The following is a 72,089-nucleotide window of genomic DNA, read 5'->3' on the forward strand; positions in this document are numbered from 1 at the left end:
CCACCGGAGGAAAGATGTCTCTCAATGCCAGAGATTTGTGAAAAGGAAAGGAAAGGTTGGTTTAAAGCTATACAGACTTAAAGTAGTGACCTAATGTCTTCATTAAAATATCAAAGTCCTTTAGGACACCCACAGACTCACACAGTCCTTCCTTCTCTCTCTGCCCTAATTTCGGGTACTGTATCTCAGGAAAAGAAATAGACTCAGGCTCCTGACACCATCAGCTGTGTCCAGCTGTGTCGTCGGCCAGGATCAAGCCACGTGGTTCTCCTCTGCAAAGCTGTGAGGGGGTCTCCACTCTGCCAAAGCCACATTGAGGTTCTCCCCTCAATAGCTGCCGTGTCTGGGTTTTAAATTGCCTCATCAATCTTCCTCTCCAGCCCCATTTCCGACTCCTCCCACAATCAGCTACACCTGCCAGCGCTCCCCTTCCAGCTTTACTGGGCTGCCATACTGGGTCTGGGCAGGGGTGGCCCCATGGCGTGAAGCCAGTCACCTCCAAGTTCTCACTCGGGCGCTGTGACCAGAGGGAGTTGCCTCCCAGTTACATCTTGGGTGGAAGTCACTTCCATCCCCCTGGCTCCAAGCATGGCCACAGCTATTTAACATATCTATGAAACCAGTTAAAGGCTACAGATGTGTTAGATGACCACGCCAGAGGTTAGCTGCAAAGCTGTTGCTGTGCAAACCAGCTCTGCATGTTCCTGCTCCATGTGTCCCTTCCCCCAACTCATACCTGGGGGAGGGAAGGGGTGAGGACATCTTATATATCTTCCTAATATTTCCTGGATACCTTGAGTTCTGGACCCCATTCCAAATCCCTGTTTGGGGCCCCCACTCTAGGCTGCACCCTGTTACAAGATAACTCTAAAAAAAAATCTCAGCCAGCTGTACTTCTGTTTACATCAGTATGGAGGTGCTTACCCTGCTTAAAAACACAGTTGTTGTGGTATTGATTATTTTCAGGCTCTCCTGATGTCTAGAAGTGACCAGACCTTCTGACTTCATTTTTTTTTTTTTGGAAAAGACCACATCATGGGCTGACACGTTCCATCAGCCAGTGTGACCTTTGATAATCAGAGGCGACTCCTTGAATCCGAGTGTCTTTGGGGACTGTGGTAACTTAGGGCCCTACCATTAGTTGGTATCTAGGCAGTTCCTTGCTCTGATGGAGTCCATCCCGTTGGAAACGTGGCTGTCACGGAATCCCCATGGTGGCCACTGCCAGCTTGAGGCAGCAAGACACTCCCGGGGAGGCAGGGAGACCCTCAGTCCTGTGGGCCTCTCCGAAGAGTGGAGGAGGGGCCCCCAGCATTCTCAGTCCTCCCAGGAGACCAGGCAGGCTGTTGTATTTTCCCCGTTATCACATATGCTCAGGTCCAAAATGTGTCCTTTCAGGGACTTGAGGAACTAACATTTGGACCACGGGGGAACGGACTGTATAGCAGCAGCTGGGGACTCTCCAAAGAGCATGACTAAGACCCTGGCCTGACTGGCTGGCCTGGGTACCTGAGAACTTATCAGTGGGTGTGAGGAAGGGCCCTGGCTGAATCTTCCAAGGAGCTTTGGTTCTTGAAGGGCCGAGCTGGGTGTTAGCAGCTAGGGAGATGGGAGTAAATCTTTGCAGGCAGAAGGCTGATGGTGGGGTGGGAGTGGGGATGGGTGAGAACAGTGGTAGGAAGTCAGAGGCCCAGTCAGGGTTTCCCAGTGAAGGTCCACTTGCGTTTTAGGATCACGCCGAAGAATTCAGACCGGAGGAGAGGCAAAGTGGAGTATTGAGACCTCTGTGAGAAGTGGAAGGGAAATGGGGTCAATCTGAAAATCATTCGTCCAGTTCTGTTTATTTGGGGCGCTAATTATGGACTAGAACATAAATATTAACTCTTAGGGAAAAGCATTCAAGAAACCTATTTCATTGAGAATATGATTCAATATAGACAAAGTAAAGAGACCCCAATCATTTCACCGCGGAGGGCTTCATGGTCTAACAGCCTAGTCTATCTTTATAACATGGAGTTACTTCATCGTATCGATGCCAATATTTGTGTGCTTAGTTCACTAAAGATTCTGTGAGAAAACAGACTGTATTGTGCTCTTTTAAAAAATGCTCAAATAATTTAAAAATGGATTTTAAAAACAGACATGCTAGTGGAAACAGAAAGAGCTATGTTTGGCAGGAAGGCTGGATTTCCCAGATGGGATGTAAAAAAACCTGATTTTTTTGAATATTCTGTCTTTGTACAGTTTAGACTGACCAATGCATTGAATAAAATATTTTATCTATTTTGCTTTTCGGTAAAGTCACAATATGTGGAATTTAAAATAACTAGCCAGTCACTCTAGCCATCTCGATTATATACCTTCAGCACACCATCAATATAATCTCTCTAAGTTAATGTGAAAATCTACTTCAGTTAAAAGGAATACATTTTTTTCCCTCAAATTAAGAAGGATAAATTTAGCATATGGAAAAGTCATTTTTGTCTACAACAGATTTGGAAAAATAAACTGGTGAATATACATGGTTCAGTTTTGTGTACTAGTGATACTGAATTTTGTAATATTTGTAATCCCCTCTTCCCCGAATGCATGCTGCTGTCTCACACCATGTATTTTATTTTTGCAAGAGAGTTCTTCTCTATCTTACTACCTACGAGAATCCTACTTGTCTTTCAAGTCAGCCTTTCCTAACCCTGCCCTCCTCCCACTGTTCACTGAGATATGCCTTCCTTTGCTCTCACACCATGCTTTTCATATTTTTAACAGAGCGATTTCATAAGTGTATAGACCTCCCTGTTTGTTTAATGGCTTCAGANTGTGCTTTTTTTTTTTTTTTTTTTTTGCATAACATGGTCTTAAGAGACCAGGAACACCAGACAGCTTAGATTCAAATCAAAGCTACTGGCTCTGTGATCTTGGCCAATTCACTCTTAAGCTTGGGGCTTTTGTGTCCTTACTTATAAGATGGGGGTAATAATGACATTTATCTTATGGGATTTGCGTAAAGAATAGATAAATTAATATATAGATTTTATATAAAGAGACTTAGATTCTGTATATAGATTTATATATATAGGTTTGTATATATATATAGATGTAGATTTTTTTCTCTTATTTGTATTGTATCCATAGAATTGAATATATAATATTTGTACGATATGCATTTGTACCAATATAATTTATTGGTACAGATGTTGCTGAAAAATCCTCAATTATGCATCCATGCTTATGCTGTTCACAAAGCCCAAAGAGGAAACTTGGTTAATTTTAGAGAAAGGTAATCGTAACAGTGCAAGTTAAAGAAAAAAACAAAAACAAACTTGGAGGCTGCCCACATCAAACAAATGGGCCGGAAAGTCGCCCCATCCTCCGTGCACGCTGCCTGCCCTCCTCCTTTGGTTTTAAATTCCCAGCCTGTAGAAAAATAATGTTTACTTCTGTTTTGAATTTTTACTAATCTAACCTGGCCAAAGAGAGCTAAACAAGCTTAAATCTTAGCTAATTTTCTCTTCATTTCCTCTAAAACATGTGGAATGTGTTTGCTTTATTGTTTTAGGGAGTCGTTTGATTGATCCTTTTATAGGATCCTTTAGTACAGAAGGTTTTGGTGGAGCAGAACAGCGTGCCGTTAATCTAGTCACGATAGCAGTGGCTTGCCGAGACCTGGTGTACCCGGATATGTCACCTTATCAGTTTTGGGCCTTTTCCCTGCTGTTTTGATTTCTGCCATCTCACTTCAAAACATCTCCCAGGGATTCTGGGAATGGGTGGTTCCCAGGGCGGGCCAGCTCTCCTCCTCTAGGAAGTGACAGTCACTGGGATCAGTGTTCCTGTCATCTCTTCTCTCCTGTCTCTAATCCCTCGTTGGTGTTTTGTCAGGAGAACGACTTTTACCTTTGCTCCTTTATTCCGAAAATATATTTCAAGAGCCCATTATTTCTCACGGAAATCTTTTCCTGTGGCTTGGCTTGTAACCCTTTCTACTCATTGCTAAGGCTAAAAAATCTCTTATTTTTACTCATGGCAACCTCAAGCCCCTTGTACTAAACTTCTACATGTATTTTTGGTGGCTTTCTGCATACAAAAGTTTTATGTCCCTTCCCCCACTTTACTGTAGTGGCCTGTATTATTCTTGTTCTGGTGAGTTTGAACTTGAGATATTTTCGGTTGCTGGATCTTTACCAGTTTCTTATCTATATTTCATCTTTTTTACTATGTCTCCCAGGGGCTCTCAGAAAACCTGATCAGGGTGTTTTAGTTTTTCTTCCTTCCTCCCTCCTTCCCTCCTCTTTTTTAAATCTTTTTTTTTCTTTTCTGGCAGATCCCGCCTCAGGTGTATCTGTACAAATAGCACAGGGGGACATGGGCACCATGCAGATGGCAGCCCAGGGGTCACACCTGCCCTTCTGTCCTCACATTGGCAGACGGGGGTCTCCACTGTGAAACCCTCATGGGGGCCTGGGCACCTTTGGGAGCCTGAGCCTGTGCTTGAACTGGAGCCTGAGCCGCAGCCACATCTGTAGCCTGGGGCTCATTTTGAACCCTGGCCTTGGCCTTTGCCTGGCAGAGAGAGAGAGACCCTTGGTGATGCAGGCATGAGCGTGATTCCCAGGCTTGGGGTGAGCCATGTAGGCAAGCTGACTGAGCTTGCCACTCCCTCCCTTTGGGATCTTGGCTTGACCTGCTTGGGCTTTATAAGGGCCTTGGTAGCCCCAGAATGTGTGCTCATGGCCTTGGTGTTGTTGGCCTGCATCTGCTTTAAGCCCTTCTTGTGCTTCTTGGCAGAGGGCCTGTTTCTCAGGAGCTTGGGGTCTATCCCTTAAGAGATTTCTGTCTTTGTGATTGGGGATTCTTGATGCTGTTTCTGTGCCAGTTTCGAGACTGGTTGCATGTAGCGTGGTTCTTGGACTTGGCCATATCTGCACCCAAGCCCGTGGCTCGCGACGCACCTGGGACCGGAAGAGAAAGCAGTCTTCTTTCAAAGTCAGTTAGTTAGTGATGGATTCCTATCATATTCTGAGCTGGCCACTGAACTCATATTTAGTCATCTTATGTATGTTTTCCGGAAAGTTGGCTAAAACATATCAATATTTTCTTTCTCTTTTGTGGCTTTTTGGCCTTAAATCCTTTTTACATAACATAAAATTGCCTCTGAAACCAAGAATTTTGCATTTTCTCAGCTGAGTTGTCACCATGGGTTTCTGAAATGCTTTTACATTAACAGAAATGTGTGGGCTCATCTCTTATCTCAGAGAAATTTTAAAATGAAAAAAACATCAAAAGAGAGAGGGAGAGAATAAAGACAGTGAAGAAAGAAGAGTGTGCAAACATAAAGGATAGAGCAAATGGGGCAAAATATTAAAAAAATAGAATAAAAAGCATCTCATGCTAAAGTAAGGCACCATTTTCCCATGAGGGAGTTGGGAGAACAGTAACTACAGACAGATTCCCAAATAATATGGGGGATCAGGTTTAGGCTAAGAAAAACAGAAAGCCAAGAAAGAGTGTAATTAAAGAACTTAAAATTAAAGAAAAGATTCTTGTATTTCACTACAAAGATCTCCAAAGTAAAAAAACAAACAAACACACACAGCAATCCCAAACATAAAAATAAAAATAAAAAATCCTTTGTTCCTTTCAGAAAGCCATTGTCCTGGTATTTTGTTGGCCATGGAGGTTACTCTACTGTTCCAGTGTTTTTGCTCCTGCAGAATTTGCACAGCATCACTCCCCTCACCCCCGACCCCGCTGATCTCTCCTCCCCTCCTCGGCCGCGTAGTGTCTGTTACATACGGGTACTGGGTACACACTATTTCATTTAATCTTCACTGTACTCCTCTAATAAGACATTTTTATCCCATCTTCCAAATAAGAAAATTGAGGATGCAAGGATTAATGTCTCCAACTGATTCTGCTTGGGACCGATTTGGGGACAAATACTGAGACATCCATATCCGCATATATATATATATATATTGCTGATTTAAGATTGCCGAGATACACGCCTGTATCCTCTGTTCTGGTTCAGTGACAACAATACATTTTAAGAGGAGAATTTTGTAAAAAGTCAAAGAGACAAAAATCACAACCTGATAAGCCATACTAGTACTGGCTGGAGTTCAATATTACAAGGGCTTCTTAAGGGGCAAAGGTTTGGTCTCATAGAGTTCCTTATTTCTGAGCCTGTATGAACAGTGACATTGTCATAGGAAAGGAGCCACCATGCAGTGTCCTGGGTTGATACGAGGAACTGCAGCCCAGAGATGATATTTGAACTCTGTGTCCTCCAATTGAGCATGTTACCCGATGCTACCCAATAGGTACACCATAAAAGTCAAATGAATTCATAGGTGACCAGAACACAGTGAATGAGAGAAAGAACTAATGATTGTCATGGAGTGAAACCCAGCTGGCTGGTACCTGGCAGATTAGTATGTGTGGTTGAACAGACCCAGGAGCTTGGTAAGCCCCCTTTCAACAGACTTGTGAATCTACATCCACTGACTTTTCTGGCCCCTGGACCAGGAATGCAGCAAATGACAACTGCACTTGAGTTCTTCTGGTGTGTCCACAGCTGTTGAGAACAGAGCAAGAGGGGAATGAGGGGGTTAGCAGGGACTCCAGCAGGACCCATGCCACTCCTAATGCTGCCGTCACAGCTCCGTGGGGCACCCTTGTGACCCCCAGGCCCTGGGAGGAGAGGCAGTGTCCAAGTTCCCTCCATGCCGTGGATGCGTGCTGTCCCACCACTGAAGCAGAACCGGCAGAGAAGACGCCTCAGCTGTCCGCCAGGCCAGGAGGCGTGCACGTTGCCGTAGCTGAGAGGTAGTTCCAAGCTCAGGTGCTGCAGCCAGCCCGCCTGGCCTTGAGCTCTTCCTCATGAGCAGTGACCTTGGGCAAGTTACTTACGGGTACTTCTGGCCAAGAGTAGTGTCTATTGCATTGTACTTGAATGAAGATCAAATGAGCTAGTATATAGAGGGGATGAAACAGTGCCTGGCACTTATAAAGCACGGATGTGTTGGCTATTATTATTATTACCATAAGGCAGCTATTTGTATAATGGGGAGGAGGAAAGAAATGGGCTTTAGGGTGTAAGACCCACGTGAGACAGAGAAGAGGTGGTGGGGGCTGCGTAATGAGGTCGGGTGTGCAGGGGCACCATTGTTCCTTTGCACTGTCTTATAGGCTGCCATCTGTGCAGTCCCAACAGGGGGACAGGTGGAGGAGTGCACAGCGTGTGTGGTGGGGGGAGGGGGGCGGGCAGAGATTCTGGGAGAGGGAGAAGGGAAGTGACCCAGACCTGCTGCCTGGCGCTGACTGTCTAACTGGGCCTCCCCAGTGGTTGGATGGGAGAAGGGCTGGTCGGTTTCCAGACGAGTGTCAGGAGGAGGAGGAGGAAGCAAAGCCATGGCCGGGCAACCTCACCTTGGGACCGTGACAGGGACGTGAACTGCAATCAAGCGCTAGAAGAGCCCGCAAAATAAGAATACACGGCCCATCTCCATTTGTCCTCCACGCGGAGCTGCAAACCACGTTTCCGTTCAGACAAGCTGTTAGGAGAAGAGGCTGAGAATTCACGGAAAAACCCCACAACCACTGTGGTACAATCCCGTTCGCTGCCTCTGTACAATACAGCGGCGTCTACGTAGCACAAATAAGGGAGAAATTTTGCAGTTACCTGGTTTGGTTGATCAGTTCAGACATCCAAACTGGACTGCTCATTTTTGTGCGACTAGCTGATACAATATACTGATCCGGAGGTTTGAGTTACGTAGCTCAGCTGTCCAAGACGATCCAATGGATCAAATTCCAGTGAAGCCTTGGGTTGAATTGCATCCAGTTCTGATTTTTATATCCAATTATTTTCTACATTTCTAGCTGAAAATAACAGTACAATCTAAGGGGATTAAAACAATCTCAGATAATTCAGTGATAATGTAAAGCATTTTCATCTTTATTCAGCTATTACAAAAAGCATCGGTGATCGCGTGTGAAACATGCACCGTCTGTCCCCGCAAGTCTGTCCAATCAGGGCAGTCAGAAATCGCTCCTCCTCGCTCACACCTTGATTGGATGTTTGCTGCTGCGACTGTGGGGATTGTAGGTGACGCTGCTGGGGCAGTTGCTTGGGACACTATTGAAACAGTTTCCACGCTCATCTTTCTTTACTTCTTGAACCTTTTCCTTCTCTTCTCTCTCTTCTCTTTCTTTTCTGTGCATTTCTTCTTATTTGTTTCTTCAATTTTCTCTCTTCATGCTCCTTCCCTGATTTGGTAAGAACGCCCCTAGACCCAGCAGTTATATTCCCCTAGACGCCTTAAGTTGGGGTTTAGACGGGGAGCTGACATCCAAAGAGGGTGGAAAATTCCGCTGCCCCAACAGGTGTTGCTCTCACAGCCCCTGGACAGCCTGCAGAATGGCCGAGTTAGGGTCAAAGTCCTCCTCCTGCCTCCGTGTGTCTGTCTGTCCCTTCCAGATGCTCCATTTTTGTGTTTTAGGCAGCCGGCAACTTCCTTTGGCCCTACGTTCACATTTTTCTAACTGCCCCCATGCAAACCCACCCCTTTCCTGAGGTACATACGCTACTTACAACATTTCTGCCTTTCAGTTACTTCCTAAAGAAAAACCCTCTGCCCTTGCCCTGGTGGGGTGGCTCAGTGAGTTGGGCATCGTCCCATACCACAAAAGTGTGTGAAGGCACCATGCGTAGGTTGCGGGTTCAATCCCTGGTTGGGGTGTGTATGGGAGGCAGCTGATCAATGCTTCTCTTTCATATCAATGTTTGTCTTTCTCTTTCTCTCCCTTGAATCAGTAATAACGAATGTTTCAGGTGAGGATTCAAAACAAAACAGTCAAAAACCTCTGCCCTCAGTGTAAATATATCACCCAAGACGAAAGAAAATTTATTTAACAAACCATGTGTGGGTGCTTTCAAAATCCACCACTTCTGTGTGCTCTTTACTGAGACAGCCTCCCCTCCTTCGTGGGTTGTCTCACTGACTTTTTAACTGGACTCTTGGCTCCTGACGTGCTCCCAGAGGCCCCTCATCTATGCACAGCGATTCTCTTACAGGGGTGTCCAATCTCTCAGCATCTCTGGGCCACACTGGAAGGAGTTGTCTTGGGTCACACATTCAACACATTGTGATATGTAATCACGAAACCATCTCGTAATGTTTTTAAGTAAATTTATGATTTTGTGTTGAGCCTCATTCACAGCCATCCTGGGCTGCATGTGGCCCATGGGCCACAGGTTGGGCACCCCTACATGACGTGAATGAAGGTGTCATTCTTCTACGCAGAAAACTTCTCAGCTCCCCAGCTTATACAGAACAAAAGTCAACATCCTTAACCAAAAGGGCCACCGTGCACACTTGGGCTGCCCATGACCTGTCCAGCTGTCCTTCCAGTTGGCCACTCAGCTGTCACGACACCCTGTTTGCTCTCGAGGACACAGCCGGCAGGCCCTGGATACCCTTTCTGGAGCTCCTCTCTTCAGCTGTTACATGTGGCTCCCCCCCTCCCATCCTTCAAGCCTAAACACCTTCCCAGTGGGTCTTTCCCCAAAACCGTAATTAAAACTGCACCCTCCTCAGCACTTCTTGTCCTCCTGTTCTCCACCCCCCCCCCACTCAGCTGTTACCAACACATCATATTTTATATTTTATACTCCGTCAGTGCCTGCATGTCCTTCAGTGTCTGGCTCTCCCTACTAGAATGAAGGCTTCTGAGGGCAGAGGTTTTGTCTTCGCCTTTTCCCCTTACTTATATCCCCCAGTGCACAAGGTGGTATTGGGCAGACCCCAGTGATTAAATAGGTATCTGTTGAGTGAGCAGGTATATGATTAAAGCGATTTACAAATGTGTTGACATGTATATAACTGTGTATATGGGAGTTTTGAAAGAGGTGCTTATTAATATTTTGAGGATGTATTTTTCTAGTCATGCTTAAACATAAGGACCTTCTTGTGCTAGTAATAAGCGTCCAATGAAAGAGTGAGTGGCCATTTCTTTTTCTGAAGGTCACGTGTCTTTCCTCCTCGGCTGCGTCAGCCCAAGTGAGGGGAGCGTTTTGCTCTCTTAGTTCTAAATGATTCCCCACCTCCTACGTCTTATGGTACTGAAGTCAATCTGATCACACTTCTATTTTATAGTTATGTTTTATGTCATGAATCTCTTATAGACAGAGACCTACCATGGATTAGTATTGACCTTTTCGGGGAAAAAAATGACTCAAGTAATTTGTTGACCTGGTAACTCCTGGGAAACTGAGGCAACAGTACATCCTCAGTGAAAGTCTGCCCGTGGTCATGGTGATCACTTCCGCCCAGTGGAGGGAACACGTGCTTGCATAGCCAGAAACATTTGACATCTTCCAAGTCAATGTCTGGCACCTCACTGAGTATAAGTTGTGCCTAGTGCATCGTGGGAGCCAGCGTTCTTAATTTCTGCCCTTTAAAGTTATAACCTATTTAAGGTGGTTTTTACTTTTTCATATTGTTTCCTCAAAGCAAAACTCTCAGAGCATGGAGCAGTGTGGTTAGGGCAGCGGGAAACAAAACACAACAAAAAAACATTGCAGCGCTTTCCTGTGGTTGTGCGACAGCTGAGCCAAGCCAAGCTGCCTCTGTCTAGATTCCGGTCTCAAAGTTCACGGGGAAGAATGAGGCAATCCGGGTGCCAGCTGGGTCTGTGCACAACCTTGGAGGGAGGCAGCGCATGTCCTTACCATTGGCCTGTTTTGTCCCCAGTGTGGCTAGGCCAACAGGAGGCGCTGTGGTTTACAGATACTATGCTGTACGTTATTGGGAGCTCCTGGGGGTGTCCAGTGCCTCCCCAGACTTCCCGCCTCCATGTGTGGTGTCTCTGTGGCCGGGGTCTTTCATGAACTGTCCACACTCATTTCCTGCTCACTCCATCCCCGGGCCTCGGTCTGGTCCTGTCGTAATGGCCCTGCCTCCAGCCCTGTGCATCCACTCCTGTGTGTCCCCCTTGCCCACGTTCACCCTCTGTGTTCCCCTCCATTGTAGCAGATTTTAACGTACATTTTAAGTGTTGCCTCCTCTGAGATACCATCCCTGGAGAACCCAACCCACATGATCTCTTTCTCTTTTCATTCCTTTCTTATTCATTCATTCATAGTGAAACTGAGAACTTGTCTCGTACCGTATCTTGAATACTCTGTATTCCCTAAGAACAAAGCTATGTCTCATACAGCCATGCTAAAGTGATCTAATGAGGAAGTGTACAGTTAATATAGTATATACTCTTTTACTTGGCTCTTTTCATTTAATGCATAGTGGCAAATTCCCTATCGCTTCCGTTCTGTCTTCCCTGTTCTTGTTTTGCAATTACGTAATGCCGCCGTGCTGAGCCCCATGCCTGCGACACATATACTCAGCCGACATCCTGTGTTTGAGCATGTAGGTAGTTTCCAGTATTTTGCAATCACAGAGGATGAGGCCATGAATACCCTTGTGTGTGCATGCTCATTTTGGTCAGGGTAAATTTCGAAAAGTGGGATTGCTGCATCAGAAGACAAATACATGCATGGTTTTGTTAAATATGGTCAAATCCCGCCCCCGCTCCAAGAGCTGGGCCTGGTTGGCTTCCCGTCTGCAATGTATGAGCAGTCAATCCCACAACATGTCGTAAGCTTTTGAGGGTTTTGCCAAGACGACGAATGAGAAAAGTTATCTCGGTGAATTTTCATGTGCATTTCTGTTCCTATAAATAAAATGAAACATCTTTTTGTACATTTAAAGGTCCTTTTTTGGTTAATTATATTTTTATAGTTCTACCGATTTTCCATAGCATTTATAAAGTGTTTTGTACTCAAAATTTCAAAGCTTTTTATGTACAAGGGATATGAGTATTCTTTGTGGTATTTGCTGCAGTTTTTTTCCTGGTGCTCGTCTTTGATTTGCTTATGATGATTGTTTTGATTTAGCAGTCAGAAGTTTTCTTTATTAAGTCAGATTTATTAATCTCTTCTCTTTATTGCATCTGGGTTTTGGATCAGAGGAAATTTTCCTCTGTACCACAGTTAATAAAGAGTAATTCATCCATGCTTTCTTCCAGGACTTGTATGGCTTTGTTTATTACGTTTAGACCACTGGTAAATTTGGAGTTTATTCTTGATTATGGTGTGGGAAATAGATCTAGTTTTATCTTGTACTAAATGACTGTCCAGTTTTAGCCCCATTTATTTAAAAGTAATATTTGCCCCATTGACTTGAGATAACATGTTTTACATAGCGTATATGTATGTATATATATAAAGTTGTGTGTATGTGTAATGTATATACATATACTTATATGTATTTCTGTATGATTGTAGAAGGTAGCAACAGAATCTATTTCTAGACTTGAAGAAAGGTAGGACATACATCATGCAAATATTTGAGGGAAAAGAATGGCAGATAGAGAAAACAGCATGTGCAAAGGCCCTGAGGCAGGGGCAGACTAGATGTGTGTGAGGAGAGGGAGCCATAAGGGTAACTGGGGCTGGGACTGGAAGAGGAAGTGTCTTACCAGATGAAGTAGGCTGGAGCCCGTTCACATAGGGCCTTGGAGGCGATAGTAAGGTTTTGGATTTCATTTTAGGAGTGATGGGAAATCATTTAGGTGGGAAAGGAATGGCATCTGATTTACATTTTGGAGAAATAAATCAGACTTCTGTGCCCATGGCATACTGACCAAAGAAAGAGGAAAAGCAGGAAGGTGAGTTTCCATACTCTTAGCTCTATGTAGAACTGATACCTGGACTTCTAACGTGGTCTTGCCATATAATGACTCTTGTGACACAGTTCTCATGGCTGGACATTGGCCCTTTTCCCTCCCATGCTGCCCATCCATGCAGTTTCCCAGTCTTTCTGCATTGCGCCTGCGGGCCTCCCTTCGGGCAATGGATACATTGGCCTGACTTTCTGCCTTTGTTACTATGGACTTGCTGCTCTCCCTAAGATACTTCAGACGTTCACTGCCCGATGTTAGCGAGTATCACCTGGTCCGAGGTTCTTTATGACTCTCTTCCTTCATACTGATACCTTCCATAATCTCAGCTGTCTCTGTGACATCAGCAGTTTCTTCCGGCCACGACATCTTCCACCACACACCAGTGTCTGCTCGGTGTCTTTACCCATTCGATGGCCTTTGTCTTTTCTCCCTCACCTTCCCTGTACCTGCCCTGCAAGGAACACGTCCAGTCTGCTTTAGCTCTGTCTGTACCCCTGTTGAACATGAACTAACTGTGACCGCCCGTGCTAGGTACTCTGGTATCTAGACTGACAATTCCTGCCCCACGTCCAGGGGGAGTCGCAAACAAACGAGGAAGAAATGTTACGCTCCTTTAAGGAGAGGAGCACTGAGCGTAATAAGGAAGTTGAAAAGGATTCCAAGAGGAAGTGGTATTTACTTGAAACCTAAAAGATGAGAAGGCCATGATCAGGGAAGAAACATAGAGGCAAGAGTGAGGGAGAGTTTGGAATAGACTCAATAGTATGAGGAGACCATGGCGTGTTTGAGGAACTTAGAAAAATCAGTCCGAAGGGTGGGAAGTCTGAGGGCTAGAATGATAAAGTATTTCCATGACTCTTTACATGGCGGTTACCTTTTTCACTGGATAAATTAGTACCCAAAATGCTCTTCAGTTTTGCCTTATGTCACTTGGGTTTCATCTGTGGAACCGCCAGAACCCTTGGCGTGGCTGGAAATCATGGGGCACAGAGCCCATGTCTATCTTACCATCTTTCTTGTCAAGACCTACATCAGTACTGCCCCCTGTGAAGGGGAAGCCTTTGTTCTCTCTCACTAGGGTAAACTTCACAAACCTCAAGGATGTTTGTTTATTTTTTTGTTCCAACTCTCTGCCTGGACACACAGGACCTAAGTTAGGGTCCCTAGAGGCTGGGCTGGGCTGGGCACAGGAGGGGGTGTTTCTGGCCAGCAGTATAAGAGTGACTTAACTTGCTCAAGTCGATCCAAGCATGGAACTGAAATCAAAACCCAGAAAGATGGTTTAAAAACTCATCCTCAAGAAGCAAGGCAGAGGGGCAGAACCCACCAGTTTATCTAGGGATGAGGCGTTGGGATGGAGGCAAGTGAGCACCAGACTGGAACAGGGGATTTGGACGAGAGAGTGGGAGTGGACCCTGTGCCCGGACATTCTCCGGGGAGGGCTGGAGCAGCCCCAGGGACACTTTTACAGGGCACATCTGGTCTCAGCTGTGAGGGAGGAAGGAGCTGCTAAGGGCTCAGCTGGTCCTTGAGGAGGCATCGATCTTTCCGGTGTAAACATATGTGAGAGCAAAAACATGACAATGCTATCTGAGAATCTCTGTGATCAAGTCGTGTGCCGAGTGGGAGCCAGCTGTAGGGTTTGGATGGAGACTTCAGAGGAGTGGCATTTGAAGGACTGGGAGGAATTGGATGATTGGCCAGAAGTAAAAAAAACCTAAGAAGAGCAAACCACATGGACCAGAATTGATGTAAAAGAGCATCATGTTGTATTCAAGGATCCATGGCTAGAATGTGGAGCCATAACTTACGTGGAGTAAGTGGAAAGCGTGTAACAATGTCTCTTGTAGGTTCTTATCTAAGATGCAGTAGATCTCCAGCCATCAGTGAGATTTTTAGGGTTGTAGCATTTGCCCTGGGTTTACAGGATTCTGTGGACCTATGCAAGTAGGCTGACCTTCTGGACAAGGCCGGAGTCCTGGTGGTAGAAGTGGAGGGGAATTAGGAAATCCAAGACTAATACACTAGTGAGAAGACAAATATTGGGAGGTCATGGAGAAGGCTGACTCATGGTGGGCCTGTGGGAGCAGAGGGTTGAGCCAAGCTAGGGTGGCAAAACCAGTTCCCGACTCCAAGGGGGTCTCAAAAGATGTAATGGGCTCACACAGGATCATTTGCAGATGTGAACAGCACTGAGACTCTGAAGCGAAAATCCTTTAGAACCTATGGCTGAGCAGGCCGTGCTCATATTAATCACAGGGCATGCCGTGTTATCTTGAGACACGGCTTTGTCCTTTGGGAAATTGTTGAAGAATTTTGAGCAGCAATCACACATGGGATTTATTTTTGGAATATGAGTCTGGTGGTGATGCGGAGGGTCTGGAAACTTGGGATCCCATCAGGAGGTATTTTGCCTTTCTATAAGCTAGGTATTAATGGTTTGAATGGAGTCAATGACAGCGGGCAGGGGCATGGATATAGGGAATACCAATTTACTCCTTTATGAATTGTCTGTTCTGAAAAAGACGTGATTTAAGATTTTTTGAAAGGGCAGTTCCCTTCCATGCGCTCTGTCAGCATTGAGCTTCCCCTGTAAATGGAGAGGTGGATTCTCTCTGTGTGTATTCATCTTCCTTCTAAACCCTATTAAAATCCTTCTATTTGTTGGGGAATCCCCTTGACTATCATTAGTGTCTTTTCCCTTCTTTTGAATGTAAAACTTAGCTCTGTTACTTCCTGTTAGGATATTGAACTAACTGTGACATCTTAGGGAGACTAAGATGACTGAGAATAAAGTTGTTTGACTACTTCAAAGTCTTGGCCAGACGATGCAATAAGGAAAGAAAAACCTTTCACCAGGAATGAAGTTGGAGCAGATTGGATTTCACGAAACGATTTAGAAAGTGCGTCGGGTGCACATGCGGAGAGTCTGACCGCAAGTGAGGATGGCCGCTCCTCACGTGGGTTGTGTCTGTACTGGATAATTCACACAAGCGAGGGCGGGGAGCTAAGGCCCAGGATTAACTTCAAGCTGCTGCTTTTTATGTTTAAAGGAACCCTGCACTGCTCTCGGTAATTATCAAATTTGACTGAACTTGGTCTATTTCTTTAATTGGCATTTGCCTCAGATGTCAGGTAGCTTTGTCTAAACTACGGCAAATGCTCCCTCCCTCCCTTTCTTCCTTCACTTTCAATATTATGGCTCCGACTTGTGTGCTGGTGAATGTGGGGCGGCGTTAAGTGTGTCATGCACGTGCCATAGGTACACCTCATTAAATTAAAGGGTGTTGGATATTCTGTTTCCAACCTACCGTGTAGGCAAGTTTTGTGTTTCCTAGTTCCACCCAAGAATTAAACATTTTGGTACGCCCTTCATTCACAAAATGAGACAAATACTCTATTTACTTTCAAAGATGAGGTATTAGTCTAAAGTATATCTACATGGAATCTTTGACTCAAACATTACCATCAAAATCTATTTTGTTGCCCATACAAAACCAGAAAATAAACACATCTCCAGGGGCGGATGAATTGTCCCAGTGGTACTAAAATAACCACAAAGATTAATGAATTTTGAAGCGGCCGCAATGCTTCGAGGGGCACCTACGGACTTTTATGTTCCATTTCAGGATGCTCAACCAAAAGCAAAAAGTATTTAAGGGTGTTTCGGGATACAAAACATTGGTCTTTGTAGTGACTTACCTAGTACAGGGTCCCGGCAACCCCCACACTTTGGAACACCATGTCTGCACAGGTCCAATTCCCTACAGGGCAACTCCTGCTCTCATAGGAAGACCCTCTTCCTGCTGGGAACAGACACTTAATAGGGTTTCGAGAGATCGGATGCACCCAAAGAAGACTTTGGTTGGGAATTGGATTCTGCAGAGCACCCCAGTGGCTGAGATGCCTCCATTTCCCCAGCTGGACTCTGGTGGAGCCATTCACAGGAGCTCCCTGCATCCCCCTGCATCTCCCTGCATCCCCCTGCATCCCCCTGCATCCCCCTGCATCCCCCTGCATCCCCCTGCATCCCCCTGCACCTCCCTGCACCTCCCTGCACCTCCCTGCATCCCCCTGCATCCCCCTGCATCCCCCTGCATCTCCAGCTCCCTCATTCTGGCAGAACCGTCCGCTTCCCGGGTGGGCCAGTTGGAAGTGTGATCCTGGGAGTCGCTCCTGGAACTCAGCCTTAAGTCTGTTTCTTTGGCCTCTCGATGATTCCGTGAGCCACCCAAATCTGGTAATAAAACCCTTTTTTTCTTAAAGTAAGTAGAATGGATTCTGTTATACAACTAAGCATATTAGTGTATCTGATAATTGCTCTTGTAGGGCTGACAGTACAGGCCACTGGTTTCAGCTGGGGCCCAACCAAATTGCATAATAACGAGAACATAGGCATAAAGGGAAATGCTCATGAGAGGGAGAGGAGGAGAGAGAGAGATCTAACTCGTTTGCATGAATTTAATCCTGTATGGCCGACAGTACGATTTGGGCATCTGAAGGATTATCTCTTCTATTTCTTGTAAAATAAAGCCCCTAATGTGGTTTAGACTACTTATCTTGAAAATATTTCACCCTAGAGATACTCTGATAGCAGTCTAGTATCGATGGTGGTGTCTTAGTTTGTAAAGCATATAGTAAACTCTGACATTGCTTCTCCGTCATCTTGAATAGTGCCCAAGCTAGTAAACATTTGTGTAGAGAATAAAACATTTTTCAGGCATAGAAAAAAAAAACAACTACTTACATAAGTGCCTGTGTTCCGCCTGTGAATCTGAAATTCTGGGACTAATGAAGGCCCAGGACCATGAGTTCTTAACAGTTTCACATTCATCCTTAAATATAGTAAGTACTAGGACCATTGTTTTAAAATACTGAGTAAATGTTCATTTTAGGGAACTCAAATTTATTTTTAGCTTGTTAAAATTTGTCCACCAGTGTACCACCTGGCTTTCAGTTCAATAACTTTCGCTCTGTGGGTTAAACACTGTCCCTCAAAAAGATGCTCCTCTCCCAGAGATGAAATTCTGATCATCTTTCCAACTGTCTGTTAAAATTCACAGCCAAGAGTTTAAATATTCAAAACAAATAAAAAATTCAACTTTTACCCAGTCATCGTTTCCCAATCATTTTTGGAGCCTTTTTCTAGTTAGTTTAACAGGAAAAGTCATCTTGAGAAATCTGGAGCAATCTACCATCCTCTTCCATTTGATTGAACATTTATTGAATGCTTGGTGTATACTAGTCCTTGTGCTAGGCTCCAGACATGAGATGCAGTGAAATAAATACAATAAAATAAAGGAGGAGGCTAGCATCCAGGAGGAGAGATGGCCACCCAGACAGACAGATTTGACACAGTGTGCCAAGGGCTGTGACAAAGGTCAGCACACATGGTGTGTAGGAGCATAAACCAGTTATTGTCATGCTTGGTCACATGCTGGAATCGCTTGAAATGTTTTAAAAGAATACAGATGCCTGCCTCCAGCTTGGAGGATTTCTAATATATCATTCGGAGATGTGTGGCCTGGGATTTCTAAAAGCCCCCTTGCTGATTCTAAAATGCAGCTGCGCTGAGAATCCAGGTTCACAGTTGGCTCTTGGAGCAGGTGCTTTCCCTGAGACAAGCCTTGAAGTAGATAAAGCAGATGTCACAGTGAATCAGGATTAATCAGTCTGTCTACATCACAGCCTAACAAGCCACTTGTTCACTTGATGGTTTTCCAAACGAACAAAGCTAATTCAAATGCAGAATAGAGCCACAAGAAAGTTGTCCCCTCTGGTATTTTAGAGCATACAAAGCCATTTCACATGTGTGATCGCCTTTGACTTTCTCAACAACTCCATGGGGAGTGAAAGAAAATTGGAGGAGCTGTTTGCAAAACTGTGATGGTGAAGTCACCGTGCCTAGGAAGAAGCTCTGCTACCTAGATTTCCCTGTGCAAGAGTGGGCTTTTTTCCAGCAGCTGTTCTTATTCTTGGGATAAGTCAAGAAAATTCAAGTTAAAAATCTTTGGACTTGAGTCAAAAAAAAAAAAAGTGGAGACATCTGGAGCAAAGAATGATGCAAGGCCATATACTTGGGTGGAGGTCAAAGGAAAGGCAAGGATTTGGTGGCCAGAAAGCAAGTGAAAGGGGTTGATGGGCCGTGCTACCATGACTCCGCAATAACAGTGAGCACTTGGGAAAATCAGCAGGTCGTGTTGAAAACAACACATTCTGAGAAACGATGACAGATCCATTTATTTGCAACTTGGATCAAACTCCCAAAGACGAACAAAGGAGGCTGCTGAAAGAAATCGTGCTCCAGGAAGAACCTGCAGAAAATGCAAACTCAGACTTATCCAAGAGCATGCTCTTGGTTTAAAGATAAATACAAAATCGAAAATCCAGCTGGCAGTTCATGCCCTTTGCAAAAGTAATGTAACCTCTTTGTTCATGGGTAAGAAATATATTTTTTGTTAGGGTGTGGGTTAGCTTTGTTTGCTATAACTTAGTTGAGTCATAAAATAATCAGGCTCCTTTAAAAAAATATTAGGCTGCAGAATCATGCTAAGTCATCTATCCAGGGAGAGCCTGAATTGCCTAATTAGAAACAGATGGTGTAAGGGTGGTGCTATTAATACACATTAGCTGCACACCCTTTTAGATTCATATGGAGATGAATGGAATATTAAATTTGAGACAAACCTATATGTCAAGAAAACAAAATAATTGGGGGTAGAACGTAATTGAGAGAGGAAAATAGAAGCTACAGTTTCCTCCCTTCTTTTTTTTTATCTTGACAGCCATCTGTTTCAGATGAATTGCTGCTCTGACATTTCTTCCCTGACCACCCCCCCCCCCCCGCCCTTCCGCAACCCACCCATCTCTCTAGTCTTCCAAAGACTGGGTTTGGGGACTCGCCTCTCTGCCCCCTTAACCCCTATGCTTAATACTCTTGGTGTTTAACTCTCTCAGTTGTGCTTGTGTTTACATTTCCTTGGCAGTTGAGCTTACTCTTTATAACTTATAACAAATATAACTTAATAAGTAATTATTCAATTAAAAGCTTAGACTTTGCTACACTTGTCAGAAAGCTTAATATAATTCCTGGGGGTGCTGAGGTGTTTGTCTAGTTTACCATATAGCCCTATACCTGGTTTAATCTTGTATGCAATAGACACTTAAGGAAGGAAGGAACAAACAAACAAACAAACAAAGATGAGCTTTTGGTGGATGTATTACTCTAGTCCCAGCATTTAATGGTCTTCCTGGTCAGGAGCCAAGAAGCTAATGCTTTCAAAGACCAGGCAGGTGACATAAATGTGCGAAGCTGCCCCTGTCTGCAGACCAGATTTCCCTTTGGGCCTGGACTTCCTCCCCTTCCATAGGATTTTACTAAATATTGGTTGAAAATTAAATGTCTTGGTAATTCCTATTTGTATTCTTTGCTCAAACTGTTCTTTCTCTATGCAGCACTCTTTCTCCTTAGCCTTCATTATTCCTCTTGATCACTTTTGATGTATGCCTGTTCTACGTATTATTGCTGAAATCTACCAGAAATGCTTCCATGCCAAGCAAAGCTTTCTTCTTTCAAAGAAAGTAGCATGAAGTAAGAGTTTAGAGCAGGGACCGGAGAGCCAGCTGTCTACTTCCAGCATCTGTTAGCTATGGAGGATTTGAGGAAGTAACTCAATCTTTCTGCACTTCAGTTTACCCTTTTGAAATGGGGGTAGTGATAGCTTCTGTCTCATAACATCAGTATTAGTAATAGATGAGTACGTTTCTGTAAAGCATATTGAATGGTGCCTGTTTGTATGAAGTGCTATATAAATATTTGTTAAATCAGTTTTTATAAAATGAACTAGCAGTGTGAGCTTGTCTTCTGTTTCCTTTTCTGTGTGACTCCTGTGACAGTGTTTCTTATCGACCCTTTAATATGCATTGGTCACCTCATTCCCAGAGTGCAATGGGACAAAACAATTCAGCAGGGCAGGAGTAAAAAGAATGAAAACGGGTGAATTCAGAGACTGTGATGGCGTCAGGAAGAATGATTCTGCTAGGTCTTTCTCTTTAGCATTTTTTTAGTACCTGGTGGTACATGCAGAAGTGGGCAAAAGTAGGTGTGCAGTTGTTCATATGGAAAAAGACATGCAGGTTAGGATAATTACAACAGCTTTTTTAACTCAAGAGAATGCCCCAGTGCAACGGTCTGCTTTCTTTTGTCCAATCCTGAATGTATTTCATTGTTTGCTATCAAACTCACCCCCTAGAATCTGAGCTCCACGAAGACAAGCAGTTTGTTCTGTTCACTGTCATGTCCTCGCTGCTCTATTGGTCTTGTCAAGTATTTCTTGAGTGCAAAAATGAATGAAAAAGGCAGCCATTGTACCCTGAGCTGATTTTTCATGGATTTGGGGGAGCTTGGAGTTGGAGGTTATGTCCTTGGACCAATATGTGGACTGGGGCTCCTTTTCTCTGTTCTTACAATATTATTACTATTTTTAATAGCACCACTCAAGGGTAATAAAAAGCCAATAAACCAAAGAGGCGGGAAGGGTACAATTTTATAGGGTTTGACATTTGTGTACACCTGTGAAATTGTCACTGCACACAAGATAGCGAACAGGACATGTCCGTTCCCCCCAAATGTCCCTGACCCCCTCAACGAACTGAAGGGGTCAGTGAGGATTGCTGGGTGTAGTCAGGAATAGCTTAGGTCCTGAGAGCACAGAGGCTAGATGCTACAAATATTCGTGCCTTCTTCATTTCTAACTGGGAAGAAGTGTTTCTCTCAGGCTTTTTACCTAACACATTCTGCGAGGTAAGTCCGTAGAGACTGACCTTCTCGCACCCATGTTCCCCGACCCCCGAATTGACCAATTTGCCACACATGCCTTGGCAGCGGGGACAGGCATCACACAGAAGGGGCCTGGTGACTTTACCCACTTCATCGTCTCTGCAGCCTAACAGAGGGGTCCTTTTAGGTCATGGGCCACTTCTCCTCCCGTTGGTTTATTGACAGTTTGTGTGTTCATGCTCATTAAGTAACTTTTAGCAACCTCGGCTAAATAAATTGGTAAAAGGCTGTACTCAGAGTCAGCATTGCTTCATTACACGCACATGCAGAGCTCATACTATATGTGACAGTTGACTCACTTAAATCACCCAATTAATTTTTTGTAGTCTTGTATAAATATAATAAAGTAGCTATAGAAATGAAAGATGTTTTCAAGTTGAATTTGACTCCACTGAACTCATAGAATCGGAGTGAACTTATGTTTCATTTGAGGTGCTTTTACAGAAAGTTGTTATGAAGGCAAAAATATTTTGAAAAGATTGAAGTTGTTTCTGCCCCCATTTTTCTTAATTGCTTTCTTGAAAAGCCTACAGATTTTATAATCTATTAATTTGCAGAGGAAAAACTGTGCCCTTTTGTTGGAGTAGAAAGTTTACTCTACCAATAACGTACATATATGCATATAACTCAACCTCATCTTAAATATATTTGATTTCAAGTCACATTTTACTGGCATTTTCGTGATTTCTTGGCCTTTCCCACTTGCAGAATACTTCAGTGCCTTAAGTGGTACGTTCAAACTGGAGTGAAATAGAGCTGTGAGAACGTTTGACAAGAAGTTAATTTAGATAAGGACTCATTGTTGGTATTCGTGTCTCTTCTCGTCACCAGAGACATTGACCTTGCTGAACCAAGTCAGACCCTGTCAGGAGAGAGAAGTAACAGGGGTCCCACGAATGGCAGCCAGGGGGGCAAATCGAACTAAGCTGTTCTCTGTTAAGAGGGATTTGTTTATTGAGAGGAGTAAAATGAGAATATAGAGTTAATGGGGAGGGGTTAATTTCAGCTACCACATACCAGTTGAATTATTCTGGTAAAAATACTAGTGTTTTCCATTGACTCAAAGAGCCACAAGAACTAGATGCCCAAAACATAAATCTGTACCAAGAGAGGGAGAGGTTTCACAAGAGCGACCCAGAGATACCCGTTTGGGGGTAAACACCAACAATTCCTCATTCTGACAGTTTCTCTCGTTATTCTCTCACAGATTGCGGATACAGTTCGTAGGACTTGTCTGTAAGGATCAGTGTATCTCTCCTGAGTTTGTAGACAGCGGAGCAGAAAGAGGTAGGGAGCGGAGGTGCCAAAGTGCCTCAGGAATCTTCCTTCCATTTTTCTCCCTTGCAAAATGGCCTCTGCAGGGAGTGTAACCGCCTAGACGTTGTTTCACTCAGGTTTGGACTCTGTTTACGCAGATACACAGAATAACAGATGGGTTGTTCTTTGGCAAGTATCAGCAGCCAAATTAACCAGTCCAACGGGGGAGGGAGGTAGAAACAAGCATTGTCAATAAAATTATATGAAAACTACCGAAGGAAAAAAAGAGGTATGCCATTGTCCACCTGGTGTGTGTCACGGTGCGGTGGAGGTATTGACCCGAGCATGTGATGGGATCTATTCAGAACTCAGTTCTCTACAGTAGCAAACGAGGGACCTGCGCCTCCAAGTCCCACTTTCTTTTCATCCCACGCCACTGATCACCCACTAATCCAGTGATCAAAATGTGCCTCCTCCTCTCAGTTGAAATTTTTTTTCTCACTCAAAAACCTATTTATTTAAAATTCCTGTTTATCACTTAATGCTAAATAAAAGGTATGTGTTCTTGGCTGAGCATGACATCGGAGTGAAAATTCTACGTTGTTCTCACTTGGCCTCCTCCTGCTGATTTCTTGCGATAGGTCATGCGACAGCTCAGTGGTTCAGAAGTGAGGTGTGAATATGGATACATTCAGGATTGAGTAAGACAGTTGTACACATTTCTGCATGTTTTGCTGTCATGGGGAGTTAGGCGCTCTAGAAGACATGTCTGAAAGTCTGAAATCAGAGAGTAGAATGTTGTCCAAGCCATTTCTCTTACTTAACGCTCTAATCTAAATTACTGCTAAGCACAAACAGAATTCATTTTTGCGTGGCTGCTGTTCCATGATTACTTCTTAACCATAAGCACAGAAAAGCACTAGATATAATGCTATATAATCTAATTATGAAGATACATAGGCAGGCCCTGGCTGGTGTAGCTCAGTGGATTGAGCACGGGCCTGTGAACCAGAGGATCGTGGTTCGATTCCCAGTCAGGGCACATGCCTGGGTTGTAGGCCGGTTCCCTGCAGGCCAACTCCCAGCAGGGGACGCACAAAAGGCAACCATACATTGATGTTTCTCTCCCTCTCTCCTTCCCCTCTAAAGATAAATAAATAAATAAAATATTAAAAAAAAGAGAAGAAGATACATAGGCAGCCCTGGCTGGTGTAGCTCAGTGGATTGAACATGGGTCTGTGAAGCAAAGGGTCACTGGTTCGATTCCCAGTCAGGGCACATGCCTGGGTTACAGGCCAGGTCCCCCATAGGGGACACATGAGAGGCAACCACACATTGATGTTTCTCTCCCACTCTTTCTCCTTTCCTTCCCCTCTCTCTAAAAAAAAATAATAAATTAAAAAAAAAAGAAAATACATAGCCAAACACATAGAAAGGGAATCTCAATCTAAATGTGGAAAAATAAAAGAAGCACAAAAAGACCAAATTATTCCCCAAAGTGAAGAATACCAGAAAGCGATAAGATTGTCACCAATACTATTGAAATTACTTGCTCTTAAAAATCAGCCTTGATGTTAAATTGAAACTTAATGATCTGATTCCTAATGAATCATAATGAACAATATTTGCAAAAGTACAAATAGTAACTGAGGAAAACATCACACAACGAGAGACAGAGCACAGCACAGGATACAAGAGAGTGTGTGATAAGCTTTGTTTAGCTAATTATAAGATCTATGACATTTTTTATGGAGGATAAATAAAACAGTTTGATATTACAACATTTAACTTTGGCAATGGTAAGACCATCATAAATCTGGTGCACATTATTCTTTCTCCTCCGTGTAGCATATTTTTTACTTATTATCTGCTTACTTACTTTTTATTTTATCATACACACCATGGTCCTTAGTAATAAAACCGCCTTAAAATGCAATTTGGACTGTTTTCTCATTGAACTCTGCTCTCACACATACACTTCATCCTGTATGAATGAAAATTGACAATGCCATAAGTTACTCTTAGTTCTGCACATAAATACAATCAAATGTTGTCTGTTGGATGTACGTAATGCTGTACTGAAGACCATGAGATTGAGAGTCAGAAGCCTGGCATCCTAGCTTGACCACTTACTAACTCTGTGTTTCTAAGAAAGGAAAAAAAAATCTGTGAACCACTGTTTCTGATCTGTAAAACAGGACACGTACGTCACGGGATTGTAATGAAAATCTAGTCAATGCACATGGAAGTTGCCTCCGAACTGGCGGTACTCAGACGTACTCTCGCTGTTACCTAGATATTGGATAGACTTAGTTGGCTTTCCCCTGCATGTTTACTGAGGAAAGACTCAGCATTTTATTTTCACCAGCTCTAAAAGCCGAAGGGATGTGGGAGTCCTGTGACTGGGACTGCTCCCCTGACTTCATTCTGGGATTCCCAAGACGATCTGAGGGGGAAAAGCCAGAAACAGATTCATAAACTGCCCAGGAGACACACTATAAACACAAAACAAAACCAGGCTTATGTCAGAGCAGGTGATGGAAAAGTTAGAAGACTTTAGGCCTGCGAAAAGTCTGCGATCCCAGATGGTCTCCATCGAAGGAGCACTGTGCACAGGGTGACAAGTGACATGGGGAAGCCTGTGGCCGGCATGTGCGAGTCATCTCTGTGAACTGAGGTCACGCAGGTGGCGGGGTCTGGATGGAATGCTACACCTGTCTTCTCCATAATGCTTGCAGCTCTGCTCTGTCTTTCATCGGGGCTTCTTGATAAGCTCTGCAGACATGCCACTGCAGCTTTCAGAGGAGACGTTAAACCCATTTTGGAGAGAGAAATCTTAGAATCTTGAGATAAAGTAAATGGTTGAGGGTCTCAAAGTGGACTGGAATAGAACAAAGACATTCTGGGAGTCCTTTTTTAAGCAAATATGGTATGCAGTTTGCTTTTGATTTTTATTAAAACTGATCCCTGTTTAAATTCGACTTAGAAATGAAACATATAAAAGTGCTTACTACGTGTGGGACAGTGTGCAAGGCATGAGGATGATATTGAAATGAGTACAGACTAGTTCTGCATAAAAGAAATTTGTACTGAAGGGATAGAAAGCCGTCTCTTCATAACTTGCAAAAGTGTGAGCATTGCTATAAGTAAATGTTCAGTGAGTGTAGGAGAGGAGTTCATTTTGGTGGAATAATTGCGGAAGGCCTCATGGGAGAAATAGCAGTGGAAGAGTTCACTGGATTTTCGTAGAAGCACAAGGAATACAGACAAAAGGAATAGCTTAAGGGGATGTACATGTCGGTGAAACTTTTTGACAAATTTACAAGTTAGCAAATCCTCTGGGATCAGCAAGTAGTCTGGAGTGACTAGATGAGAGAGCCTTCACGTGTGGCATGAGTATGAAGACTAAGAGACCAGAATGATTGTGGGGGACAGGTTATGAAAACCTTGGAACTAAAAAAGTACATTTGTTTTCTAGTCTATAGAAAATGGGGCAGGGACGGGGCCCAGGTGGTGAATGCGAACACAGTAATTCTGGTGGAAATGTGGTCCATGGTTTGAGGAGAGGGGGACAGACAGAGAGAGCAGTCGGACGACGGTCATAATGAATCACCTGAATGATGAGGCCTGAAAGAAGACGAAGTTGGATATTTCACACATAGGCGCTCTCGTACCTCTGATTAAATCCTGGGGGTCACAGAAGAAGAAAGTTGACGCTGATGCCCAGACCTTCATCTGGTGCCTGATGGGTGAGGATGTGATTAAATAAGAAAAGGCACAAACTTGGACCAGTGGGGACAAGATGAGAGGGAAGATAGTAACAGCTTTTGATGTTTGAAGCTGGGGCTGCACCTTTCAAAAGAAGGAGGAAGCCAGTACGAAGGCAGAAATGGATGTCAGAAAAGACTCTGGTCTTCTCCTAGGTGTGTAGGCCCTGGAGTGAGGGTGAAAGTGGAGGACCACATACCACATGTTCAATATTTCAAAGTCATAAATCATGCCACAGACTGTTAAATAAAATGCAGTCTAACCTCCCGTTGGGACAGTATTGCCCACCTCGAAGGCCAGGTTTGAATTAGAATTCCGTGCTAACACCTGCTGGCAGTAGCTTAGGAAGCATCTCCCATGCCCGTGCCTTCCCACCTGGCCCTGTCCGTGCAGGGCACGGCCCCAGGCGCGCTTCTGGGAGACCCCAGCATGCAGACTCCAGCCCTGTGCACACCCCCGCTCTGTGCACACCCCCGCTGCCTGCAGGCCCCTTTCTCACGAACGACCAGTCCTTGGCCACGGCTGGGACCTGGGGTCCAGTGTGCACAGCAGGAGTGTGGTCCCCAAGTCAAGAAGAAGACACTTGGGCCCTGGAAGCTGACTCAGTAAGATTCAGCTAAGGAATTCTGAGGTCCTGGGTGCCCCAAGGGTGGTTTGGATGGAAAGGCGCAGGCTCAGGGGAGCGCATCCTGTTGGGACTGCCGACTACGCACCCGGTAGGGGCAGAGCAGGTGTCTCAAGTCTAGAGTCCAGAAGAGGATTTTTAATTGTATTTAAAAATTAAAAGCGCAAATATGAGGGGTCAGCTGTTCTCAAAGTGTCCTGTTCCAATTGTAAAAGGTCACCAAAACAAGTTCAAGTTCTGAAAACAGAGCGATGCTTAGAACAAGGAGTGTAACTGATGCGGTCTAGATTGATAAACACAAATAAGGGTAAAAATATAAACGAGGCCAGATGTATATAATTTTTTGTGTGAAAAAAGTCTATATTGGCTACCATTTATGCCAACTTTCATGAATAAAGTTTGGATAGAGAAGAGAGCTTTTATGCAGGATAGAGTTTATGGCGTTTCTGTCAATAGTCTACTGTTGATATTTCCAGTGTTGTTTTGCCTAATTTTGAATATGAATCACGAGTGTCGGTGCTTCTGGGAAGGGGACATAGGGCAAGTGTAGTCCCTGAACCTAGCGCTGGCCTAAGAGAAGGACAGACAAGTGTGAAGTACACCTTTGCATGGGGCGTCCGCAGCCTCACTCAGTGTATTAGAGAGACGAGAGTGAAATGTGTAATAACAAAAGACGCCGGAGAATCATCCATAGGAAATTATGTGCTAGTGACAAAAAAAAAAAAAAAACAGATCAGTGTAGCTGGGCCATGAGTCCAAAAATCCCAGGATTTTAGTTTAGTTCCCCCCCTCCCCCCAATGTTTGAAAACTGGGAACAGATATTCTACTCACAGTTTTAATTTCTTCATTTCTCTGTCTTGGCCTGTGGGGTTGCCCTCCCTCCAAGCTCTGGAATCGATTGCTCCTGCAATTTCTTTCTTGGAAAGGTAAAATAATTAAAATGATGAAATCAGCGCTGGAGGAAAGACGGGGGCGCGGCCTGGGACTCCGCTGCCCACGCACACTTCCCATCCCATTTCTGACTCTTTCCAGAGGCTCCTGAGTGTCTCTGGGTTGCAGAGTTGGAAAATACTGGAACTAGGTGATCTCCAAGATCCATTCCAAGTATAAAACCCTGTGACTCCACTGAGTCAGGCACAGCTTTGCAGGGGAGGTCGGGCCAGAGTGAGCCTTTGAAGCTAGGCCATGTGTTTGGATTAGTAGGTAGGAAGAGGGAAGGTATTTCAAATAGGAAGAGGAGTGTAATAAAAGGAATAGTGGAAGGGATGGCACTGGTTTCCTCAGCAGAGGATGTGTGAAATAATAAAGAGACTTTTCTATCTGAACTGCAGGGGCGGTGAGGTAGAGCAGTAGGAAATAAAATGTGAACACTTGCTTTCCAATGGAGGGAAATGCCCTTCCTGGAGACTTCGTCTAACTTAAAACTCAATGAATTCAAAACAAATTTTCCCAAGGCAGGAACGCATTTTTGGAACGTGTACATCGATTACTATTTTAGTGTATATTTGTATTGAAGTTACTTTTTACATCCCCCCCCCCATATTTTTTCTGAGGGCCCTTTCCCAAGTTCATGCTGGTGGTGGTTTGGTGTCTGTAGTGCCATGTCCCGTCTCATTTCTATTCCACAGTTACTGATTTGGGGCTTGTTTTGAACACGAACTTTAAGCAGTGCCATTTAATGAATTTGGACAACATCGTGCGAAGATTAAAATATGAGATTTGAAATGATAATCACAGTGCTTGCTCAGATCTTAAAACCAAAAGTCACTTTCAGAAATCCTGATGCAAGGGATCAAGAGAGCTCCTCACATTCCTGACAAAAGAGGGCTTGTGTTTCTGCCCGCTGTGTCGTGGGTGTGGCAATCCCATAAACAGCGTGCAGTTAAGTCCGCTTTCAAATTATGCAATTCTGCAAAAATTAAATAAAGTGGATTTCTCCTCAGTTGAGAGTTGGCACAAACATTTCTTTAACCCCGCCATTTCAGGCTCTTCATCATTCAGAATTTCGGATGCTGTAAGTACTGGGAAACTTCCCTGAAACCAGGGGGTGCTTGCTGTTTCTCTTGTAACTCTGTGCTGTGCCCTCAAGAAATAGATTTCAAGAAATAGCTCTGTGCCCTCAAGAAATAGACTCAAGTCCGCACTGGCTAAATGAAACTGTTCCGTGTAGGTCACGCTGGGAGGAGGTGAGATTAGAGAGTGGAAACTCATAACTCAGCAGCTCAGGACCTAGCTGCTTGCTGAACGCAAGGGAAACACTTGGTCACTGCTTATTGGTTGCTGTGTTAGGCAGTGGGCATTACTAAACACACCTGTCCCACCCATTGCTATCTCCTGTAAAGCTACAAAGGAGTCATTAAACTCCCAGTGACTTGTGACTGAGCGGGAGTCGAAGAACATGTGTGTCTTGGACCGGGAGCAGAGCGCGGCTGGGTGCTCAGTTACACCGGGGTGGTGTGGGGGGAATAAATGCAGAGGCCAGGCTGAGCAGAGCCAAGAAGAAAGGTGAAGCAGAGTGTGGTGCGAGGCTCGCAGCTGGAAGCAAGACGCGGCCTGGAGGCCTAGCGACAGAGCTCCGCGGAGCCCACGCCAGCAGCCCAGGTGAAGAGTGGAAAACTCCAATCCATCACAGGGATGATTCAGAGCATCCAGATGGGGGTTGTCAGCAGGGCTGTCCCCAGGGGCTCTGCGGGCTACTCCCCTGAAATACTTTCATTCGTGGAAAGTGCACTGAAGTAGAAGTTCAAGTAGAAATAAGCCACAGAAGACTTCTGCACGTTCAGCCTCTAAGGACCCAGCACAGAGGCGCGGAGCAGTTACCGTTCTTCGCTCGAGTGGGCCTGACAGCAGCAGGTTCAGGGCTTCCACTTGAAGGCGCCTAGTGATAGCATTGTATATTAGAAATGATCGGACGGTTCATTTTTTTTAAAATAGGTTTCCTTTCTTTTTTAAAATAAGGTTTTATTTCTTGATCTTTAGAGGGTAAGGAAAGGAGACAGGGAGAGAAATACCAATGTATGGTTGCCTCTCGTGCGTCCCCTGCTGGGAACTGGCCTGCAACCCAGACATGTGCCCTGACTGGGAATCGAACCGTGATCCTTTGTTTCCCAGGCCCACTCTCAATCCACTGAGCTACACCAGCCAGGGCCGATGGTTAATTTTTAAAAATAAATTTTATTTAGTTTCTAGACAATTAAATTGTGTTCTATCTAGTACTTAATGGCAGCAAAAATGTAGGAAAGCAGCACTATATGAGCGATAGAATAATTCAGCACAGGCCTAGACATAGGAGCTTAAAAATATATTCTAAGATCAAACTGAGGGCAAAACAAAAGTGCCTTCAGAAATGAAGCCACGGTTTTTGTGTGTGTGTGTGTGTGTTTTTTTGTTGTTGTTGTTTTTTGTTTTAGAGAATCTCTGTGACAAATTTAACTTCTTCCTAAGGCCAAAAGCTATGACTTATAAAACCCTTATAGTGCATAATAGAATGTTTTGTTTGGCCTAAATGTAATTGTGAATGGAGTAGAAATGGGAAAGACCTTTGATCTTTGGGTTTGGCCACAAGAACGCTAGTAATCATAATTTATTGCCAGGTCAGAGCTTAGGTCCCCAAGCGAAACGATCGAGCCAGTAGTTCAATTGGGAGTATGGAGTTAGGTTTTTAGGCTGGCTTCAGAGACACTTGACGCGATCTTTGAGTGAAGCAGATATAGAAAGCAGAAGATGACATGAAGGACCTTGACACTGGGGACTCCGCGGGCCAGGGACACATTAGAGCTCTGATTTGAAGTCCATGAGGACATAGGCATGGCTCCTGTAGAAAGGGGGGCAGGCAGGGGACACTTGATATGCTTGACTTCAAGCCATGGATAACCCTCCTGTTGTTATTCTTACTGTCCCGTGGGAACAAAAAACTTAACTCTTATTTTTCCCTCTTGAGAAAAATAAACAACCAACAAGGAGTGAACAGATACGTGATTTGTCTCACTTTTATAAATCCTCTGAACAACGAACAAGGGGAGCGAGGGGGTGGTGATGGGCATGTTCCCAGAAAAGTCGCCATTGAATTAGGAAAATGCAGTTGAACACGTTAGTATGTATCATTCATACTGATTACATGCTAAAACAGTAGTATGTGTTCTAGAACCTCCTTGCTGGCCAAGGCCAATTTGACTCTTCAGATATGTGAGGCATTTCAAGTCACAGCAGGATAGAAAGACATCACTTCAATAAAACACTATTTTGCAATGAATTAGAGTTGGGGGAAGGAGTAATCACCAGCGTGGGTCTTGGAAGTTTAAGCATAGGAATGACAGCTAGTACTTTTTCTTTAATATTCAAAAATTGAGATACAATTCATATAACATAAAATCCATCCTTTAAAGTGTGTATTTCAGTGGTTTTTAGCATATTCACAAGGTTGTGTACCCATCACCACTATCTAGTTCCAGAACATTTTTAATTCCCCCTTGTCCCTTTCCCCCCAAAAAAACCCCTGTGTACCTATTAGCAGTCATGCTTCGTTATCTTCTTCCCTCAGCCCCTGGCAACTACTAATCTGCTTTCTGTCTCTGTGGATTTACCTGTTCTGGACATTTCATGTAAATTCACATATATTATGCGGCCTTCTATGTATGATTTCTTTCACTTAACCAATGTTTTCAAATTCACCCACATTGTAGATGTATTAGTGTTTCAGGTCTTTCTTATGGATTTTATTCCTTTGTATGGGTGTACCGTAGTTTGTTGGTCCATTCAGCAGTTGGTGGACATTTGGGCTGTTTCCACTCTTTGGCATTATGAACAAGGCTACTGTGAAAATTTGCACACAAGTTTTCGTTGGGCATACATTTTTACTTCTCCTGGGCATACACTTAGACGTGGAATTGCTGGGGCCTATGGTAATTTTGTAGTTAACTTTTTAAGGAACCACCAAATGATTTCCCAAGCAGCTGTAACATTTATATTTCCACTAGCAAGGTAGGGATGTTGACATTTCTCCACATCCTTCTCAACATATGGTATTGCGTGTCTCTGGTTATGGCCTTTCTTGAAGGGACATCTCATTGTGGTTGTGATGTGCATTTCTTTCTGAATGACTAATGATGGGCAGTGTCTTTTGAAGTGCTCATTGCTATTTGTGTATCTTCTTTGGAGAAATGTCTATTCCAATCCTTTGGCCATTTTTGAGTTAGGTTAGTTGTCTTTCTAGGTTGTAAGATTTCTTTATATATTTGCATACAAGGCTCTTATGAGATACATGATTTGAAATGTGTTGTCTCATTCTGTGGGCACAGCTATACGTTTGAATGAATAACCAGGATGGGAGGTCTTTGTGGCCTGTTAGAGTCTTAGTGCTCAGTTCTGAATTTGGGTACATTCGTTCTTAGCCTATTCATCCGCTTTGTATCAGATGGGCATACGTTTTGTGTTTGTACCTCTGGCCACTGGAGATGAGATTTGTGAAATCCTGGTTATGTATACCCTATTATTAACCTTGTCCTGGCCACAAGTCTGAAGAAGCTTTGGGAGCCACCAAATTTAAATAAAAATGGTGGCATTAATCAGTAGAAGTGAAGTGTCACACAGAGGAACCCGGGAGAAGGGAGGGCCTGGGAAAGGGAGGAAGGAGTAGTTAGAAAGACAAACACATTCCCCTCATGATTTTATTTAGGATCGGTTTCGACGCCTCTTTGGCAATAAATGTGATACACTATTCACCACTTGGTATGCAAGATACCACACTACAATCCACGATAGTGTGATTATGCTAGAACTGTGTATTTTTTTTAAATATTTATTTATTTATTTTTAGAGGGGAAGGAGATAGGGAGAGAAACATCAATGTATGGTTGCCTTTTGTGCATCCCCTGCTGGTAGTTGGCCTGCAAGGAACCGGTTTGCAACCCAGGCATGTGCCCTGACTGGGAATCAAACCGCAATCGTCTGGTTCGCAGGCCCGCGCTCAATCCACTGAGCTACACCAGCCAGGGCCTAGAACTGTGTATTTTTTAAGAGAGAGAGCTAGAAGGTATAATAGTTTATTTAGCTTGTTGGGAAAAAATTTTCCTACAGATTCAGAGAGACCCATCTCTGCATTGTTTTCTTGTTTCAAATTAATAAAGGGGAGTGTGCACATCCAAAGTACAGAAAACTGTTACATGTAAAATCAAACCTATGAAGAGGAGTTGTTGGGTTCTGTAAGGCAGCTGTGTCTAAAGTCTCATAGTTGGAAACCAAACAATGAAAATGGACAAATTGACGTTGGTGGATGATCTCTGAAGGTTGTGTCCCATAAAAGTGACTGTGACACTGTGCACTCCAGTGTAATCCGTGCCCCTGTTTGTCAAACAGATCACCCCCTCAGTCTGCAGGATAAGGTAATCAAGCTGGTAGATAGCTCTGTACAAAGAATACAGCTTCTGCTTGACTGAATACTGTGATTTTTTTTTTGTAACCAAATCATTCTTGAGAGATAGTTGTGCCCACAGTAGGCACTCAGGAAAAATAAGGACTGTTGCTAGTTGCTAAAAATACTACTTTAAGGAACTGGTCCTCTTGGAGGAAAGAAGCTGCCACTAATCAGAACTTCCTTATTTAAGGATAATGACAAGACTAGAAAGAAAGAAATCAGGGTGAAAAATGAAGGTTTCACAGTCTTGGCTCAGCCCAAGAGGATCAAGAAGGTTGCCCTGAACTCCCTTTGTTTGATAACGTCCCAGAGAAAAGTAGTGTACACTTATCCAAAATGAACTAATAATTAGCCAGTTTTTTTTTCAAAAGTAAACTTCAGCACTTGGTCAAGTTCATGGGGAAGGACGGCTTTCATCCTGTGGCTGGGTCCAGTGGCCCAGCTCAGTATGGGCAAGTGTTTTTTTGTTTTTTTTTTTAAAATATTTTATTTATTTATCTTTAGAGGGGAACGGAAGGAAAGAGGAAGAGAAACATCAATGTATGGTTGCTTCTTGTGCATCCCCTGCTGGGAATTGGCCCCTGCGGGAAACTGGACCTCAACCCAGGCATGTGCCCTGACTGGGAATCAAACCGCGATCGTCTGGTTCGCAGGCCCACACTCAATCCACTGAGCCACACCAGCCAGGGCTGGGCAAGTGTTTTCCTTCAGATTGTTGGCCATCCAGCTGGAGAGCCCCCAAGAGGGGAGCTTCGTCATATCTGTGTCCCCTCTTGGACCTAGCGTTCTTTTGGCTCACTCTAAATCTGGGAGTAATGTCTGCCTATACAGCTGCGAGGAGTTTGTCATCTTCTCAATTGTAATATGTCATCGCTTTCATGCCCTACCTACAGCATGTGCTAGCTAGCTGTGAGGGGCCTGAATGCAAGTGCACTTGAACTTGTCAAACTGACTATGAGAACAGACATGGGCTTTGGAAGCAGCCCCTTTCTCTCCCCTCAGAAGAAGGGCACACAGACGAGAGTCCCACAGTTATTTATTGCACTTGGATTTTTAGTCACTTCCAAGGCACAATAATCCCTTGGTTGTTTGTTGTTTTTTCTTTCTTCCCTTTGAGCATTACAGTACTTCATTATTGCCACAGGGGGAACTGTTGGCTTAATTTTGCTTTGGAGACGCTGCTGCTGAAATTATTAAGCTAATGATTTATACCCCCTGTGATACAGCAATCTCTTGTGCTCAAATTGGTTACTATGTTTTGTTTACTGTTTATAACTACCAGCGGTCGTGCCACGAGAAACCCCGGCCAGCTTGCAGGGTTTATTTATCCCCCTGGATCTTTAGAAACCACTGATTAATATAGAAAAAATGTGAAAGGCTGATATTTTTTAAAATCCCATAAGCTATGAATTAAACCACTGTGCCGTACTCTATAGGAGAAAAAGGTCAGGGAGAATGAACAATGGATATGAAAACCTATCGCCTCTCGTGTTTGCTTCTCTGGTTTTATCAAAATGGAAAGTATGAGTGCTTTTCAGGAACACGGCACTGTGACTCCATCAGGTTTGGGCTATGAGATCACCAGCATTTCCCCTTGGGTGCTGCACAGTTTACCATATTAAGGAACCAATTTGCTTGGAGAAATGTTGCACATGTTTAAAGCCTGTTAAGTTTGATGGCTGGCAGAACTCTTGCGTTCAGCCCTGAGGCTGGGCCTTGGTGAAAGAAGCCTTTACAACCAGCTTGCCGGGTATTTTTGGTTCTAAAGTGCCTTTTTTTTTTTTTTTTTTTTTTGTAGCCAGAAGGACAACACAGGGCAGATGAACTGTGGGGCACATGGAGATAGGATTTGTGAGTGTTGATTTTTTTAAAAAGGTTCTTATATCATGTTTAAAGCTTGACCCTGCTGACTTCCCAAGAGAAATGCAGCAGACATCACTGTTGTTTCTGTCAGCTTCCGCCCAATTCCACGCCTTCCGCCCTTGGCCTCACACCCCATCAGGCTGCAGGGCGCTGTCTCCACTGCAAGATGGTACCCGGCCCCTGCGGACAGCTCCGCTGCTCCCCCGATGGGCCAGTGCTGATTGCTCACGGGCCTTTCCTCTGTGGTTCCTTCCTTGCGTGGGCCTCCGGCATTTCATACACCATGCCACGCCAGGCCAAGGAAGATGGGTCCGCCGCTTGTGGAACAGGCCTGGATGCGAGGACAAACAGCAGTTTGCAATCAGGGGTCTATAAATGGGGTGAATGTGGGCCCTTCCACCCAGAGGCAGGATGCGCGCAAATTGATTTATAAGTAGGAAAGTGAGAACAAGGCCCCGAGTATGGAACAAAAATGAGTTATAATGTGAATATATGTGGAAGCTTTGGCATCAGATATTCCCTTGGTACCGGACTTTCTAAAGCAAAAGGCACAGCCAGATGTTTAAGATGTAGAGAGAAGTAGGTCACCAAGACCCCAGACCAGGGACTCACGAGGTCTGTTTCATTCCTCCTCACAACCCCTTGTTTTTCTTTAGGAAGATGCAAACTTTGATCATAAAAATATTTACAATATTATAACATGTGCGAATATGGAAAACACGATGCAAGTAGCAATTTTAATTGGAAATACCTGACTTCGTAGGTGTTTTTTATTTAGAATGTATTTTCAGTTAAGCCTGGAAATTCCTTCCCTTTCTGTATTAGAAAAGTAAAATGAAAGAAATAGAAATTCTCTAAAGGTTTTTGGATGAGTTTCATGTTTGATTTTTATTGTAACGCAGTGTCTTGCTGATCATTTTTTAAACTCAAACTGTGATTGAGTTTAAATCTTAGAAAGCCTGAACACCCATACACTATGTGATTTGAAATTTTATACAAGCCCAGGACAGATTAAATATAATGTTCGGTAAGCACAACAGGCAAATATCTGTAATGTGTAGGATTTTCTAGCATGGAAAATCCCAGGCTTTACTAATACATATGGAGAGTAGGTTTCTCAGAGTTAATTCAACAGAATACATTTTCAAGTTTCCCCCATGAAAAAGAGTGAAAGTAATTTGAAAATCAAATGCTTTCTCAGGGAAACCAGCAGTCAACGATCACATATGTCAACCGAGAACAATCGTTGTTACTTTTTAAACGTTATTTATGATGCTGTCTTTTCAGTCTACAGCATTGCAATATCTCCTTGTGACATTCAGGTATAACATCACCCTAGACATAGAATCATAGTAGCTTTTGAGTGTCTTCTGTACCCTCACAGCGACTTCGGTTTCCCTAAAGCCACAGGAGTTTGAGAGTAGAATGCGCAATCTGAAGGTGGCAGATACACCTGAACGTTTAACTTCAGCTTCAGGACCCATAAAACTTTATTACTCCAGAATCAAGATGGCTTCTCTCACTTGGTTACCTCTGGGGGTGAAAAAGGACTAGGTGATTAGAGCTGTGGGTTTACTCTGATGTTTTAAAATTTTAATTAGCTTATATTGAAATATACATACAAAACCTCGCAACTTTAAGAGTATAATTTGATGAGTTTTGACCAATTTGGTTATATAACGCTGCTACCACCATCATGCTATAAAACCTTCCTGTCTTCCTCAAGTTTTCCTCGTGTCCTTTGATTTAATCTTCGAACCCCCAGTACACACTCATCTGTTTCTGTTACTTATTTTTGCAAATAAGCTTTCTGCCGCTTTCTCTCCTTCCTCCCTCTAGGAGTCCCATACTTAGTATTTTCATCTGACTGATGAGATCTCGTAAGTCCTTTAGTCTTCCTTAACTCTGCTTCATTCTTTCTTCTTTCTTCTCTCCTCTGACTGGATGACTGCAAATGATCTGCTTTTAGTTCACTGACTCTTTCTTCTGCTCAATCAAGTCTGTTAGTGAGCCCCTCTAGTGAATTTTTCAACTCACTGTATTATCACTTGCAACTTTTGCTTGGTTCTTTGAAGCATTTTTAATCTCTTTGATAATATTCTAATTTTGTGCATTATACTGCTGAGCTCATTGGGCATCTTTAGGACAGATATTGTAAATTCTTTGTCATGTCCTTCATATACCTGTGTTCATTTAGAATCAATTTCTGGAGGGATATTAGTTATTGTTATGTTCCTTTGTGTGCCTCGGTGCTCTGCATTGGGGTCTACACATCCGAAAAAAGATCTACCCATCCAAAAAAAGATCCACCTTCCCTGTCTCTATAGCCTCTCTCAGTACAGGGGCAAAAACTTCTCCTACCAGCCGGCCTAAGGAGTCTGGATATTTTTGAAACCCTTTTTGTGCGTGTGTTCTCTCCAGACTTGTGTGCGTGCATTTCCCGTGATGGAGGCTTTACCAGTGTCCTTTCTCTGGGGCTCATAATCCCTGCTTCCCTCTGATATCTGTCTGTAGTATGCAGAGTAGAACTTCAGGACACTGGAACTGCTATGAGCTTCCCACACTTTTTGCTCTCGTGAGGCCCCAGGTAGCAGGCTGGGTCTGGCCAGCACTCTTGAGCTGAGAAAATGAGATGCCACTCCCTCAGGCAATGCCTCTGTGGGTCCAGCAGCTAAGCTGTCTTTGCCTCTGTGTCTATCTGCAAGTCAGTGAGATTGTTGAGCTCAGGTTAGATTCCCCTACACACACTGCTACCTGGAAACCACCTCCAGGTAGTGGGCTGGGGACACTATCTATTCTGATTTAATACTAGTTTTGTTATATTTGTGTTTGTGCTCCAGCTGTCCTGCCCTAAGGAGGACAGATAAGCCCCCTCTCCCCTGGGCACTGAAGTAGCGAAGTTACCATCTTCCTACTTCCCCTTCCACTCCCACCCACAGAATTGCCTGAGGTCATTAGGGTCCCCCTCTGACCAAAGCATAGCATTGTAGAGATGTTAGATTTAAATGTTTGCTTGGATTATCTGGTTTGCCAACTCTGGTGAGATAGTTAAAGAAAGGGTAGAAAGTTTTGAAAATGTAAAATCTATCAAAGAAATCTAGCCTTATAAAAATATAAGGCAATTTTTTATAGCATAATTTAGTTGACCCTGATTCTTCATTTTTTCTTACTGGAAGAAACAAAACAGTGTTGAAATCTATTTTAAAGGCAATTTGCACACTTCTGGTGTTGAATGCAGTCTCTTCAAGGTAGTGCAAAGACTTTTGGTTAATACTGAATCCTGAAAGATTTCTCCTCCCTCCATCTCTTCTTCAGAGAGGTCTTCCTGGTGGGTTATTTTCTAGTTTTCATTGTTCTGTGATGATATTTGTCTTATTTGATAAAATAAGCTAAGCTGAATTTGGGGTGTTGTGTGCTATCATGTACTGTGAGTTGGTGGTGGTCCTTTTGGGATATTTCAAAATTTGCTGCTGTTCCTGGTTCCTGCAGTGGCTTCATCACAGCTCATCCAAAACACTTAGAATGGTGTTTGAATAAATATCTGGGAACCTGATGGCCCAGTGAGTTTGACCCGTGAAATGAACCAGTACAATGGCCATGCAAGCTTTCGGATAAATCTTTTCCGCAGAATCCCTTACAGAAGAGACTTCAAATGTGAAGTGAATTACCGATTTTGCACTGGATGTCTTGTTGCAGCAGCTTACCCTTCTCTGCAGTTGTACTTGCCCCAGTTTCATGTACCCATGGCCCGCGACACTCTGAAAACATTACATGGGAAACTCCAGAAGTAAACAGTTCATGAGTTTTCCGTTGCGCTCCATTCTGAGTAGCGAGATGAAATGTCTCTCTCTCTTGCTCCACCCCACCCAGGATGTGAATCATCCTTTTGTCCAGCATCCCTGCACTGTGCATGCCGCCTACCCATTAGTCACTTAGAGGTCACCGCAGTTACCAGACTGAGTGCTGCAGTGTCACCGTGCCTGTGTCCAAGTCACCCTTATCTTACTCAGTGATACCACGTTCACTTAACCTGTTTCCAGCGTATTGTTACAAACTGCTCCATTTTGGTATAAGCTACTGTTAATCTCTTAATGTGCCTAATTCATAAATTACACTGTGTGTATAAGAAAAAACTCTATGGTATATATAAAATGTGGAATATATGTCTATAGTGGAATATGCACATTATATATATATGTATAAATAGTGCACATTTTCTGGTACCTCTTGTGTGTCTTGGAATGCAGCCCCTGCAAATAAGGCAGGATTGTGCTGCGTAGAGCTTTCCTCTGGGGGATTACCAAGAATAAGAAATTCCTGACAGAAAGCACTTAGGAGGGAAGTATACTTCATGAGAAAGTCACAGGGCTTAGACCGTCCCCAAAGAGCCATAATTTCCTGGAACCTGCATCCTCAGAGGTGAAATGGAGAGGATCTGCGTCGACAGGGAAACGGGATAATTTATGCCCACCACGAAAATTCCTTTATCTTAACTTCTGTGGTAGCTCAGCCCACAAACGTCCCCCATCTCAATCGCAGCTGAACTTAGCTCTCATTCGATTCATTTTACGAAGGTATTTTTAAATGCTCTAGACTAAATTATTTTGATAGGGGAGGTGAAAACAGGTATTGCAAGGACAAAATTACCTGCACACTCAATTTCTGAACTTCATGTGGCTAATATATTTCTTATTGGCATTTCAACAAAGCAAGTTTAAGCTAAAAACGAACAAATAAATGATAGTTCTTTTTTTTTTAACACACTTTAAAAAGATCGTTGTTACTCAGATGGGAAAGGATGGTGAAAATTCTCTGGGACAGATTTTCCTGCTTCTGTTAAGTTTTGTGAAACTGAAGAGCCCAGTACAGAGTAGCATTTTGTATCATTCAGTTGCATTGAATGCACCTCAGTGCATTACCTGCATTACTCTTTTATAGTATATTTTGTCCCTGCTTTTTATTTGCTTATAAAATCCACAACGTTACATGAATAGTGATGACTGTACCTTGAGCTTTGTACTAAAATATCAGAGGCATGGTCTCTTAGCGGCCCGGGGCCCATTATAGTATATAAATAACTGCAAATATGGCTCTTAAAACTTTTAATTGAATAATGTCATAAAAGTAGACTTGGCAACAGAAACTTATTTTAGAAAACTTGGTCTTGAACACTAAAATCACCTTACCCAATAAGGCTTTCGGGATAATTCCTTTTATATTTTTCTTTTCCTAAAAGAGTTCCTGTACTTTTTAGATTACAGGGCCGTTATAGTCCCTAAGGCAAATCTCTGATCTATCAATGTCTGCCCTTAGAAACCCAGGACACATAAATCAACCTTCGTGTCATCATTATAGCTTTAGTCCTTGACTTCTCAGTTCAGGTTCCCCCCCCCCCACTTTTTTTGTGTGCAGACTTTTTTGTTGTAGGGTTTTGGGGTTTTTTCCCGGTTAGTGCAAGGGAGATCTTTGCTCTTTTTGATGTAATTTTGTATTTGCTCTTTATCACTAATCTTTAGAGCTCAGAAGAGCAAGACTGAGGAGCTCTTCAAATGCAGTTAATGCTTTAGCTTATCACAGAGCACCCATCTCTTCCCTACACACAAATCCACTCGTGCCTCAGATAAACGTGTGAAATAACAGGAGAATAGCTTGCCTGATGGTTATAAAAGGAGGAAATGCTGAGATGAGGGCTCACCAGTGCAACAACACTAAGTTGGGCAGGAGAACACCCCGACAGATGCAGGTGTTGGACCGTAGTGTCTTCGTTTCCTCCTGAACTGTAGGTGGTATCTCTGACGAGAGGGATTGGCAGAAATTCACTAGGTGGACTTCTGTTTAAATGGTTCGCTCTGGAAAATGGCCCAGACAATGAAGTCCATCCTGACCGTGCCTCTCAGATTTGAAATAAAGAACACGGAGTTGGATATAATGTGAAAGTGCTATGTATCAGATTGGCCACTGTGCCGGACTGGGAGATGAAGAAGAGAAAGAGGTGTTGAATCTACTCTAGTCAACATAGCACGTTGCACTGGACGTATTAAGGGATTGGAATAACGTTGTTTTCTTTTATCCCTTTCCAAAGGGGCTGTGCATCATTTCTCTCACTGTGGTAATGAGGCTGACACCAGGCCATGTCACAGTAGCAGACTATGACCCTTAGCGGCTTAACACACAAAGGTTTATTTCTCATTCATGAAAAGTCTGATGTGTATTGTGTTGCTGTTCTTCCTCTGACCAGTTCACCATCCAGAGAGGGTGTGGCCTCCAGGGAGGAAGTGGGAGCTGAAGCGTCTGTGGGTGGTCCCTGGAGAGGCATCTGTCACTTTGTCCCAGCCATTAGCCAGATCTCAGCTGCTACGTAGTCCCAGTGAACTGCAGGGGAGGCCGGCGAATGTCTGTCTGGGCTGCACTCTGTCTACCGAATGGACTTTTTGCTAAGGACTAATCTGTCTGCCATAATCACAGACTGGAATTAGACAATAGGATAGTGTGTGTTGTTTACATGGACACGGAGGCAGCAGATTCAGTCGAGGTTGATGTATCCGTATCTGTTCCCCACCCACTGATATTGCGTGAGGTAATAACGATGACATACTGAAGAGTTACTAACTTCCAGATGCCCTTGCAAGCACTGTTCCTGCGTTTCCGTATTTAATCCCCACTAATGCCCTTACGGCAGGCATTGCTATTCTTACCTCTGTTGTGCAGGTGAGGAAACCGCATCAAGACTTGGGAAGGGACTTGCCCACGGTCGCATGCTAATAAGTAAGTGGGAAGGTCATTTTTGAACCCAGGACATCTGGCTCTGCAGTGAGGTGTTTCGCTTTTTGCGTTTTGAAGGGGTGAAAACACGGCAGGGCCATCAGAAAGCAAGTAAAAGCTTGCATTTATTAAAATAACAGCATCTCGTGGAAAGAACAGCGAGTCAGCGGACAGGGTTGTGTGGGTGCTGGTGGGATGGGAATGAGGGGTGTGACAGATGTTTGCACCACTACCTGCCATTTCTCCAAATAGGAGTGTGGCTTCAGTGAGACACTGAAAATGAAGTTTTTATTGGAGTATACCATTTCCTTAAATGATTTATCTCTATGCTTTGCACCTTAAATGACTACTAATGTCACCCAAGAAGAGAAAATTCAGCACTAGAACTTGCATCTTGGCACCATCAAGTTATTCCTGACTGGAATAAACTGAAAAATAAAATTCAAAATCTCTCTCCTTTGCTTTCTGAATTTCACTTCTTACAAAATTATCATTTTCTTTTTTCTTTCTTTTGAACTCCTTTCTGCAAACACCCTCTGTTTCCTAGGAGCTTGCCAAATTTTAATTTATTTTAATAGTCCAATCTTGGTAACACATAATTTCTACTTAAATTAAATACTTAATGCTTTTCTTAAAACCGGTAACTTTCACATAATGAGTTTCCATAATCATACGTCTCTGTTCAAAGGGAATAAAAACAATTTACTATTATCTGTTAAGAATGAAAACTTTGTTTTAACTCTTTTTTTCCGTCATCACATTACTTCGACATAAACACTTTTTAAGACAGTATATTTTCTCCCAACACACCATAAGAAAGCCCGTTCAGTGGGATAACAGTAAATACAGCTTTCCTATGAAAATGGAAATTTCTGCTTTTGCTCTGGACCATTTAAGACTGTGCTGTGATTTGAGGCATGTTTCACATGCATTTCTTTGTCCCATCTATAGTGTTTACATTTAGTATCTCACTACATCATGTTTCAATGTAAACAATTGAGATTTGTTTCCCTCCGTTGGAAATTTCTAAATAACAGCTCTGCCTATTACAACTTTAAAGATGTGTCACGGCAGCTGCAAGTAACTTTTAAAAAGAAACGCTGTACAGCGAGCTATCATATTTCATCTCCACTCTGGCAAATGGTGCTCGCTTTTTGGCCCCGATTCAGCCTTTGTGTTGCAAACCAACTTCCTGCGGCATGAGAATATACATTTTCCTGGGCCAAATATTCCAAAGTGGACACCAATTTGGGACTCTGAGCATTTTCCAGAAATCCAGCTTTGGGACATATGAGCATCGGAAATGCCAGATTTCTTCGACTCAGGCCAAACGTGGAGGCTTGGGAGGCTGAAAAATCTCAGTTGTGGCACATAGCGCCTGAAGCAAGCTGTCCGTTGGAAACAGTTCCTCCCTGGCGGTGGTCAGTGTGCTTCCCCTTTTCGGGCGGTCTCCATGTGGTCTGCTCAGCACCCCCAGAATGGCCCGTTGCTTCCGGCTCTGGGAGGAAAGCTGGACATTCCGAGGGGCCTGGGGATGCTAGTGGACATGGGCAGTGTGGGTGTTTGATAACACAGAAGGTCGCCTTTTTAGGTTTTCACTTTTGTTCTCTTTCTCATGTAATTTCCTTTGTCTGCTCCTTCCTCTTTGGGGACCAGGGAAATTGTTGCCCATCCATTCCCCTATCTTGCTCAGCTAAGGGCTTTAAAATATAATTGTGCCACGGAATAGGGAGTGACCATAGGTTCTGGGGGACAATTTCAGACAGAATTTCGAGAGACTCTCTTTGAAGGAATGGCATTCAAAATGAGACCTGGACAGCAAAAAGGAAGAACAAGTTACGTACAGTTCTGGGGAGGTGGTGGGTGGGGAAGCATTCTTGGTAGTGGGAACAGTTGGTGCAAAGCCTTAAAGGAGAAATTAGGATGGTGTATATCCTTCGCCGGTGGAGCTAAGCTGGGCTTTCTCTGGCCCTGCATGTGGGAAAGGAGGGACAGAGAGTGATCCAGGATGATTCCCAGATCATTTGCCTGAGAAATGTGGGGTACACCGTGGTGCCATTGAGATGGAGGAAATGGAGAAGAGAAAGGTGTACCATTTGGGGGCAGCCACGTGAATTGAGTTATGTTTGGTACATCACCTTTGACCTACTTCATATCCATCACAGTGGGGATGGAGTTTCTGGAGGAATGTTATGGGTAGATATACAAATTTGCAATTTTGAGGTTTCTGGCTTTGATCTCCAAGTGAGTATTTGCATGAGTAATAAGAGAAATGCAGGAGACAATTTATGTTTCAGTGGGAAGAAACATAAATTAGGTTTGGGGATATATTGACTTTGCTCTTAAGATATTCGGGTGGAGACGTTTGGCAGGAAGTTAGAAAGGTACAATGCTCAGAATAGCGATGAGCGTATTTGTTGATCGCTTAGTCCATGGGAAGAGCCACACGTACAGTGGGAAGGACAGGAAGACACGTGAGACCTGTGTCAGTCTCCAAGCTTTTTCAGATGCCAATTGGAGGGTGGGGGGCTGATCACCTCACCCCTTTCAGATCCTCGTTCTAAAGTTATCTCAGTGAGATTCACCATGGCAACTCCAGTACCACTCCGCCCCATCCCAGGACTTCCTTCTGTCCCTCTGCTTTGTTCCCCTCCCCCTGTCCTACTAAGATGCCTCCAGTCTATTCCATATTTTAATTTATTTCTTGCTTATCTGTTAGTCCCACTATAAGTTACTTCCATGAGAGAAGAATTTTACTTTTTCCTGCTTTGTTTACTGCTATAAGCCCAGTGCATATAACAGTGTTAGGGCACGTAACACGTGCTCAGGGTATATTTATTGTGTGAACTAAGAGCCTGGGAAATCCCAAAGGAAGAAGAGGTATTCAGATTAGGCAAAGGCCGAAGCAAAAACTGAGAAGAGGAGGCCAGGATGGATGAAGCATCCAGAGAAAGCAAGGCCAGGAATGACTGGGTACTGAGGAAGAATCTCAATTGGATAAAAGGAAAAACTAATTTGAATGGGAGGACCCACCCCCAGGCCTCAGACATGCAGAGCTCCTGTGCGTGTCGGAATTTCTGTGGAAACCTCGCTCTCACAATGAGGCAGGAAGTCAGGGAAAAGTTTCTAGAGCATCCGTTCTCATGAGATTTTCAGACTTGAATCACAAACCAAAGGAAGTTGGGATAGTTCGGATAAAGCTCAGATACCGATCTGAACTTTGCGGGCAGCGGTTGCAGCCAAACTGAACACAATATACTACAGTTCATCTCCTAGAGACTTAAAACTCACTGGAGAACGTCGGCCGGGACGGTATTTACAGCACACATTCAGTTGCTGACCTTTCGCATTTGCTCTACATAATCAAGTTGAAAGGGGGAAAAAACACACATAGGTTTTCTGCTGTCGTATTTGTTCGAGGTGAAATTAAATCATCATGTTATTCTGAGTTTGCCCTGTGTTCAGTAAACCGACATGTTTGTGTATGCCTTAGTTTCGTAGTGATATTCCAGTGAAATTTGCAAGTAAAGTCAGAGGCACCAAAGCAGCATCACTAATAACTTGAAATTTCTTGCAGGTATAGCTCAATGAGCATTTTTATGATAGTACAAAACAGTGGCTCGCCAATGATTTTATTTAACATATTTTTGTTTTTTGACCTACATGAGCAAACAAGGCCAGCACTATGGGGGCATAAATTATGTGTTGGGTAGTATTTCAGTTTAATGCCGAAGAACAGAATAATTCCCTTCTGTTTATATAATATAATGTTTTGCTGAACTTGGTCTGTATTTTAAAGCAATCAGCAGATAATGCATACTTCGGGAAGCAACCCAATGGGAAGTGGGCTTATTACGTGGTTGAAATCAGAATTGGGTAAATTTAACTGCATTTTGGGTTTGGCTAACACCTTAAACCAGTTTTCAAATATCTAGATTTAGCAGAGTTAGAAAGACATACTGCACAGTCCAATTCTTTCCTCCTCTTTGAGCTGATGTGCATTTAGTAGGAAATGGGATCTATAAAGCCTTGTGCTTTTATGGCCAACTCATCACCATAGCTCATAAAATCGATGGAATGCCCAGAAAGTCAGCAGGTCCAGTTTTCTTTACCAAAAAAAAAAAAAGCAGCTTTTAGAAGAAACACCCCAAACTGAAATATTTAAGTTGTAAATTTATTAAATAGTCAAACCTGAGTTGATGAGTAGGGCATTAGGCTTTAAGAAACACTCTTTTTCCTGAATTGAACTCTATTAGAAAAGGAAGGGATCTCTGGCAGAAGCCCAAATCCAGAAGAGATGTGCTTTGTGTAGGGCTACTCTCTCTTCTTCCCTCGTCTCTAGGAAGCGCTCTGTCCTGTCTCTCTCCAAAGGCTGGCTTCCCAGGACATTTTGTTACGAAGCAATAAGACACAAAGCAATTAGAATTGCAGACCACGGCACTCCTGTGTTCCAATGGGAGAGAAGAGCCTCAAGTCACTTTAGTTTGTCCCCAAGGGTCAGGGAAGGGCCAGTGTTCTACTCACTGCTGTAGTGAATGGTCCGTCTCCAAGGCTCTTAGGGCAAAAGGTGTCATTATCACAGGAGAGGTTAGGGGACAACATGGGAATGACAGCATGGCACCTGTGGAAGTCTGCCAAGGAAAGAAAACAGGACTGGGGCTCTTCTAATGAAGTCTCCTAATTTCAAGGGTTCTTTCTGGGGTTTTTTTTGGTGTTTATTGGAAAGTGAGGGTTACGAAAGTGTGGGAACTTTGAAGGTCCTATAACGGGATTTGGGACATTACGGATAATTAATTTGTAACCTTTTGTGTTAAGGCTTTAACATATCTGAGTGATGACAAGAAGATTGCTGTTGAACCTGCACTGTGGGCAGTTATACAGCTGTGTTTAATCAAGACACGGCTGTGATTTCACCGAGAAGCATGCTTCTCGGAGGATTAGGGATTAGGAGAATGGCACTAACATGAGTGGAGAAAAGACATTTACATTCAAAATACTCAGATAGCGCTGTTTCAGAACTAGATGGTGCTGTCCAAATAGCCAAGGTTAGCAGTCACTGATATTTATGAGAAATATTTAAGTATATCATATACTCCCAACTCTTCCTTTAAGTAATGCACATCTATTGCATTGTTCTTTCTATAAAGTAGATTGTCACATCCAGCTGTGACCAGTCCTCCAGAGAACTCCAGAGGATAGAGGAGACTCAATAGGAAGAGTGAAGAGAACAAAATAACACTTGGAGGGGCCTGGGGAAGTTAAAATGTGTTAAGAGAATAAGAAGTGATAGAAAATTGGGTGGTGTAAAAACCTGAAGGAGACCAAGAGGGATCACTTGAAGACGAGAGAATAATTTAGAAAACAGCTGAAATGGTGCCCCCCCCCAAAAAAAACAACAAACAAACCCCCCAAACTACCTGTTTGATGTTTGGATTTCTGAAATGAGGACTCGGGTCATTTTTTTAATTCAATTCTGAAAAATTCTCGGATGATTATCTTGTTTTATCTTTTGACTTGGGTTAATTGCTATTATTATGTGCAATGTGTGTATACCGTTTTGTTTATTTTAAAGTTCTTCTTATCAGTTATACATTCACATAGTGTGAAGGATCAAATTCTTCTGCCAGTTGTGTGTGTGTGTGTGTGTATGTTTTAAAGCAGTCACCCAAACTCACCCACCTCGTCCCATTTTTCTCTCTCTGGAAATAATACTTTCACATTTTTAGCTGACCCTTCAGTCACTTAGCTCTATATCTTTGTTTTTACTTGATTTTAAAACTATTTAATCATTATCTACTGTATTTCTATAATGAAAGAACTTAATCAAGGGGCCAAGTTCACAGCAATGGGCCTAGAAGATGAGAAGAGTATTTGCTGAGCCCTGATACAGTCTGTCACCAAGACCTTCCCTGCCCAAACACACACGCTGACCTCAGCATACACTCCTCCAACCTTCCCACCCCCATAAACACTGCCTGCATCATACTTTCACCTGTAGGAGACTGTTCGGCGTGGCGTGGGCCCAGCTCCACTTGGAGATGCACAGGACCCACGCCCACGGAGAGGTTCTCCTGTGGGGAATTAGGCCTGCAATGTGCCTAGGCCACTTTGAGTCTTGCTTTTTGCCAAAAACTCCCTCACCCGGATTTGTGGCAGACATTTACTGCAAAATAACTTCCTAAAATCCATGCTAAATCTTCCTAGGACCAGTGTAACCGGTCCAACGACTTTTGCCTTTTTTATTTGCAAATATCCCTCTTCTGTGATGTGATTAGTGGCATCGGCTCCTTTGTTTTCTGTAAAAGGCAAACACCTAAAGCAACCTGTGCATAGTAAATGAGGACCATCATGTAATGTGCTGAGAACCCCGATAAAGGCCTGTCATGGCCGAGGCCATGGCTTTTGCTCCCCTTCAGAGAAAAGCCATGCTGTCCCTTTTCCTCCACTGGACTTGGTAGTCTCTGTGAATGTCTCATCTCATCCATAATGACTCGGACACTGTGGGCCAGTGTCCCCGTCATTCACCTACTTAAATATTGTTACGTACATGTGTTTCTATGTTCATACAAATATGCTTTGTAAGTGTGTTTTTTGGCTACACCATTTAGTAGACTTTGAGTACTCACTTTTCTGTACAACTTGTTTTGTCTGTAGTTAATAATTACCTCTTTTTATTTGCTAATTTTTCTTAAATGATGAAGTGATCTTTATTCTGACCAGCTTCAGTGTGGACTAGTTGCTTCTCTCTATCCTGGGACACAGTGCCACCTGTGGCCTTCAGTGGGTCCCTGAGACCCCCTCACACTTTCTCCTGTGTGGATCCCAGCTCCCGTACCATGGGTCATTTTTCTCAGGACAGTCTTGTTTTAATGGATATTCTCTGGTAAGCCCTTGGGAAAAAGTGTAATGGAAATACACTTTTGAGGCTCTACTTGTTTTGAAATGTCTTTATTTAACTGTCATACCTAATTTGTAGCTAAGCTAGTTTCAGAATTTTGCTTAGAAATTATTTTCCTTTACAGTCTTGAAAAGCTCGCTTAAAAGCTCATACCTAGTTTTTAGTAATATTGATCAAAAATTTTTTTTAAAAAAAATCAGATTCCCAGACTTGGCAAACTGCTACATCATCCATCTCCAAAACAGAACCTCAAAGAATCTACTCTTGCTCCCAGTGAACTGAAAAATAATGAGAATATATCTAAGTGTGGACCTTACAACTTGAAATCCCTGCCCCTCAGTTCTGGAATCGTTTCACTGACAGTAAAATTACCAAGCAGTTTTTTCTGTTTGTTCTCTCTGAATGGTATACTCCTGCCTGGTCTTGACATTTTCTCTATTATTTTCCACCTTGTATTGCTCTCCTTTTTGTAAATATTTTCTTACTTGTCTTCCCTATGTTTTATTGAGCTTTTCAAATCTTCTATATCCTTTTGGTTTCCTGTCTAGTTGTTTGCCCATTGTCGAGAGTGGGTTGTTGAGGTCACCACCTACTCTTGTTGAATTATCTCTTTCTTTCTTCAGTAGTCAGTATTTGCATCAGGTAGTATTTGTATTTGGGGGCTCTGATGTTATCATTGTATTTTCCCTCCTAAAATATCCTTCTTTGTCTCTGGTAACAATTTGTCTTAAAGTCTGTTTTGTCTGGCAATAGTATAACCACTCAGCTCTTTTGGTTGCTGCTTCTGTGGAATATATTTTTCTCTTTTTATTTTCAGTCTTTTATGTCTTTGACTCTAAAGTATCAACAGGGTATAGTTGGGTCCTTGTTTTAGTCACCCCACTAATCTCTGACTTTTATTGGAGTGTTTGGTTGATTTACATTTAATGCAGTCACTCAGAAGGTGGGATTTACATCCGCCATTTTGCTTTTTGCTTTCTACCTGCCATGCCTTTTTTTTGTTTTTTAATGTTTCTGTTACTGACTCTTTTGTTTCTTGGAGTGTTTTGGATTCTTAGTTTGCAGATTTATTTCGTGTGTGAGATATCCTGTATTCTTTCTTTCTCTGAGTGTTCAATCTAACAACTTTGTGGTTATCTTCTTCTTAGCCCCCTGTGCTCCGAATCCAAACTATGTAATAGAAAGGCAATTCAGGAGGCCTCCTCTTTTGTGATATTGAAGATGTTAAAAATTAAGTTATTAAGCCCTTGCTGGTGTAGCTCGGTGGATGGAGCGCAGGCCTGCGAAACAAAGGGTCGCCGGTTTGATTCCCGGTTGGGGCACATGACTGGGTTGCAGGCCAGGTCCCCAGTAGGGGCCACATGAGGGGCAACCACACATTGATGTTTCCCTCCCACTTTCTCCTTCCCTTCTCCTCTCTCTAAAAAGTAAATAAATGTAATATTTAAAAAAATGAAGTTATCAAGCCAGAGGAGTACCGTGCAGTTCCTGGGCAGGATGTTCTGTCTTTTTGCCTCTTTGATACATAACTTACTAAAAGCTCTGCCTTCCGGCAGTGGTCAGCACCTTTTGTATTCGTCTTCTTTGCACCACATGGAGAATATAACTCAGGTCCTCGATACAAACGGTAAGCTTTGTTTGGGGGTCCTGCCTCGCACGTCAGCTTTCGAACGAGTCTCTTTAATTTCACTGAGCCAAATTCTCCGTCATCGCTTCCAGCTTCCAGACCAAGACTCCATTCTTTACGTGGGCTCATCCAATCTCGCCAACAGTTCTAGTCCGTGAACATATTCGTCTTTTCTTTGAGCAGCCCTATAATTTATTTTTCTCTTATTTTTTTTTCTGTTTCATTAACTTCTGCTTTGTACTGGGGTGAAGGAAGTGAGTCAAAGCCTGAATTCAAAATACCATCTTTATAAGACATCCTTTGACTAGCTGGCTATAAACAAATTCTTTTAACACTTAATGCCTAGATCATTATGTTCCTCCACATATTTTTAATGTGTTTTGATTCCTGGAACAGTTCAAGCTCTTTCCCACCTCAAGGTTTGCGTAAACAGTTTTCTCGACCTAAAACACTCTTGTCCAAGCTCTACATAGGGCTGACATTTCATCTTCAGGGCTTAAGATAACTCATTAGAGAGGCAATCCCTGATCACTCAGTATGAGTGGGTCCTCTTCCCATTCCTCATGATTATTTTTTTAACCTCAGAATTCTGTTAGATTCCTTGGAGCATTCCCTAAGATGTACAAGTCATTTATTTATTGGTTTATTGGCTGGTTACACGGCCCTATCCCCCTATCAGAAGGTAAGCACCATGCACAGCATTTCTGGGCAAGTTGTGTGTTTCAGCCACTGTCTGGCATCTGTTGAATGAATGTCCAAAATGTGTCTTTTTTATGAATGAGGTATACCACCACGAAACAGGGATCGATGTATGTACACAAAATTTATAAGAGCCCAGATTGTTAAAACATTCTCTTTTCCCCCCTCATGAATATAATGGGCACACACTATACACCAAATCAGTAAAGTCTATAGGTAATGTGTGGGGGAAAGATCTAAATTTACAGGTTTCCAACCGGGAACAATATATTGAAAACTGATTTAGAATTATCATAAGTGAGTCCTTGCATCTGAAGGGAATCCTCAAGAGTTCTTTATGGTGTAGTTCTCTGTGTTTGCCTTCGGTTTTCAGAGACATCTTTGTTTTCTCATCTCAAAGTGTATAAAATTTGAGATCTGGTCATGGAAAATCATGGTAAGATTTACTTTGAGCTCAGAAGCAAAATTTGAGGTCCTTGTTCAAGAATTATCTTACTCACTGAAGCATAGCACCTCGACAGGATTAATGGCCTTCAGGGACAAATTCCCACATGAATTTCCTAAGTCATTCTTTCATGTCACAAATATTTTGGAACCTCTTAAACCTGTAGACTGAAACATAAAAATTGAGTTACTGAGAGAGAGTTAGTTTCTAAAAACTTCAGTGTGAATGAGTTTAGATTTTCAGACTGACATCAGGGAATACTGAAGTAGTGTTCAGTCCCGTCTTATACTGCGGACAAATAGAATGGATGAAAATATGCTTTTAGATCACGTGTTCTGTTTTGTTACCAAAATAGGTGAGTTATAACGGGAAATCTATGGCTTGGAACAAAGATCAACTTGAATTAGGAAATTTCATTAAATGTGGGACAGTGGGGAATCTGTGTGAGGGCAGGTGAAGGGAACCCCCAAATTCTCACACTCTTTGTAGCACGTGCAGTGTTTACCGAAACCTGCCAACTATTGAGTTTCTGTATACCATCTGATAAAGTACAATACGAAAATTCAGCTTCTGCCTTAGTCATCCATTCGTGGCCAATGTATTAACTTGGGACCTCAAAGAAATATTTCAGTAACACCGCAAGAATTGCAGCCAGCCATCTTTTCCGGGTTATGTGCAAAGTAAATAGGGGCTAGGAAAAAAATTTTTCAGTGAAAGAACTTTTAAAGGTGGTAACTATAACTTCCGGTATAGGGAGAGGGAACAACGTTACATCGCTGGGCTGTTAATGAATTTGGGGTTTGTTAAGGTGTTTTGTCTTCCCTCCAGGAGGGTACGCTGCATGTCTTTTAGCACAGAAAAAATAATAAGGGTTATTTTCATTGGAGCACACATATTAAAAGAGAGATTCATGGATTGGAAAATGCGTCTGCTGCAAACCAAGAGAAGGGTTTCTTTGAGGGCAAGGAAGTGCCCTCTCTGAAGAGGAGGTGATGGGGAGATTTCACACCAAGAGATTTTGCCACTGAAGAATAAAGATTTTTATTATTCAATGTTAGTTTGTTTGTATTTTTCCAAAATAATTGTATGTCTTCATGCCCCTTTCCTGGTTTATCTGTGTCATTTCTGTGTCAGGCAGAGTGAGTAGAAAGCTCATCCTGTGTTCTTTGTTGTTGCCGATTAGATAATGAATACTCTGTAAAATATTAAAAAATGTAAGAGGATCACTGGATTCTTTATATATTATTTTCTTGAATTAAAAAAAGTGTGCTTATATTTTCTCAATTTGACACATGGATTCATCTTGCGGAGAATGTTCATTGTCACTCTGATTGTAACCCCATCTCACTCGCATTCAGGTTCTATTAGAGCCACAGTAGATTTAGAAAAAACCAGAAGAGCCCTGACCAGTGTGGCTCAGTGGGTTGGGCATCATCCCATAAAGCAGAGTGTGGCCAGTTCGATTCCCAGTTGGCACGTGCCTGGGTTGCAGGTTTGGTCTCTGGGTAGGGTGGGTACAAGAGGCAACCAATTGATGTTTCTCTCCCTTTTTCTTTCTCCTTCTATGTCCCTCTCTCTCTTAACAAAAATAAAAAAGATGACCTGCTTATTTTAGTTCTCTAGCTTTTCCACTTAGAACTTAGCCTTTTATTTTTCTTTTCATTGAGGTTGCTTTCATTGTAATACTTTTACAGATCCAGGCAAAAAAAAAAAAAAAAGGTTCCAAATAGCCGCATTTTTCATAGATGATTTTTGTCCCTGTCCAGGCCTCTGATGTCCTGAGCTCTTTGGGCTGTGATTGTGAATCTGTCACATCATTATCCCCACTGCTTTTACCTTCACACTCACCCCCTGTTAGGGATGCTCATTTCCAATGAGAAGGGCTGGGAGGGCGTCAGGAAAATATTTTCCTCATAACCAAGGAGCAAATTGGCTTATACCCCCAAAACCTATCACACTTGAGGCCAGAGAAAGAGGCAAACACACCCCTGGGCTCATTTCATTAAAAAAACTCAGCAGTATTCATTTAACCTTGTTCCACCAGACTGAAGGTAGCCTAGCCGTGTCATTGAGAGCCCAGCTTGGGACCAGTGGGACAGTGAAATTTTAATCCTGTCCCCGGCACTTCCTGTCTAGGTAATGTTAAACCTAGTCTTTAGCTTTAAAAATAGGAAGGTCTACAGTCCTCCTTACCAAAAATGGGTGCATGTCGTTCCTTCTGATTAATAATAATCTCCCTGTCTCTACATCCCTATAAACTGAGCCTTCGTAACCACGCATTTTAACTTCACATTTCTTTCTCCTCTTCCTACTAGGATGAAAAGAAAATACACTTATACTGATAAGAAAAGAAAATCCTGCCCTTGCTGGTGTAGCTCAGTGGATTGAGTGCAGGCCTGCAAACCACACGATCGCGGTTCAATTCCCAGTCAGGGCACATGCCTGGGTTGCAGGCCAGTTCCCGGCAGGGGACTCATGAAAGGCAACCATACATTGATGTTTCTCTCCTTCTCTCCTTCCCTTCTTCTCTAAAGATAAATAAATAAATCTAAAAAAGAAAAAAGAAAATCCTGGTATGGGAAAGATAAGTCAAGACCTAAAACAATTGGCCACATGAAAAAAATATATAAAGTCTTACTTAAAAAAAAAAACCCAAACAGGAGAATGCAAAGGTTGTATAATCCCATTCAAGAGAAAACTGTGGGATGTGGTCTAAGTGTTATGACAAAATTCTGAAGGAGAAAATTAGGAGGAACAGAAGGATGGGCCCAGGGTATAGTTTTATGGTTGAATGTTGAACTTGTCTTAAGTTTAGATGAGATGGTTTCACATGGTTAAGGAACTAAAGAATGAATTACACTCCAAAACTTACTCATATTTTGCCAGGAAAGCACTGTATATTATCTTGACAAAATCTCATCCTATAACCTTAAGATCTTAAATTGGAAATATTTGTTATTTCCTTGCCTGAACACTTAGCTTGATTATTGCATAAATAATGGATAAATAAGTGATCATGAAAATAAATGACCGAAACTGGGGTTTCCACTTTGATAATAGGTAATACTCCTGATGACTCTTCAGAAAAGCTCAAAAAATTAATAAAGGTTTGCTTTTTAAGAATATGTGGTAATTATTAGCACCTAATTTCTTTGAGCGTAACAGGAACAGTTGAGTTGAACTCATATCTTAAAAATATTAGTTTGAAGACAAAGCTTGGGTATAATTAAAAGAAATTAAAAATAAAATCAGTATAGCCAGTTTTACCCAGTTTAACCAAATAAGTGGAGAAAATCACAGGTGCAATAATAATAATAATAATATCCCAAGACTCAGATATCATTTTTACCAGTATTGGCAGCTCTTCTCCATCCAGGACAGGTTTGTAGGAGGTGGTTTTCAAGCTGTGTTTTGATCTGATGAGTCTTATGCTGTATTTCTCATCTCCCAGTGTTTCCTACAATAATTAAAAATCTGAAAACAAACAAAGCCAGAACCTAGAAATGAGTGCCTCTTATTTGAGCAACAGGAAAATATGGTCCGTCCTAGAGAAAAATGTTGATTTTTTTAGAAATAGGTTTAATCCTTTTTCTCATTGGTAAGGGTACACAGTTGGTTCAGCATGTGTTTTCCTCATTTAGTAATGAGCATTTTAATACATGAATTACTTAGATTTATGAGAAGAGTAATGTTCCCTGACATCTCATTTATTTTTAATGGGAGATTGTTTACTGAATTGCTTCATTTGGGACTCTGTGATCATAGACTAAGTACCTTCCCAAAATTGGCTTCAACACCAAATTCCAGGTTCCAGAGAAAGGAGCTTTGTGTTTCTTTTTTTCTCCTCCCAGTGTAATTAACATCTTAGTTCACGTTCACGACTCTTGACAGTAGGTACGGCAAGGGTTGTACGGTTCTCGTTTCGTAGATATAATAACCAAGAGCCAAGGTAGGGGCCAGAAGTTGCTCCTTCACACGGCTTTTCCCACTGACCCAAAGAGGTAAAGATCCTGGTTTGTCATTCACAAAAGCAGTTGGAATCCACAGGGTTAGGCCCGGATCTGGTCTCGGAGACAATAGTGGTGTCAGGGAAGGGGGGAGAGGCCAAATGCCATGGACCCTGAGCCTGTGGGACTCTCATCCAGGTCTGCACTGGGCAACACCTTTGCCTTTGGGTGAAGGTACTGTTCAGAACTAAAAGATGGAGCTTAGAGATGCGGAGTCGACTGGCCAGCGGTCACTCCCTAACTCACCCTCCCCCGCAGTTCCCACTAATGGACCTGTGGGCAGTCAGTGAGAAACAGGAAGGTACCTCCGCGTCATGCACTCGGACGGATCTCCAGTCTATTTCTAGGCTCTGAGAGAAATGTCTGCTGGCCAGAAGAATCTTTTCATGCTCTTTTGGTAGGGAGAGTCTTAATAGCCATTCATGGGAGGTCCTTCGGGGTGGAATGTTTTTCCCACTCCAAACATCCCAATGTGTCCTCATGGAATTTCTTTTCCTCTTTTGAGATACCGTGTCTTCTTGAACCTCATTGATAATAGTGAACATCAAAAATTTTTTCTTGTCCTGGCTGGTGTGGCTCAGTGGATTGAACGCAGGCTGCGAACCAAAGGGTCACGGTTCGATTCCCAGTCAGGGCACATGCCTGGGTTGCAGGCCCCGTCCCCAGTGGGGGCCATGTGAGAAGCATCCGCACATTGATGTTTCTCTCCCTCTCTTTTTTCTTCCCTTCCCCTCTCTCTAAAAATAAAAAAATATATAAATTTTTTTCTTACTAAATAATGTTTGTGCCTATTCTTATGAGATTCTGAGGTGATAGTCTATTTCTTTCGTTGTCTATCATTTTTCCATAATGGGCCCATGGTCTGCTCTGAGCAGAAAGGTGGGCTGCAGTTTGCCCCGTGAGGTGCACGTGTCTCAGCCAACCAGAGCACCTTCTCTTGCCTGTTCCGTCTCAGGACTCGCCTGTCAGAGAACAGTCGGGAGAGCGCACAGACCCCGCACGTTTAGGAGCTCCGGAGCGTAAGACTGGCCCCCTCTGGGATGCCAGTTACAAGTCCAGCTTCCTAGGCTGCCCCCAGTTCTGACCCCCGTCTTGACTCTAACCTCAGGGGACCCCACAGTCCATCTTCTGCTCTGGTAATTCTGTAGCACCGCTCACAGCACCCCCTGAACGTGCTGTGCGTAAGATTTCGGTTTTATTATGCAGGGCACAGCCAGACGGAAAATGGAGTTGGGTCCAGAGCAGCCCTGTCCTCTTGGGCGGGCTGCCCGCCCAGCACGTGATCTGCCCACCCCTCCGCGGTCTCCGAGAGCCTTGTGGTCTCCAAATTTTTATCTCGCGGGTCATGATGGACGTGTAGTCGATTACATGATTGGCCACGAGGTTAAACCAAATCTCCAGTTCCTTTCTCCTCTCCAGAGGCTGGGGAGTGAGATGTCGGCTGTTATTTCTGGGGTGACCAGCTCCTCCCTGGTTACCTCGGCATAAACTCAGGGAAGACAGGATGGGGCTCACCATGAAGAACAAAAAACACTCCCAGAGGTTTTGGGAGCTCTGTGGCAAGAACTGAGGACAAAGACCAAATCTGTACATATATTTTTGTCATATCACAGGAAGCATACTCTGAATGTATTTATGGTCTAGCTAGTATCATGCTTAGCAGCAGTAGGAGACATATGATAAATATATATTAAATTAGTGGACACAAGAGGGAATGAGCTGTATTGGTGCTAATTAGTAAAACCGTGGTTTATTTTAAGAAACTTGCACTAGCCTTCATGTGTGATATTTGGTAATGCTAATTCATTGAATTTCACTGAGGACCTCCCCAAAGGACAGGTTACTCCAAAGCCTTGCACTCCGTGGACCTGAAATCCCCGATTTAAGAATCACCAACGTGGGTTTTCTGATCAAGGTCTCGCATTGACTGAAGTGGGAGACACCAGCGATCGGTACAAGCTTCATTGGTTTTCTTCATTGCTTCCTTATGACACGGGTATATTTTGAGTTTTTAATTTTGTTTTCCCTAAAGAGGTCAGAGTCTAGATAAAAGTATGTGTGCGCGCATGCAATCTCACATACTCCAATGGGAAAAGGTCCAATATTTGGTTAGGGGCACTTGAGAATGTCCACCAATCCTATCTGACAGGCATGCCTGCTGCTCAGTTAATCCTCAAGATTTTAATCATCTGGATTTTGTAAACCTGATGAGTTTCGTAGCAAAAGCAACTGTGTTTTGCGAGACATGAATCTTTGCCATTTTCCTCCTGTGTTATATCTTCAGGTCTGTCTTAGAATTTTTCTAGCTGGACGACTAAGGCAGAGAGACTTTTCTTCCCCACTGCTGTCACCCCTGATGCGAATTATTAATATATGTTTTTATTTATAATCTGTTACTGTTGACACGAGGCAGGGATGAGCACGGTCCAGCTGCACGTGGGCTCAGTCAGTGTCCCTGGTGGTTTTTCGAAGCTTGAGCTTATCCCCAAATATCTTCCCACCAACACTTTCCCCTGTATTTACATCCCTTGTGTGTTTCGGGGAAATGCGAGCCTTGCGTTTGTTTTCCATTTATACTTAACTCATCAGAATGTTTTGTGAAGCGATTTATAGGTCCAAGAAGATTTTTATTACCGATTTTCTTAGAAATAAAAAGTCCTGTTTGGCCAACAGTAGAAGAGAGAAAACCCCACAGAAACCCAGCAACTGAAGTTTGGTTCAGAATTTGAAACCAACAAAATTTGAGTGGTTTCTGAAAGTTGGCAGATCCCACCCAAAATCGCTTGTAGGAAATCTTCATTTGCTAACTACAAATAAGCAGTTTCGTGTGTGAACTGGCAGTGAGCAGTTTTGCCCAATTTGCTTATGCTTGTATCTAGCTGTGGGCCAAACTGTAGTATTTTGGAAAATATAAGATAGAGGTCCAGATCACGTGGCATGTTATAGAATGGATTTATCGGCTAACTTGGTGTGAATAACATTCGAATTCCAGTTTGTAAAGAAACATAGCAAAACTGGATTTTTCCATGTTTTTATAGAGTTTTTCATGCTGATTCATTGAAAGAATAAGACTGAAGTGAGTTAGAGATGTTCACTTACTTAAAAGATCAAAATGCTTTGTAAATCTTTTAGCAGCTTTCATATGGGCAGTCAGTGTGGCAACTCAGCGTAATCCAGGCCTGTCATTATGAAAGTAAGTTAATGAAGACTTCATTATGACAATAACGTTAACAGACCGAATAGATAATATTGGGAACTAAAATAGAGATACTGCTTGAGCTTCTGGGAAAAAAGTCGACACTATTTATGAAGCATTATTGCTGTTACCCTCTACTTTCTGCAAATTAGCAATGTTTATTTTGACTTATTAAATAGTGAGGGCCAGTCTTTCTTTCATAAAGTTTCAGGTTTGAGGTGGTGGAAAGGCCAGGGGTTGGGACATCATAAAAAAAAAAGTTGTATCAATTTGATGTCAAATCCTGGCTCGTCCATTTCACCACCTGGCGCTGACCTGCCCACCTGCAAACAGGAGAAACCAGCTGCCCTGGTGGAGTTGCTGTGCAGAGGTTTCAGCATGACACCTGAAAGTCGGCAGGTGCTCAGTAATGGCCAGTCCTCCGACAGCCAGAGAGGCCCAGTGTTCCTGCCTCGGTGACACCGTTCCCTGGTGGTGGTGGTAACAGAAAAATGGTGCTCAGCAGCCCCTGGGTACCTGGACTTGATGGTTTCAAGGCTCCTTCCAACACCAGTCTGTTTCTCTCTGACTCCCCCTCACCCAGGGATGGGTCAGAGCTGTCTTTAAGCTGCCGTGTGCCTGAGGCTCACACGGCATTGCTTTGACGCATGCTCTGTGGTGTAACAAACCCTTAAACACAGCTGCTCGAGTCAGCTGAGGATCTGCATGTGTGAGTTGGATGTAGGTTAGCGCTTCCAGGAAAAGAGTCCCGACTTTAATGAGACCTGAAGAGAATCCAGAAGGAGGCTTAGCGATGTGTGTTCCCCTCTCAGAAATACCCAGAAAGACACATTTTGGATATTTCACTGCTGATGGGAAGGATCATAGTTGAAGGAGAAACTGGAGTTTGTTTGTGTAAAGGATCTTTTAAAGCAGGAGCTCATTAAAAGAAAAACAGAAACAACGTTCTTCCTAAAGCCGTAGAAATACAGGGGACCCTCAGGGGAACCAGGGACAGGACACATCTCTCCTCTTCTCACAGCCCCAGGACAATCTTGACCCATCCGTCAATGCATCCCTTCCCATCGCTGAGCTCTCACTGGGCCTCTCAGTAACATCACAGTGAACCCCTCTGTCTGTGGGGTGCCCACTGATCTACGGGTGCTCACAAGCAGATTTTTGTTTTTAATCCAGGCCGTTCTTTCACTCATGTAACATATTTATGTCATGTATTTATCAACTGCATCCCTGTCATTTTTAGAAAAATAAATGTAGCTCACCAGTCTCTTCGTTACAAATACTTCTCAAAGGAGACATTCTCAAAGAGGTTTATCTTTGGCAATGGGTATAGTGTACGCAAATTGCTGCCATGGCTAGTGTGTGTGTCACGAAAATACTAACGTGATCAGAGAAATCCATGATCGGTCTTGGCAAGAATCCACTCCTTAACAAAAATGTATTTTGTATTAAAATGAGAATTTCTTTTTTGGTCATACTTGTTACATGAGATACAGATCGGCATGGCACGGATTTCTTGGGTTGGTTGTTATTAGGAGGTGGATTAAAAAGTTTGATGAAAGAGACCATAAACATGCTGTACATTAAAAAAATACAAAGAAACTACCCTGGCTGGTGTAGCTCCATGGATCGAGCACGGGCCTGCAAACCAACAGGTCGCCAGTTCGATTCCCAGTCAGGGCACAGGTCATGTCCCCAGAAGGGGGTGTGCGAGAGGCAGCCGCACATTGATGTTTCTCTCCCTCACTTTCTCCTTCCCTTCCACTCTCTCTAAAACTAAAATAAAATCTTAAGAAACCATAAAGGAAAAATAGAGCATTTTAACTATCTGAAAATTTAAAACTCTTGGTACTTCAAAAGACCAAAATCAAAGATTAAAGACAACAAGCATTAAAAGAAATATTTATAAATGTTTAATTCAAAAATAGAAATAAACTTGCTAAATGGATCTCCCCAATCAATAAGATAAAACTGAATACCCCAAAGGGAAAACATGGGAAAAAATGAAGTCATGGACAAGTCCCAAAATAAGCGATAGAAATGACTTTCAAGTGACTTGAACTGCTGAGCTTCTTTGAAATACCTAAAATTATTTCCAATGGAATAAACAGCGAGACTCATTTTTTTCCGCCATATCCAACAACAGAAAATTTTCAAATGGGATGGTAACTGGTGGCGGTCATTGCTGGTTAACTAAAGACTGTGGGAGGGTGGGGAGATGACTGTGATTCCTTACACACTTCTGCAAGCTGCTTAGGGACTGTGTGTCGCGGAGCTTTAAAGGACCAGCATTTCCACGTCTAAATATGTCTCCCCAGAAGTAATCAGAGAGAGTACCAGCTGCCGTTCCCAACAGGGTGATTTATAATAGGGAAGCATTGGAAGCTATCTGACTGCCCAACATAAAGGGAGTTCCTCAATATTGGACACCCGCGTCATATTATATCACACAGGGATGTAAAGTAACATTTCTCAGTTTTTAGTGGCACAGACAATGATAAGTTTTCATGGACGAAATCAGGTTAAAGAGCTTACCGGTAGCCGATGTTTATTAAATACTTACTCCATGTCCGTTACTTATTTATCTCATTTAATCCCCAAAGTCACCTGCTGAGATGGGTGCCGTCGTTATCACCATTTTACTGACCGGGAGACTGAGGCTCCCAGAGGGTCTGTGACGTGCCCTGAGGCACACAGGGAGGAAGAGACGGAGTTGGGAAACCAGATGTCTGCATGACGATCGGTTCCCAGGCCTGTCTCTGCTCCATTTTCTAACCATCACCAAAACCATACGCATGGGTTTACCAAAAATCAGTGGAAATGTAGAGGAGAAAAAAAGTGAAAGGAACACACACAAGACTGTTGATAGTAGTTATCTCCCATGGCAGGCGAAGATTTTTAACTTCCTTCTACATGTTTGAGATTTTTAAAACATTCTAATGTAAACAGGTATTGCTTTTATATTTAAGAAAAATGAATGTTAAACGTAAAGAGAAAAACGTGATTCCAGGGTAGCACGTTTGGACAGCTGTGCAATGCCGATCGCCACATGCTCACGCGTGGGCCTTATCTTCAGCGTGGGGATGGAAGAGCTTGCTCACCCCCTGGGCAGCCCGGGGTCGGGCGGACAGCAGGCTGCAGGGGTGGGCAGGCGGAGGTGAGGCGGGCCGGGCCGCGAGGCCCCGTATCTGTTTGTCATTAGGGATTGTTTTTCTTTCCTCCGAAGACCGAAATGCCTATTAATTACAGGTCAGCTGGTTCTGGGACTGAAAACTTGAGCATAGATGAACTCAAGCCTGCTGTTACTGCAACGAGGAATGATTAGGAACTGAAATAGTTTTCTCCTTCCCATGGAAAAAACACCAATTAGTATTAATGAATCACTGCTTGTATGAGGAAACCAGGTCTCTAGTTTTCCCCAAACATGAGAATGACTTAATTTTGGCCAAGATATTTTGTTTCCTTCTTCTTATTATTTTATTTATATGATTTGTAATGAAATCTTCGTATATAAATATCTGAAGTGTTTAGGGATGCTCTTTGGAGATGATGAAGAGGAGGTTTAAATTTCTTATTGAATACAAGTGTACTGAGGTTGGAAACTGGGAGCGTTTCTTGGTCATGTTTTGATTATACATCTGTGGACTTCATAATCCGTGGACTTGTATTTCGCCAGCTTGGATGAAGGGGAATTTTGTCCTAATTAAAAAAGAGAAATATACTGTGTATGAGGGAGTGTTGAAATGGTCATAGTTGTTCATCTGTGGCATGTAATATAAATTCTACGAGTCTTTTGGAAGGCACTTTGCCATATTTGTCAGAAAAACCTTTAAGGGTTATCTTCTTTATACAGTAAAATTAGTGTTAGAACTATATCCTAAGGAAACAATTATAAACACACACAGAGTCATAGTTACAATGTGGAAAGTTGGAAACAAGCTAAAATGTACCATTAGAGGTTCCCTTTTTCTTCACTGTAACATCACAAGTACAAAGACTAGTGCCTGTTACATAATAGATGCTCAATAAACACTAGTTGTGTGACTGCATAAGTATATGCAATCAACAAAAGTCATTTTCTCTGAAAACATTTAAGAGAAATTAAAAAGCTATGTGAAAAAGCAAGAGAAATTGTAAGGAGAGTATGCTACTAAGCTTATTTAAAGGTGAATGTATGTGTAGACTTGCAATCAACCCCAGAAACTTTCCAAGAAAACAAAGGAAAAAGAGATGAAAGACACAAAGGACAAAGAACGGGCATCTAACATAAGGATTATGGGGTTTTCCAGGACAAGAAGTCAGAAATCAAAATAATTGGAACAGAAGAACTGACACAATTAAGGAAAATTTTGTGGAGCTAAAAAATGTTTACTTATGAAATTCAAAAGCCTCAACCCATTCTTGGCAAAATTAATAAAGGAAGTTGTATGTTATTTGGGTAAGAATATAAGACAGCATGAAGAAACAAAAAATCAGCCTGGCTTTTAAGTTTTCTGCCATATTTACAATTTCAGAGGGGAAAATTTTGTGATAGAAGCGTTTCACTCACAGCCAATTAGTAGTTCACATGTGAAAGCAATAGAAAGACATCATCAGACATGCAAAGGTTCAGAAATAAATTGTTCCTGTTCATTTTGACAGTTTTTTTGAAGCTGTAGAGTTCATCTGAACTATGCTATGACTGAAAGAGGATGCTCAAACGAGGGAGAGTAACATGATGGAAGGAGTCAGATCAACCTACAAGACCATCACCAGCCACAATATACCCTTATCACAGGAGTTAGAATAACAGTTCGTATCTCGGCATCACACACCAACTGAGCTGACCACGAAAAAGAGACTGTCAGAAAGTTACAGTGTGGCACCTTTCATTTTGTACCGGGAGAAAGATTAAACTAGAGCCATGTCCCTGACTGTTCCTTGACTTCTTATGGAAATAAACAGGTCTAACTGGACACATTTACCCCTGGTGCGCCAAGAACCCTTCTCAGGCCAAATGTATCTACTGACAGATTAATTGTTTCAGTGAAATAATGTTACGAGTAGTTTTTAAATGTACCACGGGACTGGGAGATCTCTGGGCTGTGCGATTATGAGATTTGATCTCTCCCGCCTTTGGTTTACTTGTATTTTCTAACGTTCCCACACTGATCAGAAACTGCTTTTGCAATTAAAAATGATGACAGTTTAAAAATGTAGTTTAAGTGGTCTGAAATCATAACCATGTCATTTTGGAAGGAGGCACCGAGGAGAACTTACATGTGAGAGATTAAAGGGGGGGGGGGGGGAGGCAAAGATGGTTCACAGATTTTGATGATTCTTTGAGAAATATGAAATAAAACCAGAAATATTTAGTGGAAATAGCAGGATGGGCATCACAGAGCCACACCTGGGAATAACTTACTTAAACACTAAAATGTGGAGCGCTTTCTACAGTGCTGGAGTATAATTTCACTCTTTTATCTTTCTTAAATGAAAATAACAGGAACGACTAGAGCCAGGTGGCAATTTTCTACCAAGAAGCTAAAGGCATTTTTTTTTGAAACAGTGAAATTTTAAGTTATTTCCTGATAACTCATGCTCATAAAAAAAAAACCCGTCATTATATATTTTATCATTTTGAGAAATAATTTGAAACCTGTATGTCCATAAAAGTAATACATAAAGTGATTATCCATTTTCAAAATCATTCCTGTAAAAAATGTATTAATTATAGACAATTCCGTAATATAAACCAGAACATCCATATTTTTACTCTCCCAGGAAAATTTCTATTAACATGTTAATGATTATACTTTTGGTCATTTTCATCCTTATGTACATTTTAAAAATATTTGGATATAGTAAACATAGTGTTTCAGAAATTCACTTTCATTTAATATAAGATCAAAACATTCTGCATCAGAGAAGTCTTAGAGAACAAAAATGGTATTTTCTAATAATCTTCTATTAAATAATTTTAGGTTGTTGTGTAGTCTTTTGGTTTAAAACTTTACCATCATGAAAAACATCCAGGGGGTATTATGTGCTTATGTGAAACTCTGAGCATCTCTTTCACTATTTTCTTAGGATAAATTCCAGGATTAGAGCTACTGGGTCAATATGTACACAGTTGAAAGGTGATTACACATCATCTCTCTTGTTTTTGTTTTTTTGTTTTCTCCTGGAAGACTGTGTGTGTGCTAATACGCCCACCTTTTGGAGTCCATCACATTTTTCCAACCCTTGCTAAGCACCTCGAAGGAAGAGACCATACAGATTCTACTTTAATGTCTGCCTGCCTCTATACTTGGTATTCAGACCCAAAGAGGAAACAGAAAAGTTACAGTAACGGTAACTTCAAAGTTTCATCCCTGATCAGAAAGAATGATGGGAACCTCACAAAGGAATTTTCCCACCTCACTTTTGCAGATGGCGGAAGGCAAGTTGGATGGTTCCCAGGGCTGACAACTCTTGTCGCCGAGCAATCCAAAGACAGTAGAGGATAAGGCAGGGGCCACCAGCCCTTGGAATTTGACAGTCACTTTCCGGAGCACAGTAAACCTCCCAGGATGACACTCTTGAACTACGTCAGAAATGAAAACCCCCAAGGCCTGGAAACCATTTAATTGCTATTCGAGCATTTCTGGAAGTGCTTGAAGACCCTCACAGGGAGGCCAGGTACCTTTTGCAGAAGAGGAAGGAATTGCTAGTAACAGAAGGTGAAAAGAAAGCCGTTTTTAAAGATCAGAATTGGCTGGGGATGGCAGAAAGGAAACGTACAATGTGTCACACCGCCCTTTGTGTGAAATTATACGTTTTTAAGTTTCCTTTTTGCATACGAAGCAGAAATAGTTTTGTACCTGTGTGTTTCTTTGCTTATTTTTAGAGTTGAGTAAGAGAAAAAAAAACAAAAACGATGCAGTGTTTTCTGACCCGGGCCCCCTTCCTCGCCGCTGGGGGTGTTGTATAAGGAGAAGCTCTCCAACGCCAACCTGTGTCTTTTCACTGGACTGCGCCTTGAACGTCACATGCACGTGAGAAACATTTGATTCCAACCTCGCTAGCCAACGTCCACACCCAGGGGTTAGGCGGCAGTGGGGTTATGCGTGTGCAACCTACTCAGCAGCTGAATGGACAGCCTTCAAAGGCTTTGACTGCTTAGTGCTCACCCCTGCTCCTTTTCCCAGAAGCCCTTGAGTTCCCTGGGGCCCGGATCTTTCTTATTCACCTTTGTTTCTGCTTCACAGAAATGCCCTTGAACTGGCCACGGGTAAGAATGCCTGCCTTCCCTTAATCTCTCCCTCAGAGGGAATTCTTCCTGGCTTTTAACCTTGACCAGTTTGATAGGCAAAAGTGAAACTCATTGTGTGTTGCTGGTAATATTCAACGTAAACTCCTGTGTTTGTTTTTCTTTTGTAATTTGCCTCTTTGTGCCTTTTGCCTATTTTTTTCGATTAAGTACTACTCTTTTTCCTGTTGATGTAAAACAACATTTTCTTAAATGAATTAAGGATAGTAACCCTTTGCCTACCCTAGATTGTGCAAATACTGTATCCTCAGTATATTATGAATAGTATTTTTAATATGGAGAGTTTTAACTTTTTAAAAAATATATTATTTTTCTTAATGGTTTTGCCGTATGCTTAGAAATCCCTTATCTACTGCATGTTAGTTCTTTCCTTTTTACTTTCAGTGGCTTAATTTTCAAATTTAACCCAACCTACTATATCCAGCAAAACAATGCTTCCAGAACTTTAATTTTTTGCCTCAAATATTTTAATTGACAGTTACATTTTTATATTTTCAAGCTTGCTAATGTGCAGATATCATGAGATGGGAAATTCTTTCTGATATTTCTTTCTTAGAAATTCCAAATTCTAAACAGAAACTATGGCTCTGATGAACATTTTGGGGTGTTCTTACAGAAAAGGCCGGCCACTTTGATGGAATCAAAGCATCGTTAAAAAAGCAATCTGTGCCATTGAGGTCCTCCTCTTCCTCAAACACATCATCATTTTTTTTTTTTTTTAGAAAAAACACAGGTTTCTCCGCCAAGATGGAGGCATAGGTGGAAACACTGTGCCTTCTCCCACAACCAAGTTTGAATACAACAAAGGTTTGGAGAAACAAAGACACAACCAAAGGACAGAAAATTGAATTATACGGAACTCTGACAACAACTAACCATTCAACCAGGACGGTAAGAGGGGCGGAGCCAGCAGCGGAGCTGGGTCGGGCAGGAAAGATCCCCCGACCTAGGCGCGCAGGCAGCCCGGAGCCAGTTGGGGTGCGAGGCAGACTGACCGAGGTCGCACATTCGCGCACAGTGAGACGGACTATGCAGGCCCCAGGGGGCGAACCCAGTGGTGGAGGGCTGACGGCGGTGGCACACTGGAGTGCAGTGGAACAAATGCGTGGGCCTGTTGACAGTGGCGGCTGCTGCGCCGGTGGGGGCCGCTCGGCAGGCGGCAGATGGAACGCTTTAGTTCCTCTTTGACCCCGCCCCCACATACAACGTCACAACCCAGCGACTGAGTTGCCCTGCTCTGGTGAACACCTTAGGGCTCTGATCCTGCTACAGAACAGGCAGGAACAGCCCAAAAGATGGCGCAAGAAGAACTCAAAGTCCCAGAGCCGATAACTCTCAGCGACCGAGAAATTGCCAGCCTCTCAGAGCACAAGTCAAGACACTGTTTATCAGGATGCTCACAGAACTGGTTGATTATAGTCACAAATTAGAGGAATATATGAAGGCTAAACTAATTGAAATGAAGGGAGATGTCCAGGAAACCAATAGCGATGGAAAGGAAACTGGGACTCAAATCAATGGAATGGACCAGAAGGAAGAACAAAACATTTGACCAGAAAGGAATGAAGAAATGAGAATTCAAAACAATGAGGAGAGGCTTAGGAACCTCCAGGACATCTTTAAATGTTTCAACATCCGAATTATAGGGGTACCAGAAGGGGAAAAGAAACAGCCACGAGTGGAAAACTTATTTGAACAAATAATAAAGGAGAACTTCCCCAGTCTAGCAAAGGAAATAGATTTCCAGGAAGTCCAGGAAGCTCAGAGAGTCCCAAAGAAGTTGGACCCAAGAAGGAACACACCAAGGCACATCATAATTACATTAGCCAAGATGAAAATGAAGGAGAGAATCCTAGAAGCAGCAAGAGATAAGGGGACAGTCACCTACAAAGGAGTACCCATCAGACTGTCAGCAGATTTCTCAAAAGAGACCTTACAGGCAAGAAGGGGCTGGAAAGAAGTATTCCAAGTCATGAAATCCAAAGACCTACAGCCAAGATTGCTTTATCCAGCAAAGCTTTCATTTAGAATGGAAGGACAGATAAAGTGCTTCTTGGATAAGGTCAAGTTCAAGGAGTTCATCATCACCAAGCCCTTATTATATGAAATGCTAAAGGGACTTATATAAGAAAAAGAAGATGAAAAATATTAACAGTGAAAGGACAGCAAACACACAGCTATTAACAACCACAGCTAAAACAAAAGCAAACCAAGAGGACAGCTAGATCAGGAGTGGAACCATAGAAATGAAGAATACATGGAGGGTTAGAAACAGGGGGGTGGGAGAAGGAGAAGGGGGGAGAAGGCACAGAAAATAGCATAGAGGGTAGGTAGAAAATAGATAGGGGGGAGGGTGAGAATAGTGGGGGAAATACAGAATCTAAAGAACTTGAGACACGTGGTTATAAACTAAGAGGGGGAGAATGGTGGAGGAGGGAGTGTGCAGGTGGAGGGGAATGAAGGGGGGAATAGAACAACTGTAATGGTATAATCAATAAAATATATTTTTTAAAAAAGAAAAAACACAGGTTTCTGGTTAGTATAATATGACCTTTGTTTCATTCTGCCTGTGTCAAACCAATTATGTTTTGATATACTTTATGATATACTTTAATCTTGGGAGACTGAAAGAGGAGTCCCTTTTTAGTTAGTGTTATGTGAACTTGGAGCTGTCTTTGTGTTGAATATCACAAAGTGGAAGGCAGTAGCCTTCCTAAGCACCAGTGTTCAGGTGCTTGCCCCCTGAGAGGGGTTGCATGGAGCAGTGTTGCCACACAAGCCTCTGGGATACAGATGTCCCTAAGACAGATACAAAATGCCCAGCCAAGCTGGAGGCCGGTCTGGCTGTGGAGCGCCCTTCATTTAGGGTGGATTTTCTTGATGCGTGACTCTGACCACATACCTTTGGCTTATGATTGGCACAGACTTTGGTTCTCAGCACTGTGTCATTCAAAACACCTGTTAAGGCCTCATGGAAACAAGATATTTGGCATCCCTTCCAACTTCTTTCATATCTTGACATGCTGATTGGGGCAGTGAGAACATGGAGTCAGGGGGGCCAGGCACGAAGGAGACCTGTGGGGCACAGGCCACCTGGATGGTGCACCACCTGAACTTGGTCGGGAGAAGTAACCCAAGGGCTTTCTAGCTTGATTTATAGTAGGGCTCAGTGGGCGTTGGTGTGAGGTGAGAGCCAAATGGCCTTTCCCATAAGCCTCACTTTTGACCTTGACCTTCTTCTGCTCACTGATGTCTTCATGGGTGTGTATGGGTTCTTTTAGGCAGCTTACACTCCTTTGCACACTGGCCGGTGTCTGCGGCAGGACTGGCTCCCAGTGTCAGATGCGCTCCGTTCCCGACTCATCAGCGAAGATGCGATCGCCCCACTCAAGGTAGAAGGGACATTTCAAACATGTAGTTATACCGGAGTGTGCAGGGTGGGGCAAAGGTAGGTTTACATTTATGAGGGTGCGAAACCCAGTTTATTCTCATATTATTATTTATTAATTATTGTATTATTTTTCAGATGAACAACTGTAAACCTACTTTTGCTCCACCCTGCGTTTTCATTATAAAGTGTCTATTCCTAAGGCATTTCTTAAATAATCATTAAGGTTGTCAAATATTTTCTGTACATTCCTCACTCTCATTTTCAAGTTGGCGAGCTCTTTGAGGGGGTTCATATGAGCATCGCTTAGAGACGAGTACTGTGTTCGAGCGTCGATGCTGGTTTAGACGGTCTCACACAGGGACAAAGGTCAGAGACTGATTCCTTAGAGGGGACATCCAGCCAGGTATGAAAGGACCTTAGCTGTGCCCCGCCCCCCGAGCCTCTAATGTGCTGTGAGGAAGACCGTCTACTTCTCTGTTGCAGTTGCTTCATGTGTAAAAGGAAGAAAAGGATGCTTGCCTCCCCCACTTCAGAGGCTTGTCCTCAGAGTCCTAAATGGCAAAGTCCTTTCGCAAACCTGAAAGTTCTCCTGAGATGCTTGGTTTTCTTATAAGGAGGCTCTGCCCCCTCCCCACCTGTGGTGGGTCTCTAATAGAACCTCCCATGCCCACCCATCGCGGGCACATCTGCTGCTCTGTTTAGAGAAACACATTTTAAGGACAGACACAGACCTGGGTTGTGGGGCCACGGTCATGTTTCCATTCAAAGCACACAGGCTGCAGGAATCCGCCCTTCCCACGTGCCGGGTTCCATCGGAGTGGGGTGCGTTGGGAGCCTTCTGGAAGTGACCCCGCACTTCCAGGGTCACCACCATGCAGACGTGGCCTGAACTTGATTTCAGCCTGCACTTGCTGGGGATCGCTACGCCGTCCTGTCCCACAGTCTTTCGGCAGGAAGGAACTCTCCTGGGCACAGAAGGTGTGGAAATTCTTCGAGAGTGAGGAGTTACCACCTCGAGGACTGAGCATCAGGGAGAAACCTGTGGCCAGAAGGGAACTGCAATCCTGTTTCCTGCCCTGCCGCTTTTCTCTGTGTGTGTGGCCTCCCGCTTGGAATAAATAAGCAAAGGCTAGAGTTGTAAGTACAGTGGTTTCCACACTCCTGGGCCTGAGTTTTGCTTTGCCCACCCCCCAGGTTGATGGTAGTCAAGGAAGGAGATCCAGGCGGATTTTGCAGAGGCAGTCCAAAAGCCCAGTAAACTTGGCCTCTGTAGAACAGTAAGTACAGTATAAGTAGCTGCCCAATAGAGAAGAGAGGACCGCAAGTCGATCGTTGGTTGCTTTAGCTCCTCCTCACGGTCTGCCACCCACAGCTGCAAATGCGTTCCAGCACTCAGGAGGTGACCATGGGGAATTAGAGCACAATATTCTTCCAAGGCGTGGGTGTCAGCACCGATGTACAATAGTGGTAGGAGGCCGCTTGGCTCCGGGTCAGGTTTCCATGAACCTGTCTCTTTTGCCACATTGGTGTGCAGTGTCTCTGTGGGGTGGCAATGCCCATGAGTCCAAAGTAAACACACAGACCCAGGAAAAGCTGCAAATGAGAATGAAGCCAGTGGTGTTCATGTGTCACCCGTGGGGACCCCAGGTGGCCAGGAGCTGACACTCAGCACAGAGAGCTGGTCAGCAGAGCCCTGGCCACCCTCTGCATCACGGTGCCTTCCCTGGTCTTTCCAAGGTGCCAGCTGGGGCTTGTAAAGTGTCTCTGCACATTACAGGCACTCCTTTTTCTCAGTCCCAGTTGACTTTGAGTATTATATTAGTTTCAGGTGTACAGCAGGCATTGTGCTTAGGCATTTATAGAACTCGCAAAGCATTCCCTGCGGTGAGTCCGGTGCCCACCTGGCTCCACACCCAGTGATTACAAAATGACTGACTAGATTCCCTAAGCTGCATCCCTGTGAGTATTTTGTAACTGCCGATTTTTAGTTCTTAATCCCTTCCTTCACCTTTTGTTTTCTGTTTCAATAAAGTCAGATTCTCTTTCTAAAAAAGCAGTAAGCTGATAATGTCCATGGGAAAATGAAGCAATTACAATAAAACATAATCCTCAAAGAAGTGCATGGCACCTGATTTAGGGGGCTCATCAGGAGACCCTCTATTCAGGCAGGAGTGTGTAGGCAGCTTAATTCCACAGGCCAAAGCTCGATAAAATTTCTACACAGGACCAGGGCTAGATAGTAACTATTTTTGGCTTTGTGGGCTGTAAGT

The sequence above is a fragment of the Sturnira hondurensis genome, unplaced genomic scaffold (genome assembly GCF_014824575.4).
Source record: "Sturnira hondurensis isolate 20B ecotype Veracruz unplaced genomic scaffold, ASM1482457v3 Scaffold0018525, whole genome shotgun sequence".
NCBI lineage: Eukaryota > Metazoa > Chordata > Mammalia > Chiroptera > Phyllostomidae > Sturnira > Sturnira hondurensis.